Below are 72089 nucleotides of genomic sequence, written 5' to 3' on the forward strand. Positions count from 1 at the left end.
TTTATTAATTGAGGTATATTTACAATGAGATACAATAGGGGTATACATAGGAGTACAAAACTTGAAAAGGAAGCTAATCTATTTAAGAACTCGATAACCACATAATATAATATATTTATAACACTCCCCCTTGGTTATCAACTTTATACGCTTTAAGATACTGCCTCGTTAAATACCTTGCTAGGAAAACCTAGTGGGACAAAACCTCAGCTAAGGAAAAAAGAGTGCAGTGCGTATTGTCTCCCCCTGATACGTCTAGATCAGGTACGTTGCCTCATTAAAAACCTTACTAAGAAAACCCAATGGGACAAAACTTAGTTAAGGGAAAAAGAGTGCAATTTGAATAAATCTCCCCCTCATTATAATACGTATCCTTTAAGTGACGCGTGTCAATCTTCCTTGAAAGTTGATCAAAGCTTTTGTAACCAATGATTTGTCGCTTGATCCCTTAATCCCTTAATGTGCAATCCTTTATGTTGAGCAATGTTGTATAATCTTCTAACGAGACTGCAGGTCCCTCCTTTCAAAAAATAACATATATCCACAACTGTGTTTTGGTACATTCCTGCATCTACAAGACTAACCAAACTTGTTTTGATGGGTTAGTAAAATATAATCAAATATTGTTTATACCTGAAATATTTCTTTGAACTCGTTCCAATGTCTCTTCGCTTGACAAAGGCTATATCATGACAATAAGCTCAAGTGAAAGATATTATAACCATGCATAGATAGCAAAACATATTAATGCACATATGCATCTAACATGGTACTTCTAGAATGAGAATCTCTGCTTTGGTAGGAGATGATAATAGGCGTTTCTTATAACAAGTGACTTAAAAACCTTTAACATACTTTAAGGTTCAACCATGACCATACTAAATATCCCAACATCGTCTTCTAGATGTACTTTAGGGATTGATAAAATATAATTACATATATACTCGAACTGCAGCTCGAGTAATAATTAGACCGTGCCAAGGTCATTCAAAAATTCTCCCTCTAAAAGCTCGACAGTTTCTCTCGATGATGTCTAGACATCATCACTGTAAATTGCGATTATAGTGAATTTTTAAAAGTGGAATGTTGATAAAACATGGCTAATTTAATCAAACTTATATCCCTCTTTATGTGAATATCTCAAGTTGCACAACACTCGACCCGACTATTTTACTCCATACATACTTTGTCAACTTCATATAGTATGTTCTTGAGGTTTTGACATCAATGCTTCTGGCATTATCAATCCTTGAGGGAATTCGTTCCATCTTATCCCAATATGCATGTGCGTTCACTCTTCAGGAGTTTTGCTACATAAATTTGCCCCCATTTAACACATAGATATCTATATCATATGAAAAAATGTCATAAACACTTACTTTTATCTCCCAAATCCATATTGTACCATGCGTGTACACTATTTATTGAGATGTCATAATCATCTGGTACATGTTTTCTATGTATGTTTCTTGGTGCACAAGTATTACATCATAGAATGTTTAAATTAACCTTTTATGTAACACCCCGTGTTTCAAAAGTCAAAGTCAAAGTCAAGATTGAAGTCAAAGGAAGAAAAGATTGCTAATTGCGATCTGTCACTCCTTGCTCAATTCCTGTTTTGACTTCTTTGACTCGTAGCTAGTCTATTTTATGCTTTACGTTAGTTGTATTATGTGGAGTATTTATTAATAATCGAAGTTTATTTGCTATTTATCGATGTTTATCGCATATTTTATCGCTTATCGCAATCGCGCTCGCAATTCGAATTATGTATTCTGGTTAATGTTTTACGTGCGTGTGCCTTTTATGTGTTGCTTGTGCATGTTTATTTGTGTTTATGTTGTGGTGAATAATCAAAATGCAATCAAAACACAATCGCAATCGAATCGAAAACGCTAAACGCAAGGTATTTAGGATGATTGTATGTTAGATATAGTAGTTGGGATTAAAAGTAATTTGAATAGGAAACTCTATCGCATCGCAACGCTCGTAATCGCAATCGAAACCACAAAACTCGTCGCACCAAACACTCGAATTAAGTGGCTAATCAACCAAGTGACCCGCCGATCGACCAGCCGCTCGATTGAGCTACCACTCGATCGACCAGCCACTCGATCGGGCTGCCAACTCGATCGATCAGCCCCATTCCATCCTTTCCTTTTATGGAAACCCTATAAATACCCTTGTCAACATCACAAACTTACCTCTTTTGCTCTCTTGTCCGACCAAGCGCTCCAACCTCACCTTTTCTTCAATTTCTCGCGATTTCGGTAATATCTCATCCTAAATCTTGTACTTTCTTAATCTACACGCACTCCTACACCTTTTTATGTTTTGAATCTTAACTTTTAACCGTGAAATCACTAGATTTGAGGTGTTCTAGGGTGATGTCATCATGGTGTTCTTCTGAACTTCATGTTTTGACTTCAATCCACCAAGAACGACTTAGATCTAACCGATTTCCACATAAATAGATAAAGATCTTGCATAGATCTGAACATATTCATGTTGAAAAAGGATTGAAAGATGGTTTCTAACTTTCTTTCAACTCTTTTACACTCAATGCACTCAAAACCGATAGAATTGGATCTCGTTCTGACCTCTACTCGTTCTTAGTGTTGGGTTGGTTCAAGATCTGGATTCTATCCACGAGACCACCGATTTTGGGTTAACCAAGAACAACCGTCTTGAACCGACTGACCGGTTGAACTTGGGTGATTCCTGTTCGATCAGGCTATTGGGGTCAAGATGGGGTTCTGTTGATTAGCATGTTATCGCACAGTCTCGATAAAACTACAAAACTATCAAAAGCAACCAAGGAAGAAGACGATCAGGCCGACCAGGACGGAGTGTCGTCCAATCGGACTGCTGTCCGATCGGATTGTCACCCGATCGAGTTGCCACCCGATCGGCTTGCACCTTGGCCCCACATCCTACTTTTATTCAAAACATTTGAAGTTGTGAACATTGAACGAACTGCTATCCGATCGGATTACCACCCGATCGGATTGTCACTCGACCATGTAGTGTTCTGACTTCAACACATAAATAAATTTCAAACATGTTCAACTCAACGGAATGCCACCCGATCGGACTACAATCTAATCGAGTGACTAACTGTTGTGAACTTGTTCTCACTAAGTTTCCAACCTACCGGATTGTCGCCCGATTGAACGGTCGTTCGATCGATCGACCTGAAAGGTAGAGATACTTTTATGTTTCATAATGCTACAACAAAAACTTCAAAAGTCAAGCCGTCATACACAAACACATCCTTCCCAAAGGAGGAAACAATCCACTCGAAAGGTCACCCAATCGGATGACCATCCGAGCGGATTGTCACCTGATCGACCGCCTACCCGATCGGACTGCCATCCGATCGGAGTACCATCTGATCCATCGACACTTCACACCGTTTTACGTATCGCTTATCGTTTTGCTATTGTTCCGATCAGGCTAATCTCACTCTAAGCGCTCCCTTCAATCCATCATCGCTGTGAGTATACTCGATCCCTTTTTGCTTTACGCACTTTTGGGTGTTACATACGTTACTTATGCTAGAACATATCAAACACACTACACAACACTTTAAACGCTAACCGTTATCGCATGATATACGTGACTTAATGAATGCTTGTTTGTTGTGTTTACACATGGAATGCTGTCTACCTGCCTTAGCAACGATAGTACTATTAGTTTGGACTCATCACCTGTTCACTCAGGGGTTGTTAAGGACAATTAAATATATAGGTCACAGTGATGATCATGCATTACGAACTGCCTTGGGCAGTCAACTCGCAGTCATTGGTATCGATAGGTTCATGTCGATAACTAACATGCCTCATTTTACACTGTGTACGTGTTGGTCATGCGTAACGATTTCGAACTCTATTATATCTATTAAACTTGTATGCTCACCTTTACACTATGTGTATTGACTTTTACTTTAACGTATGTGACAGGTGCTTAGGATGCTTATATACTTTGCTTGCTATGAAATCGAGGCTAGGAAAGGTCTAGAAACAAATAAACAATTGTCTGTATTATGAAATCTGAGTTGTCGGAACAGAACAATTTGACTAGATTTTATCTGTAATAATTATGTTATTTTTTATGACATGGTATGGGACGTGTTGCTTTAAATAATTGGTAATTATAGTTGTTATGGAAACTTCTGGACAATCTGTTTCGCTCAGTGTCGCGCCCCGATGATTCCGCCATCGGTTGGGGTGTGACATATTGGTATCAGAGCCATAACTATAGGGAATTAGGCAAGACTCAACCTAGTCCGGGTTGATGTCTTAGAAACGACCTAGTCTATAGTTAGGAGCCAACAAGACCGACTTGTACGTATCCTTAGGGGTTTGGTATGAGCTTACGAGCTATGTCTCGCTATTCTCGCTTGCACCACACTATCACTGCACGCTATTATTCGAAAATAAACAAGCGATTTGGTCGAGATTAGGTGTGAAACCCGTAAACTCTCGATTAAATAACTTATTTCATCTGTATTTATCTATAAAACACGAGAATTTGCGTTGAATCAGGAGTGAAATCCGTACTTTAACGCGGAATTTTCATCAAAACAGGAACAAAGTTGTTAAGTTAGGGGTGAAACCCGAACCTTGACGACTTATTCCGCCCTACTAGGTTTTACAAAAACTCTCACCAAAGTCTCGACGGACTCCAACGACTTGAAGTCATGCCGTAACCGGAAGGATGCGTGCCATTCGCCCAAATTCGAGGCGAGAGCACAGTCCCGAAGGCCAATGTGTGTGCCAAAAGTCCTTGTGAATAGTCGAACCACTTTGGGTAGTCAATGTCTAAACAGCCGCAGACAATCCATCCTCGATTTTCATATGTTTCGATTCTGAGCCCGCAGCTGCTGACTCTGATACTCGTCGATTTTATGTGTTTATGTGTGTATTTACCTATTATATGCTTCGATTTATTTAATTTCTTCGTTTCTCGCCTCTCTCTTCGATCGACTCACACAAACCACACTACACATCTATCTTGAATCGTTGCTCGCTTATGCTATACGACTCGCTATGTGCTCGCAATCGCTATTCTCGAACGCTCTCGGACTTTGAATGATAGGTTTCTGTATTCTGACTATCTCTATGTGCTTCTAGAACTATGTGTTTATATGCTTCTGTGCTTCTGTGCCTTACGTGCTTACGCGCTTCTGTGCTTATGTGAATCTGTGATTATGTGCCTATGTGTTTAAGTGATCGTGTTCCTGAGTTTAGTAGTATTAGGCGTGTGTAACACCCTAACACGTTTTAACCAAAAGTCGCAGCGGAAATACGAACTTAAAAAAATTTCTTTCCTTATATTCATTCTAACATGCTTAGAAATACATTAAATCACTCTTTTACATTAAATATATTAATGCTTTCTATAAATTTATACAACCTGACATACTTATATTAAATTACGTGACCACGCACCCACACGTACAATCCATGACTTGACTCGATCTTCGACCGCTTACACTTCATGATGAGAATACACAGTTCTATACAACCTGCAGACACCACGTACAATCACATCATTAGCAAGCGGTGTCATCATACATAAAATTTAAACATGCATAATTAGGCGTCAATATATCATGCTTTCGCTTATTTTAGTCCATTCATCCATCCATCAAACCACCCGCATTGGATTTCGGTGTCTACCTTCAACTTCCATCACAAGTATACCTGCATCCCCATTTCATTCTCAATAGGAAAACGGTTAGCATTATTAGATTTCATTCATACGAACATATCCATGTATACGCATAACAAGTCTCATACAATTGTGCATATAACTAAATTCCAATTCATGCATACATACCCTTTCTATCCGTACATGTACTTACAATTTACATTCTACACAATATTACTTACAAGTCCTAAACACACACATCTATACATGTAAATTGTATACACATAATTCTCCATACTTACGTGTTCATAGTCATACTCTACTATGAGTCCCAATTACTTACTTACAATTAAACCCATACCTACGCGTATGACTTCTTATTTCATCTTTACGTATAATATCATCATGTAAGATTCCTTCTTACCTATACTTAGTAGAAACTATTTCTTAACTACTTTCGACTCATTTACCGTAAACTTACCTTATTACTTCCATTGTCTCATACTTTCTCACACGATTAACAATAATCATCATACTACAATACATTTTACATCTAAAGTGTAAGTCCGGGATTCACTTACCTCGTGCGTCCGAGTTCAAGCATAGCTTCCGTGTTTAAATTTTGGCCCGTTGCCCTTCCATTCTTGTGTCCATGTTGACATGACTCCTATCCGTACATGCTATCACATTCATCATAACATGATTAGCATACATGAGCATACATATCTTTTAATGAAGGTTTCTAGCCATATCATCTTATCAAACTAATTTCCCACTTGTAATTCATTCAAAACACATTCCTTATACAAATCTATTATCTAATACATCATCATCACATTCTACATACATTTATTCGTTATTAGCGTACAATCTCACTTATCATTTTCTCCTAAGCATTTCATCAAACACCTGGTGCGCGTATCACTTTCTAAGCATAATGTACAAGTGCTTTAAGCATGTTCTTCCTTATTTCATCTTATGAACCATTACATTCAAGCAAAATCTCATAATCATAAATTCCACATCAAGTTTATCTATCTTAGCCTATCATACAACACCCTATACATCACAAGATCACACTATAACATCTTCAAGTTCATCATGATCATCATCTTCACACTCATGCAATGGGTTTTATTCTAAATCACCCAATTACTTGAAATTATTCATAACACAAGTTCTATTTGGTGTTTCTAACACCTCTACATGCTTAATTTCATACAAATTCATGGATTGATCATAACCCACTTCAAACAAGATCATTAAATCTAAGTTTTAAGACATACCTTATGATCCCCTTGTGAAGGTGATCATTAATTCATGTTCGGTTGTGAATTTGGACTTCATTCCACCCTTCAATTTGAAGATTTATCAAGAACAAGGGTTTGAACCCTTGTTCTTCTTCTTCCTGATCGTCTCACGCACACACCAAGTGTGTGTGTGTGTGTTTTCCTTTATTTAATAAATCATGTTTCCCTTTTTAACGGTTTTGGTCCCTCAAACTTCGTTTCAATTAATAATGAGACTTACACTCATTATCTTGTTACTTATATACATGTCACCACTCGGTTAATTATTCCTAGTCAACTTTTATTTACGGTTTCGCTTTTACCCCAAACGGTATTTTACCCGTTTCCTTTATATTAACCGAGTTTAAATTATCAAACCCATTTTTGGGGTGTTACAGCGTGTGAGGTGAGATTCGATTTTATTGAGTTCTATGGCGATGTCTGTTGCAGACAATGTCGTTATCTGGATCTCGCGCTACTCAAGCTGCTCGCCAAAAGCAAGCAAACAAATGCCTCGCCGCTATGGTTTCCAAGCAAATGGCAAAGGTCGTACCTCAAGTCGTCAGTGAACTGCATGCGAACACGAGCAAATCGTCTGAAGAGTCAAGGACAGACTCGCCAAAATCAGGGTTTAGCTTCAAGCAGTTCAAGGCATGCGGACGGAAAGAATTCACTGGCAAAGAAGGCCCTACGGCTCTATTTCAAAGGTTTGATTCGATCGAGGTCACCCTGCGTCAGAGTGGATGTCCTGATAACCTCTGCACACTGAATGCTACCGGCGTCTTCCAGTCCCGCGCTTTAGACTGGTGGACGGCCGAGAGGAACAAACGCGGAAACGGCGCAGCTTATGGTCTGTCGTGGGATGAGTTGAAGAACGTTATGCTCGAAGAGTTCTGCCCTCCCCATGAGCGCCAAAAGCTGGAGGACGAATTCTGGCACATTAAGCAGAAAGATGGTGACAACGCTTCTCTCACTGCTCGCTTCAAGCAGCTCAGTATCATCTGTCTGGATCAGGTCAAGACTCCCGACATGACGATCAAGAAGTACATTCGAGCCCTGCCAGATTGTGTTGCAGATTTTGTGCATGCTTCAAAGCCAGCAACTATTGAAGAAACTTACTTGCTTGCCGCTGAAATCAACGACAAGCGGGTAAAAGCTGGTTTTTGGGATAAAGCTTCGAAGAACCTACACCACGCAACCGCCGCACCAACCACTGACTCCACCGCCGCCGCTCCGCAATCGTCAAAGTCCTCTCGTCGCAAGAGGAAGAGCAACAACAACAACTCCAACAACAAGAACTATGCTGTCACTACCACTGCTCCTCTCCAAGCGGTACCAGCTCAGCAACCTCAACACCAGCAACACCGCCAAGCCGCACCAGTTACCTATGCGCCGCCTGCAAAGCGCGCGTATACCGGTCCTCATCCTGCTTGCCCGACATGCACTTACCATCACCCGGTGGGTATTGCCTGCAAATATTGCGTTCAGTGCAATATGTATGGCCATTTCACCGCCAATTGTCGCACCGGCCCCCGCAACACCACAGCTCCTGCTCCTGCTCAACAAGCTCTTCTCACTGCTCCTCAAGGCCAACAAGTGGCTCAGGCACCCGTGATCAACGCCAGAGTCTGCTTCGCGTGTGGTGATCCCAACCACTTCGCGAACGTGTGCCTGAACAGGGTTGTGAAACAAGAGCCCCAGCAGTAGAAGCCTCAACAACAGCAGCAGCAATAGCCTCAGCAGCAACAGCAACAAGCTGCCCGCGCCAGAACTTTCAACATCAATGTGCACCAGGCCCAGGCTGACAACAACGTTGTCAATGGTACGCTCCTCGTGAACGGTATATATGCTTCGTATTTATTTGATATTGGAGCCGATAATTGTTTTGTATCGTTTGACTTCGAGAAACTCCTTAATCGTAAGCGCTCCCATCTCCCCTCAACGTTCGATGTCGAAGTCGCCACTGCAAGAACCGTTGCCGTCAATTCTGTTCTTCGTGATTCAACAATCACATCTTCCCAATCGATCTTATTCCAATGCAACTCGGAAGTTTTGACATCATAGTAGGCATGGACTTTCTTCGTAAAAACCATGCTGAAGTTGTGGGCTTCGATAAGATGATCCGATTTTCGCTCGCGAATGGTGATTTATTATGTGTTTATGGTGAAATTGCTTCGAAGGATCTCAAGCTTATGTCATGTGTCCAAGCTAGCAAGTACCTCTGCAAGGAATACAAAGCTTTCTTGGCCAACATTGTAGTAGCGGAGAAGGAAAAGAAAGGAAGACCGTGTATAATCGATGTCCTCGTTATGTGTGAATTCCCGAATGTATTCCCCGAAGACCTTCCAGGTCTGCCGCCAAGTCGTGACATCGACTTCTGCATCGACCTCATTCCTGGAGCAAACCCTGTTGCTAAAGCGCCTTATCGTCTCGCTCCGTCTGAAATGCGTGAACTCTCAAGTCAACTCCAGGAATTACTTGATAAAGGCTTCATTCGCCCGAGCACCTCTCCCTGGGGCGCGCCAGTCCTCTTCGTCAAAAAGAAGGATGGGTCGTTCAGGATGTGCATCGACTACAGGGAACTGAATAAGTTGACCATCAAGAATCGGTATCCCCTTCGTCGAATCGATGACTTATTTGATCAACTGCAAGGTGCCTCATGTTTCTCCAAGATCGATCTATGCTCAGGCTATCACCAATTGCGCATTCAAGAGGAGGATATACCCAAAACCGCTTTTCGCACCCGATACAGCCACTATGAGTTCGTTGTTATGCCTTTTGGTTTAACCAACGCACCCGCGGTTTTCATGGATCTGATGAATCGCGTGTGTAAACCATTTCTGGACCGCTTCGTCATCGTGTTCATCGATGATATCCTGATCTATTCCAAGTCGAAAGCCAAACACGCGCAGCATCTACTTTTGGTTCTCGAACTACTCCAAGGAAATTGACTCTACGCCAAGTTCTCCAAGTGTGAATTCTGGCTGGAGGAGGTTCAATTCCTCGGTCACATTGTCAATAGTCAAGGTATTTATGTCGATCCCACGAAGATTGAAGCAGTTAAGAGTTGGGTTACGCCTAAGAACCCGTCTAAAGTCCGTTCTTTTCTCGGAATAGCGGGCTATTATCGTCGATTTATCGAAGGATTCTCTAAAATCGCCGTGCCGCTTACCTCTCTCACGCATAAAGACAGATCCTTTGTTTGGGGAACTGAACAAGAGACTGCCTTCCAAACCCTTAAATACATGCTTTGTAATGCTCCCGTTCTCGCTCTGCCCGATGGAAACGACGACTTCATTGTCTATTGCGATGCCTCTAACCTTGGTCTTGGTTGTGTTCTTATGCAATGGGACAAGGTTATCGCTTACGCGTCTCGTCAACTCAAGATCCACGAGAAGAACTATAATACCCATGACCTTGAGCTAGGCGCAGTTGTTTTTCGCGTTGAAAATTTGGCGACGCTACCTTTATGGTACAAAGTGTATGGTCTTCAATGACCACAGGAGCCTACAACACATATTCAACCAGAAAGAGCTTAATATGCGTCAACGCCGATGGGTAGAACTTCTCAACGATTACGACTGTGAGATTCGTTATCACCCTGGCAAAGCAAATGTCGTTGCCGACGCTCTCAATAGACGAAGCTATTTGCATAGCACCCATAATATTCCAGCTCAGCATCATCTCGAGTCTCTCATTCGCGAAGCCCAGCATGCATGTTTTACCGAGCGTACTTTGAAGAAGGAAAGAATTCATCACGATGGAGCCCAGCTAGTTAATAAGTCGAATGGGGTATTCCATTATCTGGACCGAATCTGGATTCCCAAGCGGAATGATTTGCGACAGATTCTGATGGACGAAGCCCACAAATCCCGGTATTCTATTCATCCCGGTGCCGATAAAATGTACCAAGACCTTCGCTACAAGTACTGGTGGTCGGGCATGAAGAGAGATATCGCCCTCTACGTTGGAAAATGCCTGACTTGCTCGAAAGTTAAGGTCGAGCATCAAAGACCTCTGGCTTGCTGGAACAACTCGTAATCCCGATGTGGAAATGGGAAAGCATAGCCATGGATTTCATAACCAAACTCCCACGTACAACCGCAGGTCACGATAGCATCTGGGTTATCGTCGATTGTTTGACCAAATCAACTCACTTCCTGCCAATACGAGAAGACTACAAGATAGAAAGATTAGCCTGAATCTACACAAACGAAGTTATATGCCGACACGGTACGCCTCGCGACATCATCACTGACCGCGATGGTCGGTTTACCTCGCGTCTGTGGGAAACGTTTCAAGCTGCATTCGGTACGGAGCTTAATCTAAGTACCGCATTCCATCAACAAACCGATGGTCAGACTGAAAGAACGATCCATACTTTGGAAGACATGCTTCGCTCATGTGTCATAGACTTCGGTGGTAATTGGGACGCATACTTGCCTCTAGTCGAATTCTCGTATAATAACAGTTATCATTCCAGCATTCAAATGGCACCATTTGAGGCCTTATACAGAAGAAGATGTCGGTCGGCTATTGTATGGCACGAGATTGGTCACTCACAATTAACCGGTCCCGAGTTACTGCAAGAAACGACTGACAAAATCCTCCAAATAAGAGACAATTTGCTGAAAGCTCGGAGTCGTCAGAAAAGTTACGCCGATAGACGGCGCAAGCCCCTTGAATTTGCCATTGGGACCAAGTACTCCTAAAGGTATCACCTTGGAAGGGTGTGGTCAGATTCGGAAAGAAAGGAAAGCTCGCGCCTCGATTTGTTGGACCATTTAAGATTCTGGAAAGGATTGGGAAAGTGGCCTACAGACTCTAACTACCGGAGGAACTTAACGACGTTCACCCGAATTTCCATGTGTCTAACCTCAGAAAATGCCTTACTAAGCATGATATCCAAGTTCCTCTCGAGGATCTCCAAATAAACGAAACACTACATTTCGTGGAGAAGCCTGGCGAAATCATGGACCGCCAAACCAAGCAGCTTAGACGCTTGCGCATTCCCATTGTGAAGGTTCGATGGGAAGGCAAACGAGGCACAGAGTTCACTTGGGAACACGAAAGCGACATGAAGGCGAAATACCCGCAGTTGTTTGTTACGGTTGAAACCTAATTTCGGGATGAAATTCCCTAAACAAGGGGAGGTTGTAACACCCCGTGTTTCGAAAGTCAAAGTCAAAGTCAAGATTGAATTCAAAGGAAGAAAAGATTGCTAATTGCGATCTGTCACTGCTTGCTCAATTCATGTTTTGACTTCTTTGACTCGTAGCTAGTCTATTTTACGCTTTACGTTAGTTGTATTATGTGGAGCATTTATTAATAATCGAAGTTTATTCGCTATTTATCGATGTTTATCGCATGTTTTATCGCTTTATCGCTTATCGCAATCGCGCTCGCAATTCGAATTATGTATTCTGGTTATTGTTTTACGTGTGTGTGCCTTTTATATGTTGCTTGTGCATGTTTATTTGTGTGTTTATGTTGTGGTGAATAATCAAAACACAATCGAAACTCAATCGCAATCGAATCGAAAACGCTAAACGCAAGGTATTTAGGATGATTGCATGTTAGATATAGTAGTGGGGATTAAAAGTAATTTGAATAGGAAACTCTATCGCATCGCAACGCTCGTAATCGCAATCGAAACCGCAAAAGTTGTCGCACCAAACACTCGAATCAAGCGGCTAATCAACCAAGTGACTCGCCGATCGACCAGCCGCTCGACCGAGCTACCGCTCGACCGAGCTACCACTCGATCGACCAGCCACTCGATCGGGCTGCCAACTCGATCGATCAGCCCTATTCCATCCTTTCCTTTTATGGAAACCCTATAAATACCCCTGTCAACATCACAAACTTACCTCTTTTGCTCTCTTGTCCGACCAAGCGCTCCAACCTCACCTTTTCTTCGATTTCTCGCGATTTTGGTAAGATCTCATCCTAAATCTTGTACTTTCTTAATCTACACGCACTCCTACACGTTTCTATCTTTTGAATCTTAACTTTTAACCGTGAAATCACTAGATTTGAGGTGTTCTAGGGTGATGCCATCATGGTGTTCTTATGAACTTCATGTTTTGACTTCAATCCACCAAGAACGACTTAGATCTAACCGATTTCCACACAAATCGACAAAGATCTTGCATAGATCTAAACAAATTCATGGTGAAAGAGGACTGAAAGATGGTTTCTAACTTTCTTTCAACTCTTTTACACTCAATGCACTCAAAATCGATAGAATTGGATCTCGTTCTGACCTCTACTCGTTCTTAATGTTGGGTTGGTTCAAGATCTGGATTCTATCCACGAGACCACCGATTTCGGGTTAACCAAGAACAACCGTCTTGAACCGGCTGACCGGTTGAACTTGGGTGATTCCTGTTCGATCAGGCTATTGGGGTCAAGATGGGATTCTGTTGATTAGCACGTTATCGCACCGTCTCGATAAACTACAAAACTATCAAAAGCAACCAAGGAAGAAGACGATCAGGCCGACCAAGACGGAGTGTCGCCCGATCGGATTGTCACCCGATCGTGTTGCCACCCGATCGGCTTGCACCTTGGCCCCACATCCTACTTTTATTCAAAACATTTGAAGTTGTGAACATTGAACGAACTGTTGTCCGATCGGATTGTCACTCGACCATGTAGTGTTATGACTTCAACACTTAAATAAATTTCAAACATGTTTAACACAACGGAATGCCACCCGATCGAACTACAATCCGATCGAGTGACTAACTGCTGTGAACTTGTTCTCACTAAGTGTCCAACCTACCGGATTGTCGCCCGATCGAACGGTCGTTCGATCGATCGACCTGAAAGGTAGAGATACTTCTATGTTTCATAATGCTACAACAAAAACTTCAAAAGTTAAGCCGCCATACACAAACACATCCTTCCCAAAGGAGGAAACAATCCACTCGAAAGGTCACCCGATCGGATGACCATCCGAGCGGATTGTCACCCGATCGACCGGCTACCCAATCGGACTACCATCCGATCCATCGACACTTCGCACCATTTTACGTATCGCTTATCGTTATGCTATCGTTCCGATCAGGCTAATCTCACTCTAAGCGCTCCCTTCAATCCATCATCGTGTGAGTATACTCGATCCCTTTTTGCTTTACGCACTTTTGGGTGTTACATACGTTACTTATGCAAGAACACATCAAACACACTACGCAATACTTTAAACTCTAACCGTTACCGCATGATATACGTGACTTAATGAATGCTTGTTTGTTATGTTTACACATGGAATGCTGTCTACTTGCCTTAGCAACGATAGTACTATTAGTTTGGACTCAGCACCTGTTCACTCAGGGGTTGTTAAGGACAATTAAATATATAGGTCACAGTGATGATCATGCATTACGAACTGCCTTGGGCAGTCAACTCGCAGTCATTGGTATCGATAGGTTCATGTCGATAACTAACAAGCCTCATTTTACACTGTGTACGTGTTGGTTATGCGTAACGATTTCGAACTCTATTATATCTATTAAACTTGTATGCTTACCTTTACACTATGTGTATTGACTTTTACTTTAACGTATGTGACAGGTTCTTAGGATGTTTATATACTTTGCTTGCTATGAAATCGAGGCTAGGAAAGGTCTAGAAACAAATAAACAATTGTCTGTATTATGAAATTTGAGTTGTCGGAACAGAACAATTTGACTAGATTTTGTCTGTAATAATTATGTTATCTTTTATGACATGGTATGGGACGTGTTGCTTTAAATAATTGGTAATTATAGTTGTTATGGAAACTTCTGGACAATCTGTTTCGCTCAGTGCCGCGCCCCGATGATTCCGCCATCGGTTGGGGTGTGACATTTTAAGCACTCAATTGCTTTAGAAACTCACCAGGAGTTCCAACATGTAAAATAATCATAACCTATTTAAATCCAAATATGTATCAATGATCACATTATTCTCGAGAACTTACTTTACATGACTTACATAATTTAATCTTTCACGATTTTCATGTAAACTTTCAGTATCAAGTGATGCATAACATTCATAAGACGCATATCAATTCTCTCTTTATATTACCAGACTAATAAAATATTGAAAAGTCACTGCATCTACCACTGGAGAATACGTCTTCTCATAATCAATCATAGGTCTTTACGAAAATTCTTATGCCACCATTTTTTCCTTATATCACTCAATTTGATTTTCACATTATTTGCATAAAAGACCTGTTTATATCCAACATATTTTACAACTTCGGTTGTATGGACTGTTGGTCCAGAGACTTTTCATGTCATTAGAGAATTTAATTTTACCTCATTTGCGTTTTTCCATTTTGGTCAATCATTTCTAGGTTTACGTTCATAAGCAGATCTCAAATCTTGATCCTCATCACTTAATCATTTCAAGCGCTACATTATATACAAAAGTATAACGACGTTGATTTTTATTTCGATTCCACACATATCTTAGACGTGATACAACTTATCGAGATCTCTTTATTTTCAGGTACCTAAGGTTCTTCTTGAACCATCATGTCTACTGTCTCTTCGGGATATTTTATTATTATAACCTCAAGTTGACCATCTTAATTACTTGCTCCAATTTTCGAGGAATTTTATTATTGGAATCAACTAGCCTACCACGCTTTAGGCGTGCAATAGACTCATTACAAAATATAGGTTGTCCATTTGGGACACTCATCTTAATTTGAGCATTAACAGTTGGTATATGTGACATAGTCACCTTTATAAGGTCAGTGAATGCGTCTGGTAATAGATTTGCTAATCTTTGTAAATGAGTCAGTTTTTTGAACTTTTGGTTCATACTTTTAGTTTTGAGGATCAATACCAACTCATTTCTTATCCAACAGCTTTTTATCTTCCCATGATGTTGGGAATGTTAATCCATTGAGATGGATATCAATTAATTGAACCATAAATAAATATCTCGTAAAAGGCTCTATTCGTTATTATATATTCCCAACCACTTTTTAACGTCCCATCTTTGTGCGTAGTGGTGGATCAATTTCAATATATACCGCACAACCAAAATCTTAGAAGGGATATCTTTGGTTCCTGACCAAAAACCAACTATAATGGGGAGAAACTATTACAACATGTTGGCATGATGTGAATTAATGTTTTTACATGTACTCATATATCTCATAAGTATTGGCTTTGCTATCAATCGTAGACGTTTAATGATCGTCTTAACAAAAGCAATTCGTGTATGAACATAATCTACTAGAAGTTCAACACTTATTCCACTGATCATTAATAGCTAGGGAAATAAACTTATTGTCACTACTAATAAATACATGCAATCTGGAATAATGTGTTTGCTATCTTATTAGCTAAGCCATAAATTACACAAACATCAAGTTGTGAATTTGATAACCATTTAGATGATACATCGATTTAAAACACTAAATGGTATCATGTTGGGATATGCATATCTCTTAATCACTTTCAGAATATTTAGAGATACACACCCTTAATTTGCAAATACATAATTTCCATTAAGAGCAAACAATGCATGCTAATTATTAGGTTGAAGAATCTTCTAGTTCTTCATTATGTTTCACATCATCATTGACTCGGTGTGGTCTAACTGGTCATGCCAATTAAGCATATAACTATAACCCATAAACGTTTGGTCAATGATTGTATATGTATCACTTGCACGCATGTAATACAAAATGTAAGATATGAGAGAATATATTATAACTTTAAAGTTCAAACCATAATGTTATAATCACTCTCTTTATTTGCCACTTGTGGTTTTCAATCTCATTATTTACATAATTTGCATTTTCTGATGGTCGATCTTATTTTAATATGATCATCATTACAATTTTCTGAATTATGTCAGCGATCACAATAGTCAATATATATTTCTTTCATGGATCGGAGTAAAACCAAACAAGTTTAATGGTTTTTCATTATTTTCTCAGCCAGCCATACATATATGGAATCATATCAAGCCTTTTATGGTTTTAATGATATTGCTACTTTAGGGGCATATCTCAGGCATGACAAATGGAAAAACTTTTATCAAGTTTTTTTTTATAAATAAACTTCTTTTCACATAACATCACTAAGAAGTATTTATTGATCTAACATCTTACAACGTTTTATAACTTGAATGAGCATTAGGGAGTATAACACCTTGTGTCATGTCTAAATGTATCTATACTCTTATATGAGATTGATAGTAAACCACAACTTTGGTTTAACTGTTCCATTAAATACTCTCTATATAATAAACATAACATATAGAATAGAATGTCTAGACAAAGTAATATAATTCATGATATTATAAGACGTCACTGTATAAAACAAGTTATATTAAGACTTTATGAGATAAGATATTATATTTTTTTTTTGGTAAAGGGTTACCCCGGTGATTCTATTATAGACAACCGCCAAATAAGTACAAGTAGTGAGGATGAGTTCCTCACTAGTTCATATACAGGACAGGCCCCTATGTAATCAAAATGTCAAAACAACCAATATACCCTATCAACCTAGTCTACTACAATCATGAAAATGACAAACTAGTAGACAAGACAAAAAACTAAGAAAATAAATCTTCATCCACCATCATCAAAAATGAAGTTGCCCCCAAGAAGCAACCCCCTAGCCCATTCCAACAGAACTCTATCCATTGGAGAACCTTGTATGAGAGGTGCTTGCCCCTACCCGATCAGGCCTGGGATGCGTGCCCGATGTCAGAAAATCATTACTTTCATCATAAACCATCTCTACCTCATCCTCATCAGACTCCTCAGTTGAACCACGACCCCCTTTTCTGTTTCCCTGTAAGGAACCCCCATTCCCCTCACCAACTTCAAGAGCACTAAACGGGTTGTGAGTCTGAACCTTAGACGAATTAGTACCCTGCTCATTTACATAGGGAGAACTCCCTGACTTTTTCTTTCTATCCACAGGACGATATTCAAACTTGGGTTTTAGGTTATTAACTTGAAAACCACTCTTCTTTGCACTCTTTTTCGACCTAACTTCAGTGTAACCATCCTCATCTACCTTCGGCTTGTTTGTAGGAGGTTTCGACGTCGAACCAATGCATTTAGGACATCCCTCAGAGTCATGTCCAAACACATGACAGTGGGTACATCTTGGGGGTATCCATTCATATTCCACTCGAATAGTCTCAGTAACATACTTATCTTCATCCAACTCGGGAATAGCCATGGTTAGAGCCTCTTTAAAGTCATGATCAGCCGATATTTCAATGAGCGCCCTAGCATAGCTGCTCCTTCCCCAAGCCTCATTACACATATCACTTGTATACGAATCCAACCGCATAGGAGAACCAATTTTAGAAGCCAGCATGCTTAACCCATCATCTGTATACGCCACTAACGGAACGTCATGCAATTTAACCCAAACCGCAACCTTTTTAATATCTTCTTTTTTCAGGGTGTTTGTAGGGGACCAAGTGTTGAGAAACAATGGTTTATTACGAATCAGCCATGGCCCCCCTTCAAGAACATTATTCATACCCCTCCTATCTTCAAACTTGAAAAAGAAAAACCCATTCGAATTCATCATAGTCTTCTGCAGACCATATTTCTTCCAATTTGTTCTCACAAAGTATTCAACAACCGGATATGCAATTCTATCCCCCAGGAAATACCCATAAAGAGTGTTAGCTAACTTGTTGTTAACCTGATGCACAGAGGCGATTGGTAAGACAACATCCACTCCCTCCAATGAGACATCAGACTTAAGTGTCCGAAAATTAATCTTGGGAGTTTGATCAGGCGATTCAGTAGCATTCATAGCTGAATTATCAACTTTTGACGCACCAAAATCCATTTTAGCACCACCCTGTTCAGCTTGTTCATTTGAAACCACATTAGCATACGATTGGTGTTGAGTATGAACATGGGGAATAGGGCTAATGTCATTAACCGGTAGAACAAAACCAACTTTTCGTTTGTCAACAACCTTAGTGAACTGCTGGTTAGGAGAATCAGACCGACCAGATTCGTGTTCTACATCATTTAATGGTAGCATAAAGGTTACCTTCTTGTGCACTCCCCTAGCCGCCATACGTAGCGATTGCCTTGGCTCAAATGGTTTACCATCAATACTCTTGATCTTCTTTGCAAATACGCCTGAATTGTCTGGAACATCTGCACTTTGATCATCCATTACCAGCCAACGGAAAGAATTAGAATAACCTGATTGCAAATTCTCTTTGATTGAAACCTGATTTTGAAACCCTAATTCGTGAAAACAGGTTAAAAGCCTTCAAACCTTAAAATTGAAACCCTAATCAGCCGTCAAGCACCTTACTTGAACCTAGGTTATTCAGCCGTCAATCTTGAAACCCTAATGCTACCAAGAAACCTTAATTCAATCACAAAACAACGAATGGAATCACTCTCTCTAGAAAACCCAAACCAAGAACGAACAAAAATCCCACTTAAAGAAGGCAGCCAAAGAAAAACGCAAAAAGGATGAAGAAAATCGTAGCCCTAATGTGTAAAAACGGATCAATTGATGATATTACTGATTTGCGAGCATGAATAGAGAATCAAGATACCCTAATCACACAAACAATCACCACAACCACCAAGAAATCACGAAATTAGGTCAAGAAAGGAAGGGGCGCCGTTTTTTCTCCATTCCTAGAGAGAGAACCCGAGATAAGATATTATATTCGTTAATAAATACCAAATATATATATATATAATTTACGTATAATCATCAAATTCAAGTATATTTCACATACATATATCTGTCACTTAATTTGAACTTAAACAATTATAATAAAATTTGTTGTTCCATAAACGACAAAACCAATATGTGAGGAAAGGCAATAGAGAATCATACATCTTGAATCATATATTACAGATATATGCATGGATATGAAAATACATACTTAAATTTTAACTAAAACTTTTTACACAAATGTTGAGACAAACCAAATCTCATATTAATAGTTGACCTAAATTTTCAACTTTTCATCAAACAAAAGAAAAATAATGTCTAAATTTTTGGTTAAACCAAACTCTTATAACTTTTGAATCAAAAGGACGTAAGTATTATAATGAACAAGTAAACGTAAAATTGAAAGCATGTTATTATAATGCCTCTTTACTTTTAAATCTTTTATTTTTTCTAAAATAAAAATTAGGCACTAATAAATCATGGCAACATACTGAAAGTATGTGAACAATGTGTGCATCTAAGCATCTTTCTATAGTAATAAATGAAAATCGTTTTGTACACGTGTTACTCTAAGGTGGCTACTCCCTTTTAATAATAGTATTACATATTAATTTTATACACAAAATATAATATAATATTAATTAATATAGTTAGAGATAAACGTCTAAATTCAAATTTAATTAATAATTATCTGTAACAAATATAAATGTATCAAATAATATAATAAGTATAATATTATTTAATATAGTTAGAGATCAAACGTATAATTTCAAATTTAGTTAGTAGTAAATTACTTTTTAAGTCCCTATGTTTTAGTGATTTTAACCACTTGAATCCAAAATCAAAAAGTTTAACACCTTGAGTCTCTAACCGCTCATTCACACCCTCTGTAAAAAAATTCAAAAAACCTTTTGTAAGGTTGAGTTCTCTAAGTTCTCAAAACTCGTAGAAGTTTTCATTTTACCTTACCATATATATTTGTTAAGATAAAATATATTATTTGGATATAAACAATAGTTATTAATAAAGTATCAATTCATATGTACAAGTAACGAAAATATAACTGTTCTTTTATTTTACTAATTTATCTAAATAAGTCATTTCATTAATAAGGATTATATACAAGTTTATAATTTACATTTTTCGTCATTCAATCCGTGTAATACACGGGGTTGTAAGCTAGTTAATAAAATAAGATGTTCTGTTTCATCGATTTCAAGTAAATATATATATATATATATATATATATATATATATATATATATATATATATATATATATATATATATATATATATTGTATAACCGATCACAAGCATAAATCTTATGAATTCATTCAGTGTACTCTTAATATTGGACACACAATCAGTCAATCATTGTTATCGCAAATAAGCATCATACTGGAGTAAAGTAATCGTAAATAATTAGTATCTTTCTCATACATATAATAACTATCGCTTCGATGAAAAACAAATAAGTTATTTGGTTCCAATATAAAAAAATATATCTATTCTAAATAAGTTATTATTACACAAATATAAGTTTATCTTTTCAACCTTTTCTTTAATCTATTATCATTATAAAGAAAAGAAAATTGATAATATCTAATCCACAAATAATATACAATCTATATCCGATATATTGTAAAATAAACAACATATATTAGTTAAATATTCGTATGATAAACATACCTTTTAATATATAAAGATATATTGAAAACTAAAAATTAATTGAACTAAAGGTTGAATTCATCAAATAGTTATATTGATTGACCAAGTAAAATTACATCTTAACATAATGAAAAATTCATAGTACCATTGCCGGTAGACAGTTTCATCTGCGATTGTGAACAAAACAACTTAATTCAAAATCTGAGAATTTTGTAAATCAAAATCCCATAATATATTATGTAGGATTTATATCTAATTTTCCTTTATAACTCTAATTGCTTAATTCCTTGTCGAAAACATAAAACAAAACTTTAATTCCTTGTAAAAAAACTTAAAACAATATTCCAAAATATTTTTTTAATTACTAATTGTAAAATATCATAAAACCCTTACCCAAAATTCTTTGAACTACAATATGACTTACGTCTAAGAGAATAAATAATAATGATAAGCTAATTAGGTAGTACCAGTTTACCTTAGGATGAAGCAATCTAACTTTCAAAGCAATTCGTGCTGATAACGTGTTGTGAAACTAGCCTAATAGCAACCAATAGAAGGAGAAAGAAAAGAATAATAGAGGAAGAAAGGATTTGATATTTTATTAATTGAGGTATATTTACAATGAGATACAATAAGGGTATAAATAGGAGTATAAAACTTAAAGAGAAAGCTAATCCATTTAAGAACTTGATAACTAGGGGCGGACCTAGCATAGAACAAGGGGCAACCCCGTTGCCCCTTGACGCTCTGGTGATAGTGTAAATTTTGGAAAAATTTGACGTTTTTTCGATTTCGTTGCCCCTTTTTATAGAAACGTTGCCCCTTTAAGTTTTTTTTCTAGATCCGTCACTATTGATAACCATATAATATAATATATTTATAACAATTCTATGTTATTAACCAGATTCTTTTTAAAAAAATAATCTAACCAAAATTTTTTTTAAGGATAACATGATGTTTGACACGTGGCATCCTTTGAAATTATTTGTTAGAAGTAAGACGTGTACAAAGTTAAAAATAACAAAGTGTAATGTATGTGAAAACAAACAATTGGAGCATACATGCCTAGATGCTAATTTCATATATATTTTTTTAACGACAAATCTTACATACTCCTAAATTAGATCAAATAAATCTTAATTTACTCCTTATTTGGGATTTGGATTGTCATATATGATGGAAGATAAAGTTAGATTATGTATGTTAAATGCCACATAAAGATAGTAGTAACATGACCTTATGTTTTGCTGCAACTCCTTAAAACAACGAAACAAATTAAAAACCATCACAAAAACTTAAAGACGGATAACTCCATGGCCAAGATGCAGCAACCTCATGGTCACATATACAGCCTTACCAGGTGATAACTAATACAGGAATTGACTCAAGAGCAAATCAACGACATCGATACATCTGGCGCCAAAAATAAGATATTTCTTAATCACATTTACACCAAAATGAGATTGCTCAAACAACTTTAAAAACGCCGAGAGGCTTAAGAAAAGAATTTTACAAAATATATATAAGTCGAACAAAAAACGCCGAAAGGCCTAATTGACTTCAACTCAAAAGTTATACATCATAAAATATATCGAGGAAGAAGAAGAGAGCAACCCCAAGTGTATACTATGAACGAAGAATATTGAAAATGCGGCGGGATAGTTTGGACTTTTCTGACGCCCATAGGCCTCAATTGTTTTCAATCGATATTTTTCCTTCACAGGACGAACATTGTCATTGTTCACTAGGTGCGCAGTTGTTGATTGCCTAGAATGTTGATGTAAGCTTTTACAAATATATATGTTTTAACATGTGTGTTGACAAATACGTCCAACTGCAATTAGGTTTGTTATTAATAATGGGTGGAGATACAATAGGAAGTTTATTTGGCTAGGAAGTGATTTTGACCATCCATTTAGTTAATCAAGGGCTAAGATTAAATGAATGAAATTGAAGCAAAAAAAAGAGACGCGTGGGTTTGTTAGGGGCATTCTAGTCAATCCAGCACAATAGTTTCTCTCTCCTCCAATTTCCCCCCATTTTTTAAATGTTAATAACTTTTTCATACGACATTATTTTTTTATAAAAATTGCACCAAAAAACGAGCGTTTTTTAATCTTTAAAACGAGTATACTATAGCTATATTTTCGAAAAAAAAAAAATTGAAAACTCAGTTGCGTAAAACGCAATGGAGAAAACTCAGTTGCGTAAAACGCAATGAAAAAAAAATGTAAAAAAATGACTTTTTCTAAAACGCAACGCACCAAAAACAGAAAGAAATGTCTTATTTCTAAAACGCAATGACCAGAAAACACAAATAAATGTCTTATTTCTAAAACGCAATAGCCTAAAAACACAAAAGAAAGTGTACTTTATAAAACGCGGACTGAATGTGTTTTACATAAAACGCAATGGCCAGAAAATACTTAAAAATGTCTTATTTCTAAAACGCAATGGCCAGAAAACACTTAAAAATGTCTTATTTCTAAAACGCAATGGCCAGAAAACACTTAAAATTGTCTTATTTCTAAAACGCAATGGCCTAAAAACACAAAAGAAATTGTTCTCTCTAAAACGCAATGAACTGAATACACATAAAAATGTGTTTACCTAAAACGCAATGAGTAAAAACACTTCAAAAATGTTTTATTTCTAAAACGCAATGACCAGAAACTGTTGTTCACAGAACCAGAAACTGTCTAAAACGCAATGACCAGAAACTGTTGTTCACAGAACCAGAATCTAACTAAAACGCAATGACTAGAACCTGTTGTTTACAGAACCAGAAACACTGTCTACGAATGCAGTTTTCCAGAGGCAATTTACAGAAAAATAATTTTTCTGATGCATGTTTACTCAACCCCAGCCAGGGGCTCTGCCCCTTGAACCCCGCCAGGGGCTGCCGCCCCTGGGACTCCGCTACTAGGGGCGCTGCCCCCGGACCCCCACCAAGATCGTAAAACGCAATGACTAAATAAAAAACCCAGATCTTAAAAATGAAATTAAAGAATTTTTTACATGGATCGAAGTGATTTCTTCAACAATTGACGAAGTTTGAATGATTGAAACACTTATCAGCGCTCGAATCGAACGAATCGAGTGATTATCTCCAAAATCACCGGAAAAAACGAGATTTTTTATGAAATTAAACTGGGTTTTCTTCAAAAAAAAAAAAAAAAAAAAGCTGAAGAACACATTGATCGGGTGTTTGAATCATTGATTTGTGATGAAAATCGCACTATATTGTAGTGATTATTGAGATAGAAAGTGAAGAAATGGTTCAAGATGGTGGGTTTTGAAAAGAAAGAAGAAAGGGTTGGATTAACTAAAATACCATTCTTTATTTTAAATGTTGCCACATGTCCTAATCCTATTGTTTCCTACACTTCCTAGCCAAAATAAACTTCCTATTTGACCTTTTCCCTATTAATAATATAGTGTGGCAGGCAGGCTTGGTTCACGATATTCACCTAGGCAGGCTTGGTTCACGATAATATAGAAGTTTTTGTTTACAGCTCGTCTATGGTATAGTATAGGACGGACCTCTTAGCTTTAATAGAAATAGACTCGAGGTGATAAAACCTTTGACATTAAAAATTCAGTCTTTTGCAGATATTGCAAAACCTTAGTTGAAACATACTAAATTGCTAATGATCCCTTAATAGATTGAATTAATAATGCCCAACCATACCCATAATGTATGTGACTTTCTACATTCTTAACACAAACGTAAGGCTTCCAAGTACAAAAGCAAACTAGTTAGAAATAACATTAACATGATGCGCAGAAATATCTACATTTTGCAAGGGTTAACTTCAAAATGTTTGTTTATAGCCAGACACACATACATAAATAGATGATGGTTCTAGTATACAATGTCATTAACCTGATAAATGTGAAAAAAAAAACCGAGACAAATTGACTTCGATTGAACATAGCGAATTCTAATATATAGTCAGTGTGGCGTTTGTTTCTAAGTAGAAGTTCGCAGCTTGGGACAATGAATGGTTATCAGTTATATGCCATAGAGTTTGGCAGACTGGGTATGACCAAGGATAAGCAACCTAGCTACGATGATGAATTCTCTTATTCAGCCAGTTTTTTTAAACAGTATAATGTAGCTTCTTTTCCAGGTTTTGCCGTTTAAAAATAAGTTTTAAATATTAGCTTAGAACCCTCATAGCCTAAAAGTCTGGCCTTTACAAAAATGGAAGGGTAGAGAGGATGGTGGAGTTGTCAACAGGCAGTGGAGAACCGTGAACACCACTAACTGCATTTTGGTTCAGTTTTAATCACGTTTTAACTTGCTAAATGAAATCACGACGCATGCTGAGCTAAATAAAATCTTAACAGTTGAAAATTTAAACAATCAAATAAAACAAACCACTGGTGCAAATGCATCAACAATCTTACTTTGTTGTAACAGGATAAAAACAACAAATTGTCTCCAAAACTGAATTCCCATAAATCATCATATTAAATCACCCAAAACACAAAGTCCAAACCTAAATTACTTTTTGGTACCATACCTTCATCGCCTGATTTGTTAACTTGCATTCTAGTAGCGCCCAATGCCCCAAACTCGTACAACTCCATCAGTGTATCCACTGAAGAGTGTGCTTCCATCGGCACTCCAGGCTAGACTTGTGCAGTAGATTACCTGGAACAAATAATCATCCACACCAAAACCCACATCAGATTCATATAGACATACATAACCACCTGGAACAAGCTAGTCAAAACCAAACATTAGGAGTCTTAAAATTATTTTCAGAATCGCTAGTTTGCATTTAACTTCTAAAAACTAGAAAAGAATGGTTCATGAATGCCATACATGCATATGCACAAGTACATAGTCCAGAAAGTTTAGATATAACAATAATAAAACACCTTGATTGGTACACCTCTTCCAGGTTCCAAACCTGAACTAAACTAGAATGGTAAACACCTCAAATCAAGTTCATTTGTATTGTCAAGTTCAATCGGTTTCAACAGTTTATTGAGTTTTCTAATATATGTACTATATTTCACAATATAACCTATGAATCTTTCTACATCACACGTGTGTAGTATAATATTAACCACAACACAGCAACATTCAAAAACACTAAAAGCCATCAGCTAATCGACAAACATGATCACTTTGATCCTAAAGGTCAACAAATCAGTAACTTTACACAACCCCTTCAAACAAACTATAGCAACATAAATCACATTAAACAGTTTATGCACACATTAAACCCGATAGCAAAAATAATTAAAGAGTACCATATCTAAAACTAGAATTACAATCTTAAAATTTAGAAAAAGATAACATTTAACAAATCTAACTAACTTCATATGTAAACACCTCAAATCCTATCAGTGATAGCATTTAACAGCAAATAATCATATTGAAACAGAAACAAGTAAAAGATAACTACAAGACCTTAGTTTTGGCAGCATTAGTCTGAGCAGCTTCAACAGCCATATCACTCTCCTGTTTCAAATCAACCTTCAAATCCACAACAATGGTCTTACTCTCCAAATCCCAGATCTTAATACTGCCCTCAGTAGCCGCACACAACCAATACCTATTCGGACTAAAACACAAAGCATGAATAATCGAACTGGCATCAAGGGAATACAACCTCTTCCCCTCACTCAAATCCCACAGCAGAATATTCCCATCTTTCCCACCGCTGGCACACAAGGAGCCATCAGGGGAGACCGCCACCGTGTTCACATAGCCATTATGACCCGCCAAGGTTGACCTGAGCTTGCAGTTACTCAAATTCCAAATCTTAACCGTCTTATCCCAGCTGGCAGAGACAATTGTGGGCTGTTGGACATTAGGACTAAATCGAACACAGCTAACCCAATCGGAATGGGCATCACCGTCTTGGATGGTGTACTTGCATTCTCCCAAAGTGTTCCAGAGCTTGATCGAACGGTCACGGGAGGCGGAGACGATCTGACGGTTGTCGATGGAGAAAGCGACGGATAAGACGTCTTTGGTGTGGCCGACGAAGCGGCGGGCGGTGGTTCCGGCATTGAGGTCCCAGAGGCGGAGCTCCCCGTCCCAGGAGCCGGAGAGGGCGAACTGGCCGTCGGAGGAGAGGACGACGTCTTGGACGAAGTGGGAATGGCCCGTGAGACGGCGTTGGGCGACGCCGTAGGTTTTGTCTTCCTTGGTGAGGCGCCAGACGATGATGGATTTGTCGCGGGAGGAGGTGACAATCATGTCAGAGTTGTCGATAGGGGTGGCGATTGCGGTTACCCAGTCGGTGTGGGCGCGCATGGTGCCGCGGAGAACGAGGGAATCAGCCATTTTGCAGAAGAGAGATAGAGGAGGCTGGAATGAAGTGAAATGAAATGAAGGTGGCTGAGAGAAACCCTAGCGGGTGAAGTTGGGAATTTATAGTGGGGTGTTTTAGGGTTTTGGTGGGTTTCGAGTTTTAGGCCTTTTGGGTTGGTTATTTAGGGATGGTCTTTTTACTCTTTTCTTATTTAAGCAGTTTGGGTTTTAATTATACATTGGAAAACAAGTTTATACTTTAAAAACCCTCTATATTTATTATTAGATACCAAGTAGACGTATGTTAATGAATGAATTTGGATATTTGGTCTTCTCACGTCACCGACGCATAGTCTTCTCACGTAACCGACGCATCCCGTCAGTCAGAAGAAGCCCATAGGAAGAAGCTGAGAGCGTCGGACAAACTAGTTGCGTCGCCGACGCCCACCTACCGTGCTAACGCTGAATTTCGTTTATTGATTGAAAATTGAAGGTGTTATCAAGGGTTGCGAATTTAGAAACAGGAAGTCATCATCTTGGAGCCTTTTTTCTTGAAGAACACAATCCACAATCCCTCTCCCAACACGAATCATCACCATCATCACCAAACCGAATCACAAAATCTCACCAATCCCTAAACCTAATCCACATGTTCATCATCATTCAACATCCCACCATCACAATCATCCAAACCCTAGCCCTTCATCCATCATTTTTTTCGAGATTCAAGACTAATCAAGATTACTTTGTTTGTGTGCTTCTCATCCGGTGTGCTTAATTCATCAACCATGAACACCTAAATTCTCACGGGTTTCACCCCATGTAGATTTTTGTAAGATTTTCTAGGGTTTCAAAATTGTGTTTATATTTTATTTGTGACTAGTTGATTGTATAATTGGCTTGCATTTGTATTGGATTCGTGAATTGTCGAGTGAATAATTAAATTTGGCTTTGCGAAATGTTTATGTGCAATTATGCCTTGTCATATGTTAGAATTTACATGTTCTTGGTAATGAATGGCATTGCGGTCCGTTCTTGCAATGTTGATAGCTCTCAGCACCTAAGCCATGTTACACTAAGTTCGTTAATCACCAAATTCAACTAAATCAAGTTAAAATGTATAGGAACCCTAAGTCTTGCAATTATTGAACCGGGTGTTGTGACAACCGGCAAAATTACATGATAATTCTGTATAACTTAATCACTATTTATACAATTTAATTGCATTCATTAGACTTGATTTATGAATAACTAAGTCGTACAAAATCTAGCATTGATAGGACATACTTAAACCTTACAATTTGTATTGCTACTTTCGTCGTGTCGCGATAAACAAATTACTATGTCCTAATACGCTGGCGAACAATTCTGAAAAACATCTATTCACCTGAACACACTATTCATGCCAAGAGAGTTCAGAAACTTCCTGAAATGACTAACGAATGATATGAAATCATAACATCATGAACATATATATATATATATATATATATATATACATATATATAGGATGCGAATCATTACAGAACACTAACTATTGCGAGAACATAAGGAACAACTCTAAATCACTAAATTTTGGGATTTAAGATTAATATTCTCAAATTTTTTTTGTTTCTTACATTCATATATGTATTATTATACATAAAAAACCATGTATTTTACCTACACATAGTCTACATATATGTAGGTAATTTAACCTACACATAAGCTACATATGTGTCGGTTATATAAAAACTAGTTTCTTGACCCGCCGCGCGTTGCGGCGGCGTCAAGAATTAAAGTAACTCGAACTTATACCTTCAAATATTTGACCCGACTCGTTTTCGAACAATAATTACGTTAAAGCATAGGCCAACTGAAAGCGTAATGAAAATAAGCACAAAAATGTATTATATTTGACCGACTTGTATTTATAACGAAAAGTACATAAAATAAGCAAGTAAGAAAATAGTGTTTTTTTTACGTTAAAGAATGGTACCACGCGTTGCGGCGGAGTCAAAACGTAAAGTTACTCGAATTTATACCGCCTGGTGAAAATGCGTTATATTTTACCCAACTCGTTTATGAACAAAACGTAGACCAGCAAGACACGTAAATAAAAATAAGCACGACAACGTATTATATTTGACTCACGCACATAAATTAAGCATTTGTAAAACTCGAGAGGGTAAAAATGACATTTTACAAATTTTTTAAAAAGATGAGGTGGTGTAATTGGCAATGCTAAAAGTTGAAAAGATGAAAAACCCTTGTGTTTAGATGGTATTGTTGTAATTTGGAAAAGAAAAATAATAATAAAACAATAGAGGTTGTGTCTTAGGTAGTATTACTAAGTCACCCTCTTTTATTATATAAATAACAGTTATTTAGCAATGCCTTGTGGCTGGAACGCGACAAGAACTTAGTCGATATCAGCTCGGTTTGTACAAAACTGGTACGGTGCAGGTATGGTACCACCAATCGCTAGCTATAACAACCGAAAGGAAAAACGTGTTTGGTTTGTTGATTTTTACATTATTCAACTAAAACATAGCCACGGACCATAAGGTTTTATTATAGATGATAGAATGAATAACACGAGGTAAGTAAGGTGCAAATTGTTCAAATTATGTATATGAAATTTAAAATATAATGCGTAACTCATCTAGTAAATCCCTTAGAAATTATTCAAGTTGTTTGTCGAATCTCAATGTATTATACACCTAGTAGACGTATCAAAGCCGTGTGTTGCTACAACCACAAACTTGATCGATTAAAGAAAAACCAATTTCTAAAAAGTAATTAAAAGTTAGTTTAGTTAAATTTAAGTTAATAAAATACAAGAAAGTGTTCTAAAAAAGAAAACGAAAAACTAAACAGGAAAAAAAGACAAAAAAGATAAATGATCAAAATTTATATTATGAAAAGGTTAAAACTAAAACTAGAGAAAAACAATGAAAAGGTTAAAAAGAAAAAGAAACAACACAAAAATATATGTATGGTTGTAAGTAGTTCATAATTATTAGGCTTAGTAGCTAAACCTATGTTTACTATTTGTGAGTTAACTTTTGATTGCAGGTATCATAATGTAAAAAATATAAAAGAGAAAAGTGTGGTTGACGGACATGAACCCAGACGATGGCGATACAATTGCAAAGCAATATCCGATCCATCGGCACTTTACTTTGTTTTCATTTGGTTGCCAAGGTATATATATAGAAATATGGGTTGGTGACTTTTGATGTGACAGCAATCGACCTTTCTCTTTAATATTATATAAATAAGTATTGAAGCGTCTAGAAGTTTAATATTCCAAAACAATCAAACTAATATCCCATTTCTTGTATTAAAAATCATATCATTCAAATCAAAATTAATTCATTTAATTTAATATTTTTTATTCTTATCTTGCATGTTGCGCCAGATTAATCCAAAAGTATATTACACAACACATCCTAATGCTATTGACTAATATGCGAATTCAGTCTAAACCTTCTTTGTATATTTGAAGTTGGGATGGGGATTACTTGATTAAACCAGGTTTTAGTACAAAGGTTGTGATTTGTTAACCTGTCTTTTACTATCATTATTGAATATTTTACACTTTGGATCTATACTATTAGAAAGAGGTAAAATTTAGGAGTATTGCATCTAATATACTTAGGTGTAAAAAGTAGATTAGTGGGTGTGAAAGTTGCCGTTCTAAAAAAGTATAAACATTCTAATCCTACTATATTTAAAAAGCATGTCTGTTACAAATTCGTCAAAGCTACTCCGAAAAATCCCTCCATGTCTATTACAAGTTATAGAAAGGTTGAAAACGACGCAACACCTAAAAGAAACGAAAGTAACGACTAGTGTATATTAACAAACCATAAGAAAATTTAAACATGTCATACGGTCGGGTTTTTATTACCAGACATGAATGCTTGTAAGAAAGAAATGTCTTCACAAAATCTTTGTTCCCATTGCACTCTAGGTTCCAACATACCAACACACAGCGAGTGTTTATAAACAAGTAATTATGACCATGATACAACATGAATTTACAAAACCAAACAGACAACTGAGGTTACAAAAAAGAAACAAAAAACTAAGATGGTGGCATGATCAAGCCTAAAAAATACATGAAAATGACCATACAGAAGAATCAGAATCATTTGAATTGCACGCGTATGGCGTACTTCATCGTGTTTTATAGTATAGTGATCAAATAACTCACACAAACCCTTTGCCCAGTTTGCTGCTACATTGTGGAATCCGATTGGTCTACTCTCTTGACTGTTTTAGAACTTGCATTCGACTTCTGGAGTGGCTTCAAGGCAGCCATGATGTCAGCAAACGTAGGTCGTAGTTTGGGATCGCTATAACAGAAAGGAATATTGTTAAAAGATGTTGAAAAAGAAGCAGAATATTGGTTTGAAAGAGTCGAAGACTGACGTCTGCCAGCATTTCGTAATAATATCCGCAATGACGGGGTCCATGTCATCTGGAATTTCAAGACGACGATGTTGAAACCCGACAGCACCAACAACTTGCATCGGATTCATTCCATTCCATGGTTGTTGCATCGTGCAAAGCTCCCATAAAACCACACCAAAGCTATAAACATCGCTCCTATAAACCAGAACATAACGTTAATTTTATGGCATCAACAAACTCGTTTTTTTTTTTTTTTTTCACATTACAAGTAAGAAAGCAAAATACTGACTTTTCATCTGAAGGTTCGTTTCTTAAGACTTCTGGAGCCATCCACTCTGCCTGAGAAGTATAACACAATCATCAATAATAGTAGATAATATATATATTGATGCCATATACCGGATAACACATACTGTTCCTGCAGTAGATCGTGAAGAAAGAAAGGTGCTGTTCTTCATTTTTGACAATCCAAAATCACAAACCTGAACACCAAAATATCAGTTTCCATATTGCAATAATCATTTTAATAATTTTAGGGTTGAAGGGTCGTCGGTATGATACCTTAACAACCCAATTCTTATCAACAAGGAGATTTGGAGACTTCAAATCACGATGAACAATAACAGGCGTGCAATTGTGCAAATAGTTCATACCACGGGCCTGAAATTGCAGTTAAAAAACAATCATAAGTAAAATATATTATAATGAGTTAAAAAATAGTAATGAGATTAAAGGTTAATAAGGGGGTGTTTGGATGCGTATCTTCAGATACTTGCTGTGATTTCAAGAATCAGAAGTTGCTAAAACCAGGGAGTTGGGTAATTTTACATTTATATCAATAATCAGAAAGGCGGAAGTGTAACTAGTTTACCCAAACACTCTAAACGGATTATGACGGTTTAAAATCAAAGTAACTTAAAATAGAGGATGCATACTGTATCCAGCGCCATCCTCAAGCGCCTTCGAATATCTAGCTGGTTGTTGGGACGATGGAGCAATTTATATAAACTACCTCTGCACAAGATAGAAAATGCTTTATCATTCCATATAAAAAATAATAATAATATATGAAGGTTATCAACTACAGTTACAAAATTCCCAGAAGCATGAGCTAGGTCAAAATTTACCTCGCAATATTCAATAATATGAGTGGAATACCCAAAAAAATCACAAGTACATTATAAAAAAGAAGTATGATAAAAAACTACAAAGAAATCATATATAAACATACAGTATAAGGGTAGGGTTCGGCTACAAAGTCCGTTTCTCCTACAAAGTGTACAAAGTCATAAAACACCACAATTTCAACCATAAAACACACTCAAAACCCACAAATAACAGAGTGAAGATCACTAAAGCACAATATCCAAACTCTAACAGTCTATAAAAACTTCAAACACACCATCGTAGAACTATGAATGTAAAACACAACATGATAATCAACATAAAACACACTAATGTTAGTCATTCGATAATCAAAGCCTTATCATCCAAAACACAACACAAAACCCACAAATATGGCATTTTAGTAATCTTCACTTTGTTATTTGTGGGTTTGAGTGTGTTTAATGGCATTATGGTGTTTTATGACTTTTTACACTTTGTAGGAAAAATGGACTTTGTAGCCAACTCCCACCCTATAGTATAATATAACTGTCTTATGTTGAAAGTCCCTGGGACCCCTTGGATCGATGACGAACAACATCCACTGCCCTCGATTCAAGACGTGAAACAACAAACACATAAAAGATAGAAAGATGTAGAAGATGAATCTCTTTATAATTGAAACCGGCATCACAGATTAACAAAGCAAAAGAGTATACATCATCTACAAGCTGGTTTAGATCACTAAGATCTAAACCTAGCTTTCTCTCACTAACACATGGTCTCCCTCTTTCTAGAATGTGCACACACTGATGAAGGATTGCAGAATTTGTGAGAGTTGATTGCCCTAATCTACCCTATACACACATATATATATAATATAGACTAGGCACTAAACCCGGACAAACATATGTCCGGGATACACAAGCTCGGACTCACCTATACATACTGTCTGAATATAAACTAACAAACTCTGACAACATATAAAGTCCGAATATAACTTATAAATTCGGACATTCCATTATCCAACCCAACAAATTCGGACAATAAACCTAGCCCGAATTTAACAGATAAATCCGGACAAGGCATACATTACAAATCCGGAATCTGTCATGCTTCACCATCTTTGACTTCTTGACTTGGTACTTTGACATTGTTGACCGTTGACCGGAACTGATAAAGCACAGTTACTCGACGAGAACTGAACTTACAAACTCCCCCTTAACTGTTGCTATCAGTTGTTCTGTGTGGCATCGATAAATAAAGGCTCGATCTTCAAGTAGTAGCCAAATGAACAATCAGTTTTATCATGTCAACACTTGATCAAACCTCGAACAAACTTGACGAAACTCAATCAAACACACTAGCTCTAAATTGTATCATGTTTTTAACTTTTCCAGCACCAGCGAGATTAAACCTCATTTAATCTCACAATTGTAAACACGAACTTGGTTCACTGTCGCACAACGAGCTTTTAGAAAGTTACAAAGAAAATAGGATATTTTTAAATTTTTACTCCCCCTATTTCTTTGTAACCTTTCAAAGTCCAACCAAGTCTTATTTTATTCAACTCTAATGCTCGATATAGTCCCAACTTGTTACACGAATCTCTAGTAAGAGCCACATTCCAACACCGAGAATCTTGTAAATAACCATGGACCGCCATTACCGAACAAAAATTCTCGGAAAAATTTTTATCAACAAACTTTTCCCAAACACTCTACTTATCGAACTTATCAAAATCTATCATTCACGAAAAATGGATTTTTTGGCATTCCTCGCCCCCACTTATTCCGGAGAACACCTAAAACCAGGAACAAATCCAATAAAGCCGGAATACACTTGTAAACTCAGAATATATGAACACATCATAAACTCAGAACAATCCAACACTAGAAATCCGGAACCTGTAAACTCGGAATAACTAACTTGGAGTGAATTATGTGTAAATTCGGAAAAGATAAATTCCACAAATTCGGAACTAATAAATTTCCCAAACTCGGAAATAACTCTCTTAAACCCGGATCCCCAAAACTTATTAAACCCGGTCACTTCATGTTGATATAAGTCCGGACAGATGAAATTAAAAAATCTTAAGCAAACTCGGACTTCAAACCCTCAAATAAATCCGGAAACCTTTATTGAAAACAAATTCGGAACCTGAACACAAACTCACAAATTCGGACATGAAGGACTTGTCAAATTCAGACAGGATCCAAAACAAATTCGGACACCTTAACTCAGAATCAAATCCGGAGTTTCCAAACTCGGAACAATTTGTACAAACAACAAATCTTCCGAATTTATTTCCCAACCGGGACTGCACACTAGGTCATTAATAAATACGGAAGATACAAATTCGGAATGGTTAACTCGGAACAGAATACACAAATTTGGACCAGAAATCTCTAACACGTACAGAAATCCGGACAGAGCTAACATGGATCAAAAACCCATATCGAACAAAAACCCAGCATTTCTTCTCCAAACACAGCTCGAATTTCTTCATATCTGAACCAAAATCACCCAGATCGAACAAAAACCCAGCATTGCAGAGTTTGTGAGAGTTGATTGCCCTAATCTACCCTATACACACATATATATAGACTAGGCACTAAACCCGGACAAACATATGTCTGGGATACACAAGCTCGGACTCACCTATACATATTGTCCGAATATAAACTAACAAACTCTGACAACATATAAAGTCCGAATATAACTTATAAATTCGGACATTACATTATCCAACTCAGCAAATTCGGACAATAAACCTAGTCATGCTTCACCATCTTTAACTTCTTGACTTGGACCTTTGACATTGTTGACCGTTATCCAAAACTGATAAAGCACAGTTACCCGACGGGAACTGCACTTACATATGTATTATCACATTCAAGTTGATATGTGGTTCTTACATTTCTCAACATATTATTGGTTGTGATAATGATATGAACGTCCCTCTATATACAAATACCACTATTGTGCATGATATTATGATTAACTGGTTACACAGCCTTCAAGTTAGGAATGATATTATACATACCTGGGAAGAAATTCGGTAACAATTGAAAGATGTGGTACACGTGTTACAGCCCCCATGAATAGTACAACATTCGGATGCCTGACTCTTTTCATTATCCTGACCTTGTAATCCAAAATTTTTTAAATATTGGTTAGAACGACATAAAATAGTAGAGTAGGAAAAACATACCTCACTTCTAAATTCCTCAAGGGATTCGGTAGTTATTTCTTGGTCTAGGAACTTCTTAACAGCAACATCCTGAAAAATTAAAACCGGAACAATGTTACATATTAGATCCACAATGTTTCTACATCAGTACTATGAAAAATGGCACACAATGACCAAAAGCATCTTTGTACTAAATTAAACCATGTACGAAAATAAACTCACGGTTCCATGCCAGTCACCACGGTATACCTCTCCATACGATCCTGCAACAAAGTGAAGATATAAGTTAGTCAAATTAGTTATTAAATTATATGATAAATTAAATTATAAGAAAGTAGACAAACCGCTACGTCTATGCTTGCATATTTTTCTTACTTAAATCCTTAAAAATTACATCATTTTTGTCCAATTTCAGCCAAGAGGGTGCTTGCATGGATTGAAAGTAATTATTTTGACGCGAACAACAAGAATTAAAATACTAATTGGTTTATTACAGATGGATCATACAAGTTGAATGGGTTAAAACGGCCGAAGTGTATCCTTAATGCAAACAACCTCCAAAACCGCTTATTCAAACAACGATTATTTTGTGATAATATGTATTGTACCCAACATGACCCATATCAACCTGCACTAAAAAGTACCTGTTTTAACATGTCATCCAACCCACTTATTGTTCCAACGACAGAAAACACCAATAACATTAAGCATGAATGACATTGTAAAAAAAACAAGTTAAGTACGTACCCAATCCGATACGTTCACCCAAAGTGATATCCTCCCATGCTATTTCACAATCTGCTACATCCTCAAGGGATACTTCAGATACTGTGCTTTCATTACCTGTCGACCTATCTGATACTCTCTCCCCTTCTTGACGTATCTCAAGTTGACCCGTATCTCCTTCATTTTTCGGAGAATCCACAACATTTAAACTTTCACTTTGTGAAGTACCAGCTATTGCAGTCGTTGTAGCCACCATAACCGCCGCTGTCACCGTCGCTGCAGCTGCTACCGGTAGCTGAATATTTTGGTCAGTTATCGTTTTAGTGGCAGCCACCACCATAGAGGAAGCAACCGCGGCGGCAGCTGCAGCGGCTGCCGCTGCAGCCGGAACACTCCTCATGTATTGCACTGGATTTACTTCAGAGTGTGAATAAGCTTTGGTTGGGTGTGGTAATGGAGGTAAGAAACGAGGTTGACTTTGACTTTGACTTTCGGTAGTACTTTCCTCTTCATCATAAACTTGGGTAAAGAGGTCTGGAGGAGCAACGACGCCACTTTCTAGTAAGACATCGTGTAACTTTTGGGCTAATTGAGGGTTTTCTTTTGCAGCTTCCATCATGTATTGTGAAACATCTTTTACCTTCATTTTACGTACCGCAGGGGAACTTATTCCTTCAGTCCATGAAGGGGATCTTGCATGTGAAGTTCCTCCTTTTGGTGGTAAAGATTTCTTGGGTTCTAACGTAGATTTGATTGGCTGTTGTGATAAACCGGATGAATGCGTGTTGTCATTTTCTTCCATGTAATCTATAGATGAAGTGGTGAAGTTACTTGTTGAGGAAGCCAAATAATAAGAAGAAGAAGAATCTTCGTCTCGGGACCATGGACTTGATGAAAAGGATTCCTCATAATCCAGATTTAATCCTCCTGCTGTATCCGATGGTATCAAAGTTCCGGGATCCGCCATTAAGTCAACAATATATTCCCTGGCATTTGCATCAACCATTTTGTTACTTAAGCAATTGACAAATTATAGCTAAAAGGGGAATGGTCAAGCCGGTTGGAAGTCACAAAAAAATCTATAACTCCTAAATTGTTTTATTCAACGATTTAGATTATTACCTATGTTGTCAAAGACGCAAGGCGCAGACGAGGCGCATCGGCCTCGCCCGGACGGCCTCGCCTGGAGCCTAGGCGCAAGGCACAAAAAAAGCGTGGGCTTTTTTAAGAAAAGCGCACATAGAAAATAAATAAGATTCCACATATAAAATTAAAAAAACTATTATATATGCCATTTGAGATCATGTAGCTAATAGTTAGTAGCAAAAGTTTAGGACTTATATGTTGTAAGTTTTGGGTGTGTGAAACAAAGTGAGTGGTTGTTTATAAGGTAAAGCCTTTACTACTCCATTGTAGCTTTATGACATGTTTTACCACAAGTCCTACCCACGCGCGGGGGAGTGCAAAAATGAGTTTCTGAGCTGGAATTTGGTTGAACTCGTGCGTGCCCGCACATCCGAAAACCCGGGCCCGCATGAGGCCAGTTTTTGCACTCGGTCGTTTTCGTTTTTTTGTGCGTTACCTTTTGTTTTCTGCTTATGCGCTGCGCCTCAGCAACGTTTTTGCGCCTAGTCGCGCGCCTTTTCGCGCCTCGGCACCGTTTTTTCAAAAAAAAAAAAAAAACATTTTTGCGCCTAGGCTACCACCAGGCGCTATGGGTGCGCCTCGCTGCGCCCGAGCGCCTAGGCACGCGCTTTTTGCGCTTTTGACAACATAGATTATTACTGTAATAATATTGGTTCTGTGATCACAACTAACGCATTAAATATTTAGAAAAATTGACAAAAAGTATATTTTCCATGTACTTTATAAAGAATTTTGGCAGATACAGGGGCTGTTCAAACAAACTGCCAAGCATGATCTAGTATTTATTTAGCTTGCATGAAACAGGAAAAAGATGCGTACAGAGCAGACACAAACAAAGAGTAATGAACATTTTAAACTTACAACCAAATATGGATGTATACACTAAGTTGAAGAGTGTCAAACTTCATAACCCCCCACCCCCGGCCCTCTCGTACTTTTTATAATAATTTGAAAAATGAAAAGGCATGATGCATATTAAACCTCGAACAAAGAAGTTGACATTGACAATAATAGGAAAGAAGACAAACCTTCCATCAGCAAGTTTTATAAAGTTCATTGCAACATTGTTGGAACCAGTGTATTGCTTCCCTTTCACTAACCGGCAAGGGATGCCCACACTATCAGCCAATACCTACAAATTTATAAGGAGGGCTGGATGTAAACATAATATCCTACAAGAGAGTGCATCAATCACAAAACAATACCTTGAAAAGCAATGCCCGATGACGGGCCATTCCAACATTTAATGAGCCAAGGGGCAAAACCATGCTTCCAATACTTTCCTTTAATTTCGAGCAGAAATCCCTCCAGGCTATCAACATCTTTTCTGGATCTCCAACCGGGCCCCCCATGTGATCAGAAACTAAAACCGCAAGTCTCTGAACCAATGTTTGACCAGCAAAATTTATGGATTCAGACATTGACTTCACAGCCATTTCAAGGGCCCTCTGTTCAAGTCCTACAAGTTTAGAATCTGAAGCCTTATTAACAAGGACCGCTTCCCATGCAACATTATCTGACACGGGTGTTGCTTGTAAATCCACAAGCGAAGGCATTTTTGAAGATGTGGGCCCCGTCAACACCCCGTACAGATCATAGAAGCCGTCAAGAATCTTGTCATCATAGCTAAGAGCACTGTAATTCTGTGAAGGATGAAGTACGAGTCTAGGACATGAGAAAGGTTAGAACCCAATAAGTAAAAACAATAACATGTGTACGGTAATTCTGCTAGACTCATGTTAATTAATGTTAACTACAAAAAATAATTCAAGTCAAATTAAGTATCGCGTTCGTAGTTCTTAGTATATCCTTGACACCTTAACCATTAATAAAAATGTTATTCAGCTCCTATCAAGCCCATATGTTAAAACAATTATACACACAACGTATAGTTGGTTGGACCGCAGGAAATATAAATTACACAGGAAATACGTGTTTTTTTTTTTGGCAAATTGGAAAATAATAATCCCATCTTTCTGAAATTGGCAGATAATAATCCCAAGTTGGAAAATAATAATCCCATCTTTCTGAAATTAGCCAATAATAATCCGACTTCGTCCAATTTTTTTGTAAAACAGTCTGCCGTTAAAATAAGCTTAACGGAGTTAAGTGTTTTTCCGAATCACAAACCGATGTTTTAGGGCTTTTGATCACAATTTCGAGGTAAGTTTTACATCAATCGACTCGTATCCTCGTTCTGATCAAAAGCCCTAAAACATCGGTTTGTGATTCGGAAAATCACTTAACTCCGTTAAGCTTATTTTAACGGCGGAGAATTTTACAAAAAAGTTGGACGAGGTCGGATTATTATTGGCTAATAACTGACTTGGGATTATTATCGGCCAATTTCAGAAAGATGGGATTATTATTTTCCAATTTGCCTTTTTTTGATAAGACGGGTTCCAAATGTATTGATATTTAAGGGAAAAAAAGTAGTAGCCAAAACAAAACACATGTAGTATGGGAAGGCAAATGAAAGGATTGGGTGGAAGCACTTGAAATCACACAAGGGAAGTTACAATCAAACTCAACATGTCTTACTAAAGTAGAAACACTTCATTTTTGCCTTAAACAGCAAATAAGTGTACAACCAACCAAACCATATGAGCATTAACTATTTCTGTACAGCGCCACTTTGGTTTTGCTGATCAAATAAGTGTTGTTTTTCACACACCCTCTAACCTAACCTAACCTAGTCCTAAATCTACTACTACAGCCGCTAACCCCCAAAGAAAGAAAGAAAGAAAGAAAGAAAGAAGATTGAAATAAGAACTCAACTTACCCAATATCTATAAGCAACAATTTCAGCAGCAGCAGCAGGGGTATTCTCCGGAGGACCAGAAGACCCCAAGCTAATCTGCTTAACCGCTTCGATCTGAACCGCCTCGGGATCTTCTCTAGCACTCAACTCCAACGCTAACTGAATCTGATACTCCTCGTCAACCTCCGAGTTGTTCAACTCATCCATGGCAGCATCCAGTTGACTACTACTAACCGAGTCAAACCTCTCAACACTTTGACTTTTCTTATTCGTCACCGAGTTAAGCCATCCTGTAATCGAACTCACTGATTCAGATCGTTGCGAGTTGGAGTCATCCGATGAATGATTTGGTCTGATGTGTAGCTTCTTCAGAAATTTTTTCATACTAATCATCCAATGCAAACTGCTTCATGGGTCGACCGACCAACAATTACCCCTGTTTTATTGGAGACAGACAGGGCGATTGATATGTTTGGGGTTAAATTGGAATTGGTTAGGCTATAGGGTGTGGTCATGACCCTCATGATCACCATGACCCTCCATGTCAGCGCCATGTCATCGCTCTCTCATCCACCATCCAAAACCACTATCCTAAAGGTGTGGTCATGACCCAAACCACCATCCACCTTTTTTTTGTGATATATATTTTATTTGTTTTAAATAAACAACAAATAAATTTTAGTAATAAACTACATAACATTCAATTTAATAAGAAAAATATTATTTACATGGCAATTAAACAAATGGATAATTCAAGAGTAATTTCTTAGACTAGAAAATATCTATTGCCCTGTATATGATTGTTAGTATACCTTTCACTCCACTTGGTACAACAGTGCTGCAATCCTTTTTCATCCACATGTTGGTTCCATATTTGCCTAGTCTACTAGAGTATATTACGTGTGTTTTACACATACAAGAGAAGCCCTTGCTCTTTATTTTTTACTAGTAAAAGATTAATAGTGCAAGAATCTATGGTGGGCATAGGCTAACAGACATGTTAACCAGCACATCACGATACAACAGAAGAGAAAAAAAATACATCTTAAATCCCCGAACTTGTTAACTCAAACTCAAGCCAATTTTCCCAGGTTATTGCCTCACCCTTTGACCTACTTCTCATCCACAAATAACCCATCACTTTAATCTCTTCTATGAGATTTGTCACCAACACACAATTATGATTTAAACTACATAACAGTCAAATTAATAAAAAAAAAAATAACATCCAAATTTAAACTACATATAATAAATTAAGAAAAAAACTACTCGTTGTTGTTAACCCGACCAAATTGCCAAAAATGTTTGCGACGTAAATTAAAGATGAAAACTAGAAAATATAAAAAATGATAACGACATAATTTAAAGACTCCATTTTTGAGCAATTTTCGCCTTCATTTTTTGCAACACTTCTTTATCTTTTTCCGGGAGCGAGTCGATGTTTGTTGCCATTAGCTTAAAGTCTTCACGATCGGCCGCTTCTTGCATTTCTTTTTCTTTCAACTTAAGTCTCGCCGCTTGTATTTCGTTAAATTCGGTGAACTTGCTCATCAACTTATCCACATTCGTTTCACCCGGAGTTTCATTTTTTGTCGACGTCTCTTTATTTTTGGCCGCTGCTTCCTTTTTTGCTTTGTCTCTGCCATTTGGGCGCTTCAATTCCGGAATCTCCGTCACTTCATCGTCAAACTCGGGTTCGTCATTAATATTAATATGGTAACGCACATCCGAATCACCGGCACTATGCTCTATCGACTCGAATGTCTTACACCTCTTTGCTCTTGCCACCTCGTTAGGAACCGGCGCCCACTTGGGACAATTTTTAAAGATTTCCCAAGCCCCTACATATGTGAACGCACTACCTTCTTTCGTATGGTATTTTGACATAGCTATGGCAAAAACCGTTTCATCACTCGCCCCACTTGGCCGATTCGAATGAGCGTTGTTGTAATAACCACAAAACGCCGATATCTTCTTATTCATCTCTCGATACTTTGAGCTCATTGAGTTCACTTCTCGGTACGGTTCTTTTTGCATCAAAGCATGAAATTTGTTGCAAACCTCCTTCCAAAAACTGCCAGACTTTTGATTATTACCTACAAAAAAAATATCAAGGTGTAAATAAATGTTGTTTTATATTGAATAAAATATTATTTTAGTATAAATAAAAAAGTATAACATACCTACGATCGGACACGTAGACGTATTGGTCCACGCCCTTGCCAACGCCAACTCTTCGATCGATGTCCAAGTTTGACCTCTTCCGGTGGTTAAATTTTCTTGTTCCGGCCTCGTTGAACGCTTTTTTGTAGATGTTTTCTTAGAACTTTGAGGTTGGGTTTCGGGTACAACGGCAATGTCATCCAAATCGTCTAACGAAGGGGTATCGGGTGTCGGTTGCGATTGGACTTTCGTATGAATAGGCCGACTTTGGCTTTGTTGGAGCGTTTTTAGTTGTTGCTGATATTGTTGTTGAAATTGGATTTGATGAAGTTGAAATAAACTAGTAGGTTGCGGGGTTTGAGGAAGTTGCGTGAACGCGTTAGGATTCGGGGTTTGAGAGAGTTGCGTGAACGCGTTAGGAGTCGGGGTTTGAGGGAGTTGGTTGAACGCATTAGGAACTTGATTGTAGCTTGTAAAAGAAAATTGTGGAGTCGCCCACATCGGATCAATGGGTGGCGTCCACGGGGTTTGTGGCGGGTTGTTTGTGTTGTTTGGGTTGCTTGGATCCATGGTAGTATTAACTATAGCTTAATGACACACATAAATAGAATTGCATAAATCATAAACAAACGAACCTCAATCAATATGATCAAAGTCTAATATAATTAAATAAATTCAAATATAACCTTTTAAATTAATGGGCAACTAGCAGACTATATTATTAAAATAACAATTCTAATCCATTTGGACCTGTATAAAACTTTACCCATGTGACCAGTTAGTCAACCGACCCACTTTACCAACTGAGGGAACTACATGATATATGCATGACAATATTACTTTGGAACTTACTAATCACATCTATTCAGACTTAGTACTACTAATTTGACATATATTAACGTGCAATACATGATAAACAATAATAATAATATAAAAGCATCCTCATGTGTAGGCACAAGTGGCATGTCAATTTAAGTAGAATATGGCAACCAAGAGGCATATAATAAAATTCAAACCAAACCTATGTTTGAACAGTCGTATAAAGTATATAGTACCTCAGTGGCGGATCTAGAAAATCCGCCAAGCCGTAACGTTTTATAAAAAAGCGGTAACGAAATCGAAAAAACGTTATATTTTTCCAAAATTTATACTAATTTTACACTACCGCCGGAGCGCCAAGCCGTAGCGGGGGTTGCCCCTTGTTATATGCTGGATCCGCCCCTATAGTACCTGGTTATGAAATTGTTCACTAATGCACAGGGGCGCAGCTTAACAGGGTCAGGAGCACCCGACCCCTCGAACTTTTCGCTTAGTAGTGATATATGTAGCTTTTGTATAGAAATTTTTAGGTATATACGTTTTCGACCCCCCCGGTTCTATAGAAATTTTTGGATATATACATTTTCAACCCCCCCTCACGTCGAAAACGTCAACCTTCGCCACTAAAGTGAGATATCAAACCCTATGACTTTCTAAGCTGAAACCATATATATTATAAGGAAAGAAACCTATGCATAATCAACTAATTCATTGCCATTAATCAACTCATATCAATGTGTTTAAAAGTTAAAGCAATTTTGCAACAATTAACTATACTCGTATGCGGCAATCAGCCGGAGACAATACAAGTTACCATTAATTTACATTAGTTTAAGCAATTTTGCAAATAGTCACTTTGTATGCACAGTAAACAAGCATAGTAAAAAAGCATGTAATTTGCAGTGATTAAAATAAAAAGATTGCACTTCATATATCATTTTCTAGAAGCTGGTTCAGAAGCATGATGTCCATTTCATTACCTGACCGTGATATCCAACATGATGAGAAAAGGTTTCTATTCACACCTAGCTTAAATAAATTTGTGAAAACAGAAACATATCACTTACTCTCTATCTGACCTAATATCTTTTAAAGTATAACCTAATAAACTGAAATAATGCGTTTGAGCCAATTAACCAAATAACATTAGGTTTTAACTCCAAAATTCCAGTGCTAGAACTTATCTAGTGATCTGCAACTACATATAACCTAATTCAAGCTGTTGGTACAGATTAACATGTAACGTCCTCGTGTTCATATCATTCGAGTCAAATCGTGACAGAAAACGAACGAATAAACCCTAACTGGTTGAGATTATATGTGTGTAGGAACATTCTATAGATCATATTAACCGATCTATCATACAATTCAACTAGAAAACAATCAATCCAAACAAAAAACAATTACATCAAGAAGAACTATAATTGTAATACATATCATAAGAAAACAAGTACCTGTTATCGTTCTTCTTGATGTGATTTGCGACCGTGAACTTGATTATCACAGAGGAAAAGAATTTGTTGCCGTTCTTTTTTGATGGTGGGGTTAGGGTTTGCGTGAATAATGGAAAAAAGGGGTCGTGGTTGCCGTGGTTTAATCCACGCGAACCACCGTGATTTAATTAAGGGGGGTGGTATAGGGCATGAATAATGGGCCTATGTGGCAAATCATGACCCAATCATGACCCCCACACCCTGTAGCCTTATATATATTCTTTCTTGCTCCAACAATTGTGGTGGTGGTAGAGAACCAAATGAGACTTGGTTTACACAAATACAAATTAGGTTTTTTTTTTCTTTTTTGTTTAGTAAACTTTATTAAAACACACATCTGATCCAAACGAGCAAAAGGCCAAACAACAACACCCTGACTCAAACGGGCAAAGAGCAAACAATTACAACATATACAAAGGGTATTTATATCACTCTACCCAGCTAATATAATTACAAGAAGATCTGTTTTTAAACCAAGCGAAACCTCTCGATTTAATCTCCCAAAAAATCTCTTGTGGGCTTCGTCTAATCTGGTTGAAAACCAACTTGTTCCTTTCTTTCCACATACACCAACACGAAATTATCACCAAATCTCGAATGAGTCTCTTCGCTTTCTTTCCAACTTGAGTGTAATTGTGAATATCAAGAACATCTTTGAAATCGAATGTGTAAATCTGAGGAATTTTACACCAAACACTAAAAGTCGTCCACACCCAATTTGCCACCGAACACCCAGTAAATAAATGCTCCACCATTTCCTCAAAGTCATCGCAAAAAAAGGGAACATAATCGATGAAATATTCACATTCTTTTTTCTTAAATTAACTCTTGTAGCTAATCGCTCCAAATTACCCCTCCAGGCCATGATGTTGTACTTGAGAGGCACCCATTTGCACCACTTAAAGTTAGGGAGATGACAATTTCCTCTATCAGCAATTAAAGCATTTTTTACGGCCTTCATCGAGAATTCGACTGTAATACCATCAATCCAGTACCATTGATCCTTATTATTGGAAAGAATCACCCTACTAAGAACCTCTTGACATTCCTGCTATTCATTAAGTTCAGCGACTGACTCGGGCTGTCTAATCCAATTCCACACAAATCCTACATTCCCTTAGTTCGCTTCCACTCTATCAGCAACCCTGCATATTTTAAACAATTCCAAACCAAACAAATGTGGCCACCTATCCATGAAAGGCATCTCACCCAACCATGTGTCTAACCAGAATCGAATCTCCTCCCCGTTCCCGACCTTACCCAAGATCAAACAGTTTAACCCCTTCCCATTTAATTTCAAATTAGATATCGACTTCACTATATTTTTCCAACATCCCGCAATGTTTCCATTAACCAGAAGGAAGCTTCTTTGATTGATTTTACCATGGCACGCTTCCACTACCTTCCTCCAAAGATTATTATTTTCAACTCTGTACCTCCACCCCCACTTAAAAAGAAGAGCCATATTAACCTCTTTAAGTCAGTTGATACCGAAACCCCCTTTTAACTTGGGCCACGTAACCCAATCCCAAGCAACCCAACTCATTTTGTTAGTATCGCTAGAACCCGCCCATAGGAATTTTCTCATCTTAGCTTCCAGAATCTTAATAATACCAACCGGAACTTTGTATAGCGAGAAGTAATAGATAGGAAGGCTTTCCAACACTGAATTAATCAGGGTAAGCTTCCCCCCGATCAAGATAGTTTTAGCTTTCCAAACTGACAATCTTTTATCAAAAACATCAACAATCGGCAACCAATTATTAATTCTATTCATATTAGCCCCCACTGTAATCCCCAAGTAAGTGAGCGGGATACTATTAGGATTACACCCCCACCACTTTAGCCATATCCTTAATAACACCTTCTTCCACTCCCATCCCGTATAAGTTAGATTTATGGAGATTAAATTTTAAACCAGAACACAAATAAAAAATTCTCAGACATCTAGTCACGTTCAAAAAATTATTCCTATCCCATTCCCCCATCAATAGAGCATCATCAGCATAAACAAATGCGATATTTTCGGGCCATCGTTAGGAGTTTGAATTCTTTTAAAGAACCCGTCACTCCCAACTTTACAAAAAATGCTAGACAAGGCTTCCATGATCAAAAGAAACAAAAACGGCGACAACGGATCTCCTTGTCTGTAACAACCCGCACCTTCGTGCGTTGTTACTACTCGATACACTCGTTACGCCTAGCACCAGAGATTCAGATCATAATGTAACTATATCAGATATATCGCTAGATCGAAGTATAATCGAATAACTACGCATATTCTATCGCTATTACAAACCTATTTTCATAAATTATAACACTCACGATGATGTTGAGTGAGGGCTTAATCTACCCTCCTCGATAACCGTGAGGTGTCAAAACGTAAACAAGCAACGCTAACAAAGACTATCGGGTGAGTACCATGTCTCCAGCCATCGTGACGATGACAGCAACACGAGCAAGTAGTGCCCCGATAATCATTGTGGCACATCACATCGAAAAACGCACTCGAAGGCACGCGTAACTCGATCATCACACCGAATATTGGATATATAGATACGTATATGCGACCCTTTCTGTGATTAATTATAATAAATAAATAAATAATACTATAAATATATGAAAACGTGGCCCAAACTATCGCAACGCACCAAAAACGAGGATCGAAAGGCTTCCGTACGGACGGGCCAGCCAAACGGCTGGGCCGGCCGATCGAACGGGCCATCCGAACGGCTGGGCCGGCCGATCGAACGGGCCAGCCGAACGGCTGGGCCGGCCGATCGAACGGGCCAGCCGATCGGCTGGGCCGGCCGATCGGATAGGCCAGCCATTCGGCTGGGCCGGCTGATCGAACGGGGCTGGGCCGGCCGATCGGATAGGCCAGCCGATCGGCTGGACCGGCCGATCGAGTGGGCCATCCGATCCAGGCCACCTCTCCTCCTTCTTCCTTCCCTCTTGCCTATAAATACCCCATTCACCTCCCAAACACTTGTGGTTACTGTTACTGCTCAACCAGGACGTTCTTGACCACTTTTCTCTCGATTTCTCCCGATCCTTGTAAGTTTTCAACCCAAACCTTGTACTTCTATAATCTATATTCAATCCTACACCTTTCTACCTTTCAAATTCCAACTTTCAACCATGAAATCTCTGGATTTGGGGCATTCTATGGTGATGTCACCATGAAGTTCTTATGAACTTCAAGGGGAAATGTCATCCCAAGCAAGAATGACTCGGATCCGGGTGATTTCCATACGTTTTCGCATAAATCTCATCAAATCCATGTTTTCTAAACAATAAGTTGTGTGATTCCTATGAATTTGGGATGTTTCAAGGGTGATGTCATCATAAGGCTCGCATGAACTTCAAAGGTGACCTCGTTCTTGCCATAAACAGCTCGGATCTAAGTGATTTCACATGTTTTCATAACAATCTTACCCAAATCTAGGAGTACCTAGGCAAGGTGTGTGTGTTACGAGTTAAACACGGGAAAGACCATCAAGAACGGCCAAATCTGATGGAACGGGGTGATTCCCGGCTGTTAGAACGAGTCGGAATTGATGGGATTTCAGTTGTTTAAACACAACGACACTCCACCTCAGTCAATCACCCGAACACTTTTTAGAAACCTATCAGGTGTGTCAGGATTAGGACAACAAACAAGACCCAACCGACCAATCAGACAGTATGCTAACCGATCGGCTAGCAAGCTAACCGATCGAACAGCAAGATAACCGATCGGCTAGCAAGCTAACCGATCGAACAGCAAGCTAACCGATCGACCAGCAAGCTAACCGATCGAACAGCAAGCTAACCGATCGGCTAGCCTACAACCGATCGAACAGCAAGCTAACCGATCGGCTAGCCTACAACCGATCGGACCAACACGTCCAGCCAACCAAACGAGCCACTCGATCGAACAAGCCGTTCGATCGAACAACCTGTTCGATCGAACAGCCCATTCGATCGAGTGACCCATTCGAACCACCCACCAATCCAATCAAGCTTTGAGGATTTCGTTTAACGCACCATCAAACGCTCATGTAAACAGTCTGTAACCAGGATAATTCAAATGTAATCTCGACCGATCCAATTCAAGTCGTGTTCATACGCCAAAGACGCACTGTGAGTATACTTGACCCCTTTTAACGAATTTTGGGTGTAAGATACATTCCTTATAAATCGAACTTATCAAACGAATGATTTAAATTGTCAATTTATCACTCGCGAATAACTGTTTGCATAAGATATACGTGATGCTAGTTGCATGTATGCTAGGACTTATACTCGTGACGTCCCACCATGACTAGTATAGTACTATTGCGCCCGACGAGGTCTAGTTATGCCATCGAAGAGTCGAGCATCGAGGACTTAGCTGGTAGTATCAGTTTTGTGAGTATATATGTCGTGTATTACGTTTATGCATATGGAAACTCGCAGCACTTTTAATCTATTATTCTATTACATATCAAACCTGTATACTCGCCAATACTTTTGTATTGACATTATTTTAACGTATGTTGCAGGACTAGTTGAAGCCTACATCAAATCAAGCTAGGAAGTCTAGAAACTCACCTAAAATCTAGGTTGTCGGATTTGAATTGTTCGAGAGGACAAGAAATCTGTGATGACTTATGTGATTGTATTATTTGTTAGTATGGGATAACGAATGTAATAAATATTATCGCAATGTAGTTGTTATGGATTCTCTTGAGCAATCTGATTCGCCTAGTGCCGCGCCCCGATGATTCCGCCATCGGTTGGGGTGTGACAGATTGGTATCAGAGCCATAACTATAGGGAATTAGGCAAGACTCGACCTAGTCCGGGTCGACGTCTTAGAGAACGACCTAGTCTATAGTCTAAGCACCACAGGCTGCCTCGTACGAACCCAGTAGGGTTTGTATTGCGCCTACCTGATGCTTCTGATCGAAATTGCAAAAACTATGACTTTGTGTGAACCCCGCATACTACAACTTCACACGAAGAAGCCTTTCCTAAGGCTGGAATACTACTTAGCCTTTCCTAAGGCGGACATAATACACATGTTTTCGAAAATACTCACATCTCACAACCGAGCGATCCAGTCGAGACCAGGTGTGAAAACCAGTAACTCTCGATAGGATTGCTCACTCAGCGCATTTTTCTAGCACGAGAATCTTTCGTTGAGTCAGGAGTGACATCCATACCTCGACGAAAGCCTCCCTTTCGAAATTCTAGTGGAGCTCTCGGATTCATTCGATGAGCGTAACCACAAATTGGGAACGAAACTGTTAAGTCAGGGGTGAAACCCGTACCTTAATGAACCGTTCCACTCCCTAAAATATTTTTTCAAAAGCTCTCACCAGGGACTCGACCATCACAATGACTCGAGCCACGCGATGACTTGGAGGATGAATGCCATGAGCTGCATCCCGGTGGAAGCATAAACCTCCAGAGTCAACGCGTATGCACGAACTTGTTTGGTGTGATTGAGTTACCTTGGGTAGTCGACGCCTAAACACCCGAGGCACTCCGAGTATTTTACTAAGCCTACAACTCGCCGGATTTTACGATTTGATGAAATCAGTTACGTTTTATGTGTTTAATTGCGATTATCAATTTTCGCTCCCTGTTCTACAAAACGCACAACCCGCACAGCCATCGCAATACAAAACAAAGACCGAATGATCGCAACAAAACTAATGTCCAATTGTCCGATTTCTCTCGCATTCCCTCTCTCAACGCGTCCTCGCGCATTCTAAACCATAATATATGTGTGTAAGTATGAACTACAACTATCTATATCTAAGTACAATCAAGAAATTGCGTGGAAATCTAGGAAGTTTCGTGTCTCCTATATGGCTCCTATGTGAAGTCTATTTATATTGCACATTACAAGTTTCGATCGCGCTCAATCGCATCGTAAACCCGAAATCATTATGATCGAATCTCATTCCAAATCTCTCTCTCTTTCTAGATGCCTTCCTACAACTCTATCTCGAAACGAATAGCTAGGAGAAGAGCCAAACGAAGCGCCGATAAGAGGATTGCCTCGCTTGTTACCAAGGAAGTGGTCAAGCTCATTCCTCAAATTGTCGCTCAAGTGCACTCTCTCAGCAACGCTCGAGCCGTAAAGGACTCTAAGACGAAAGAGCTGCAATCTACTTTCCTCTACAAACACTTCAAAGCCTGTGACCCGATGGAATTCACAGGTGAAGGAAGTGTGACCCAACTACTCCAGTGGTTCGATTCTATCGAAGTCACCCTTCGACAAAGTGGGTGTCCCGATAGTTTCCGTACTACTTGTGCTACCGGGGTATTTCAATCACGAGCACTCGACTGGTGGACCGCCGAACGCAACAAACGTGGGATCTCCGCAGCTTACGCCCTCTCTTGGGACGAGCTAAAGGAACTCATGAAGGAAGAATATTGTCCTCCTCACGAAGTCCAGAAGCTAGAAAACGAATTTTGGGAAATCAAGCAAACCGAAGGTGACAATGCTGGCTATACAGCAAGGTTCAAGCAGCTTAGTGCAATCTGCCAAAGTCAAGTTGACACTCCAAGGAAAGCCATCGCGAAGTACCTCCGCGGCTTACCTGAGAGTGTGGGTGATTTTGTCGAAGCTGCAAGACCTGCTACCATCGAAGAAGCCTACCGTCTAGCCGCAGAAATCAACAACAAACGAATCTTGGACAGGTCCTTCTCCAAGAAACCTGTCAAACAAGCTCGTCAAGCAATCATCATCAACTCGTCTGACGATTCCTCTAGAGAATCGGTCGATGGGTCATCTGACAGCCCCTCAGAAAGTTCTTCCAAGGATTGCTCCGACAATGTCTCCGCCAAATCATCAGGTGAATCCGATAACGACACTGTATCATCTCAGGAAGCACAACCTAGCCGCAAACGAAAGACCGAGCCTAGACTCTTCAACAACTGGACTGCCGCAACCCGAACCTCTCTGATCAGTCCCAGTTCAACCGAAACGTGCTTACAATGGGCCTCATCCCCTGTGTTTCACGTGCACGTATCATCACCCGCCAGAAGCAAATTGTCGCTATTGCACAAATTGCAACTGGTATGGTCATCATACACAGCACTGCCGCGTAGGATCGTAACTCTGGAGGAAGTCAGCAACAGCCGCAGTCTCCGCAGGTGTCCTCCACAGCAACGTTATTTTGCTTCTAATGTTGTTGTAATAATACGACTTATCGCCATCGTTTCCTTTTATGTGTGGAGCTTATTTCATCTATCGTCGCATGTGGACTCTATTTCTCTTATATTCGAGCACCGTCTAAACGCTAGCACTATGTAATATATAACGTATTTTACCCTTACGACACTCTTAGAATGAAGTGCGATATACGTGCAAGGAACAACTAATCGCGGGTGCACACGGGATTATTTTGGTCAGTGCACGGAGATCGTAGTGAAGTTCTAATGGTGTCATAACGTTTAAAAGCATGGTCAACGGTCTTGGCCATGTCAACAAAGCATGACACCAAAGCACGGGGCATAAGTAGTAGGGGTAGCGCAGGGTGTGCTTTACCATACTACCGAAGCTTTGTGAAGAAAGTGCCATGTGGAGTTGGACGTTATTAGACCTATTATATTATAATGGTTATTTTCGACACAATACAAATCGATCGCAAGGCGTAACAAAACTAAGTCGCATCACTGCGAGACTTCACGTAAGTCTGCGTACGCAACACAATTGCCACATCGATGGACTTAGATAAGTTCACCCCGAAGAGCAATTGGAGCAACGCAAGACCGGTCGTAAGTCTACATCGTAACTCAATCGCAGTTTTGATAGATCTATCTCGCAATATGTGGCTCGAAATCGCAATCGCATCATGTGTTCATCTCGCAATCTCTAACGCTGGTTATAGGCTATTGTGTGAACTTCTACCGCCTGGTGTGGATCGCTTATTGTGGATCGCTAGACGAGTATCGAAAACCACTCGCCGCTCTTCGCTTTAACGCCTTTCGCACCTATTCCATCAACTCGATACTCTCAACGCGTGTCGCTACCACTCATCGATACTCGTGTTATCTGTGTTATGTTAGCACACACGACCTCGCTTCACGAGACAAAACTAATAGAGTCGAAACATGATGGTGTTTTGACCATATTAGCAGACTTTCGTGGGAAAAGGCCATGTGGGCTAGCATTAGTTAATGTTGTGGTGCATTCAACTCAATCGAATCGCATATCGTTCGCCACGCAACAATCGTCACTTATCAATCATCAGGGTGTATTGCCTATCGACATTCGGTTATCGCTTGGAAGTCATCGCAGTTGTGTAGTATTTGGGTACATGACATCGCTTCACGAGACGAAACTAATATGGGAAACGTGGTGTTTGCCATAATAGCAACTCTTGTGGAAACATGCCATGTGGGGTTTTATGTGGAATCAAATCGAAATCGCATCTAGTCAAATCGAAAATCGCGTTATTCGTTATCGCTTATCAATCGTCATCTAACCCTGTGTGCCATATCCATGTTTCGTATGATCGAACTACTCGCACTCGCTATCAACACTTTGTCTGCATCCAATTCGCTTCAATTCAAGACTCGGTCTGGCATCCTATCGCCTGGACCGAGGGATCGAAATTCTACCTATGTCTTATCGATGCACGTGACACCGCCTCACGAAACAGAGGTAATATGGGCAAAACATGGTGGATACGCCGCTAGTACTTCCTATATATATAAGTGTTTTAATCGTATTAGCAAACTTTCGTGGGAAAGTGCCACGTGGGGCTCGATGTAAATTATTTTTCCGTACTGTTAAAGAAAACCAATTTTTATAAAATTTTGTTAAAACCATTGGACGAGTGAAATTTCCTTACAACATGGAGGAAACATCGAATCAGTTTAGCTCCGTGCCCAATGGAAGTTTCATAAGTCCAGTTTTTCCTTAAAACTTTTGCAATGACAAAAGAAATCTTCCCGAAAACGATGGTTCGACAATCGAGTTTCAGCTCGAACTCACGTTGTAGGAAAAAAATTTTTTTTTCTTAAAACTTATTTTGCCACCAAATTCTTTTAAAAATGTATAACTCAGAATCTGTTATCAACATAACAAAAACCCTCCCCATAGCGCTGGTGTGGACATCGATACAGTTAGCGCCGCGCCATGAGGGGATTTTTCTAAATATCCTCGAATATTAATCGATCATCGGTAAGTTTAAAACGTTATGGAATCGCTTTTGTGTGGGTCATCGCTTTTGGTTACTTGAATCGTATCTTCTCGCCGCTCTCGCTCGTCGAATCTTAATCGATCACTCGCTTATGTAGACGCTTTTAATCGCTACCCTCATTCGCATCAACCCTTACGACCCTACCAATGGATTAATTTCGGGACGAAATTTCCTAAAGCAGGGGAGACTGTAACAACCCGCACCTTCATGCGTTGTTACTACTCGATACACTCGTTACGCCTAGCACCAGATATTCGGATCATAGTGTAACTATATCAGATATATCGCTAGATCGAAGTATAATCGAATAACTACGCATATTCTATCGCTATTACAAACCTATTTTCATAAATTATAACACTCACGATGATGTTGAGTGAGGGCTTAATCTACCCTCCTCGATAACCGTGAGGTGTCAAAACGTAAACAAGCAACGCTAACAAAGACTATCGGGTGAGTACCATGTCTCTAGCCATCGTGACGATGACGGCAACACGAGCAAGTAGTGCCCCGATAATCATTGTGGCACATCACATCGAAGAACGCACTCGAAGGCACGCGTAACTCGATCATCACACCGAATATTGGATATATAGATGCGTATATGCAACCCTTTCTGTGATTAATTATAATAAATAAATAAATAATACTATAAATATATGAAAACGTGGCCCAAACTATCGCAACGCACCAAAAACGAGGATCGAAAGGAATCCGTACGGACGGGCCAGCCAAACGGCTGAGCCAGTTGATCGAACGGACCAGCCGAACGGCTGGGCCGGCCGATCGAACGGGCCAGCCAATCGGCTGGGCCGGCCAATCCGACAGGCCAACCATTCGGCTGGGCCGGCTGATCGAACGGGCCAGCCGATCGGCTGGGCCGGCCGGTCGGATAGGCCAGCCGATCGGCTGGACCGGCCGATCGAGTGGGCCATCCGATCCAGGCCACCTCTCCTCCTTCTTCCTTCCCTCTTGCCTATAAATACCCCATTCACCTCCCAAACACATATGGTTACTGTTGTTGCTCGACCAGGACGTTCTTGACCACTTTTCTCTCGATTTCTCCAGATCCTTGTAAGTTTTCAACCCAAACCTTGTACTTCTATAATCTATATTCAATCCTACACCTTTCTACCTTTCAAATTCCAACTTTCAACCATGAAATCTCTGGATTTGGGGCATTCTAGGGTGATGTCACCATGAAGTTCTTATGAACTTCAAGGGGAAATGTCATCCCAAGCAAGAATGACTCGGATCCGGGTGATTTCCATACGTTTTCGCATAAATCTCATCAAATCCATGTTTTCTAAACAATAAATTGTGTGATTCCTATGAATTTGGGATGTTTCAAGGGTGATGTCATCATAAGGCTCGCATAAACTTCAAAGGTGACCTCGTTCTTGCCATAAACAGCTCGGATCTAAGTGATTTCACTTGTTTTCATAACAATCTTACCCAAATCTAGGAGTACCTAGGCAAGGTGTGTGTGTTACGAGTTAAACACAGGAAAGACCATCAAGAACGGCCAAATCTGATGGAACAGGGTGATTCCCGGCCGTTAGAACGAGTCGGAATTGATGGGATTTCAGTTGTTTAAACACAACGACACTCCACCTCAGTCAATTACCCGAAAACTTTTTAGAAACCTATCAGGTGTGTCAGGATCAGGACAACAAACAAGACCCAACCGACCAATCAGACAGTATACTAACCGATCGGCGAGCAAGCTAACCGATCGAACAGCAAGCTAACCGATTGGCCAGCAAGCTAACCGATCGAACAGCAACCTAACCGATCGGCTAGCCTAAACCGATCGAACAGCAAGCTAACCGATCGGCTAGCCTACAACCGATCGAACAGCAAGCTAACCAATCGGCTAGCCTACAACCGATCGGACCAACACGTCCAGCCAACCAAACGAGCGACTCGATCGAACAAGCCGTTCGATCGAACAACCTGTTCGATCGAACAGCCCATTCGATCGAGTGACCCATTCGAACCACCCACCAATCCAATCAAGCTTTGAGGATTTCGTTTAACGCACCATCAAACGCTCATGTAAACAGTCTGTAACCAGGATAATTCAAACGCAATCTCGACCGATCCAATTCAAGTCGTGTTCATACACCAAAGACGCACTGTGAGTATACTTGACCCCTTTTAACGAATTTTGGGTGTAACATACGTTCCTTATAAATTGAACTTATCAAACGAATGATTTAAATTGTCAATTTATCACTCGCGAATAACTGTTTGCATAAGATATACGTTATGCTAGTTGCATGTATGCTAGGACTTATACTCGTGACATCCCACCACGACTAGTATAGTACTATTGCGCCCGACGGGGTCTAGTTATGCCATCGAAGAGTCGAGCATCGAGGACTTAGCTGGTAGTATCAGTTTTGTGAGTATATATGTCGTGTATTACGTTTATGCATATGGAAATTCGCAGCACTTTTAATCTATTATTCTATTACATATCAAACCTGTATACTCGCCAATACTTTTGTATTGACATTATTTTAACGTATGTTGCAGGACTAGTTGAAGCCTACATCAAATCAAGCTAGGAAGTCTAGAAACTCACCTAAAATCTAGGTTGTCGGATTTGAATTGTTCGAGAGGACAAGAAATCTGTGATGACTTATGTGATTGTATTATTTGTTAGTATGGGATAACGAATGTAATAAATATTATCGCAATATAGTTGTTATGGATTCTCTTGAGCAATCTGATTCGCCTAGTGCCGCGCCCCGATGATTCCGCCATCAGTTGGGGTGTGACATTGTCTAACCCCTTTGGAGCAGCTAAATTCAAACGTAGGAGATCCGTTCACTAAAACCGAGGACCTAGCCGAAGTAGGAACCCCTTCCACCCATTTACACCATAATCTAGGAAAACCCATTTGACCCATGATGTCCAGAAGAAACATCCAATTAACGTTATCATAAGCCTTTTCAAATCAATTTTTAAAAGGAAAGCCTTTTTCTTCTCTTTTTTTAATCCACGCGAAAAGTTCATTTAGCATTAAAGGGTTATCGAGGATATAGCTACCTTTGAGGAATGCCGTTTGGTTTTCCGAAATGATGGTCCCAATCACCTTCTTAAGCAGAATAGCAAGGATCTTGTATATGGTTTTGCTGATCACCCCTATAAGATTGATCGGCCTATAGTCTTTTAGCCCCACTAGATCCTTTTTTTCGGGATAAGAGTAATGAAAGACGAGTTGCATCATTCCGAAATCGAACCTTTGCTATAAAAAGAAGTTAACAAGTTAGAAAAATCATTCTCAAATAAGTTTTTTTGGGTAAAGGGTTACCCCGGTGATTCTATATATTCACAAACAAACCAAAACAAGTAGTGTAGAGAAATCTACACTAGTTCAAACATGAGACATGCCTCATGAATGTAGCACCACACAAAGCAAAAACATACGAGGAACAAAACAACTAGTCTAAAAACTAGAAACACTCGAAAATAAAAAACAACTAATCAGCCACCATCGTCCGAACGATCACCATCTTGAATCTCCCATTCACGCAACAGCTTCAGCACGTTGTCATTCCGCTTCAGCCGAACACCCATAAGCTTATACCGAACAATATTAATGATAATTTGACATAATTGATCCGGGGGCCTCACTTGATTCTTGAACAACTTAGCATTCCGTTCTTGCCAAATAAAATAAGCCGTAGCCGCCACCAAAATTCTGCTCACATAGTTAGAAGCCGATTTTGAGCTTGCACGATCCAAAAGCCATTCGACAATCTCCTCCCATTTAGGGGCAACATCATACATACCAGCTTTTTGACGAACATTATTCCAAATCTTTGCTGAATACTTACACTCGAAAAATAGATGTTCATGAGAATCATGGTTCTCATAGCAAAGCAAGCAGCACATCATATTCATATTCTTTCTCCTTGATAAATCCCATTGAAGGATGATATCTTGAGTTAATAATTTCTTCCTCATGATCAACCACAAGAGAAACGCGTGTCTCGGAATACAATGCGCACACCAGACAATCTTGCTCCACCCCACCTCCAAGTCACTATATCGAACCGTATTCCAAATATTTGAAGCCGAAACTTCTGACACACTATCCCCATCCTTCCACTGTATACTATCTCGTTTATTATCTACTACATGGACTTGATCTAGTTGTATAAGCACGGGAAATAAATCACGCCACGCCATAGGCCATAACCACGACCCATTCACAAATAAGTTATTTCATTCTCAAATAAGTTCCAATACCTTTTGATGAATTTGAAGTTAAATCTGTCTGGCCCTGGAGCTTTGTCCGCTTCACACTCAAACACCGCAATCTTGATCTCTTCACTCTTGAACGGGACCATCAAGGATGCTGCATCCTCCTCCAACAAACGCTTTATATTATGGCAATTGAGCTTAGGTCTATGACGTGTGCGTGTATATACATGTTTTTACAATAAATTTTACACACGATTCGGTTTTAAATTTATAAAAAATGATTTATACTTCAACATTAAAACACACACAAAAGGGCAAGTGTACCCGTCATGTATGTAGTAAAGTATCGATAAGAACTAAGTGTCGATCCAAGGATGCGGGCGGATGCAATAATACTAAACCTCTGTCAATAAATTACCGGTAAAAAGATAGGTGGATAATTTGTTTAAACTAAAATATGACTAAAGGGGAAGGTTTATTTGAGAAGAAATTTAATATGAGAAGGAATAGAAGAAAGGGCATAATGATAAAACATTAAATAATTTATAACTCATCGCATTAATTATGTTATCTCTAATTAATAAAGCAAAAAACATTTTATCCTACACATTTCAAAATTTATCCTACATGTATCTTACACTTAGCGAAATTTACCCTACGCATATCTAAATTTATCATACACATTTAAGAATTTATCCTACACGTATACTAAAATTTATCCTACACATGTCGAAAATTGTCCTTCACCCTAAATTATTTTATCTTGAAAGAGAATATTTAAAACTTAGTTACAAGTTAATTAGTTAGCTAAGAAAGTTACCTATATGCCCTTATTAATAACATTAAATACATATATTAAATGAAGTAAAACGGAGCATTTCTATTGTTTTAAAACTTATTCTTTTTTATTCTTACAAAATTTTTCTTCTCATTTGAACCCTTCACTATGACTAAACATATATTTTAAAACATAATAGACTCCAAATATAAAAATAGGTAAATAACCTTGCTTTACGAACAACCGGAACATGTTAACTAAGTCGGTTCTGCCACTAAAACACTTGATCAATTTTCCATTTTTCAAAGACAATTAATATCCCTTTCGGGAATCCTAACATGACAACTCTTTGGAAAGTTAAAACGATAAACACACTTTAACCACCTAAAATTGTTCTTTAACGCCCAATTGATGAGTGTCTATGGAAATCCCCTAAAAATAAGCTAGTCATCTGTTAGGAATTTTCTAACCTCACTTAATCAAGGAAAGCGACACCGATGAACACAATGCAACCACCGAGACAAGCATAAACTAGATTAAATCACAACCGAGTTCATTTTACAAATCTTAAACATAAATTCACCAAGAAAGCGATTTTGGCTAAACTACTAACCAAGTTTACAGCTTATGTCAAGAATTCATAACAACACCATCTAACACGTTAAGGCCCTTTCGTGAAGGACAACATTCTTGATTAATATTAATTACCCCTTATTAAACCAATAACCATTTCTAGTTTCATGGTGTAAACATTTTAAACAAGTTAAAAGTCTACTAATGAATGTTTAATTAAGCTTCTTTTTGCAAATATCTCAACTAACCACATACTAATCATCCAAGATAATTAACTATAATCAAGAACCAAACATCAATAAACAAGGTTGCAAACTAATCATAAAGGATTAACATAAAAAGTGCTAGGTGTCATTATGTCACACCCCGATTTCCACGTGTCTCACCGGTGGGCCCGGTGGGGGATTACCGTGACGTAGTTGGCAACATTATAGTCAAACCACACAATATATGAATGCACAGCGGAAGCATAAAGATAAATATATTTCAACATTTAAGTGTAATATCAATGTATCACCATTGTTGAAATAATAATCCACGGGGGATCAAATATAATAATAACAAAGTATTGTTCAACAGACTTCAGGCATCTTAAGCTTGCGAGACTTCTAGTGATGCTAAGGAGAAATCCCAGCCAATTACGCATAGTACCTGTATTTAGTCTTTTTGGGGAAAATACGTCAGTTTACACTGGTAAATACATTCAACTGACACTTTTGTAAAATGTTTAATAAAATTGGTTTAAATGCTCAAGGCACAAACTCTTTATAACTTGGGATAATTTATAATCAAATCTTGTAAAGAATTACATGTTACTATGCGTTCGGTCGCCCGGGTCGTGCCGGGTTAAAGTTTAATAGACACACCACATAGCATAAAACCGTGTCGGGTAACCAACGGCTACGCTTTTATAGTTATGGACATAATGCCGGGTGTACGCCTACACCGGGATGTCAAGGTCGTGGCCATTCGTAAATGCTGGCAAGGATATCCGGGACATGGTCATTAAGCCCCCAAAGGCGTCAAGCCAACAAAACAAGTTTTTAAACGGGTCACATTGATAATACCCAACTACAAATGAGTTGGGGTCAATTGCCCGACCAAGCGGTATTTTAGATACCGTAACCCAATCCCGTATAACGGAAAATAAGTTAAAAGTATTTACCCTTGCAAGTATAATTCCTTAAATTGAAATAAATTGCAGATAGCTTTTACTGGTCCCCTAATCTGGAACGAAGGTTTAATTTAACCTATTAGAATCCTAACGGGTCTTTAATTTAGCCGTAGCTTAGACCGGTCAGTTTCAAAGTATAGTTACGGTTTAATCGCGTGAAAGGCGAAAACCATGAATGGAGTGTGATTTGGACCCAACAAGTTTGAAGACTTGTTTTATATGGGTATAATAATCATACTCTGGATTTTGGGGTCAAAACAATATGGTTTGACCCGTTTCGGCTAATTTATGTAAACTAGTTACATAAACCGAACCGTGCGTGCAAAAGGCGCAACGGGTATCCGTAAGAGTCCCACACTGTTTTCCTAAGTCAACATGCTTTAAAGAGGTTGTGGTATTAGTAGGATACCTTCCATAATGCCCGTAACGAGTTTAAGTTAATATTATGCCCCGTAGGGGTATTTCGGTCTTTTTAAAGATTATAAAAGAGGTTTCTGAGTTTTACAGGAAATCTGAGTTTCCCGAACAGTTTATAAAGTCTAAAATACTTTATTTATTATTTAAAATCAGTGGTAACTGGAATCGGGTCAAAAGACCTTGTAGAACTCAAGTTATGGCCGAAAAGGGTATATTCGGTATTTACCGAACCGTTGCCATAACCGCAGGTTATGAGCAGGTTAAAAATAATTAAAAATCTTTAAAAATCCCAAAATATTATTTTACATCAGTGAGTAAAAGGTTTGGTGTCGAAATCCGGGTTTAGATAGGCATTATGCTAATTGCGCTATTTAATTACTAAAGTTTCGCAATTTGCGCTATTTAGCATAACTCCTATTCTGGACCTTGGATTGACATGAAATTTTAGGGATATGCTTAGAAATCAGTAACCAAGGTTATGATCCTTTCACATGTCCGAAATTCTCGTTTTAATTTAAAAAGGGCGTTACGGTCAACTTTTAAGCATTTAACGGAAATGTGTAAAAGACTCGGACAAACAATGAACCGGTCACAGAGGGTTATACCATCAGGTAACCTGGTCCTAAGAGAGTCCTAAGGCATATCTAAATCAAACTTTAACGGGTCAGAACTGAAGTCAATGCAAAAGTCAAACTTTTGCGACTTTCGGCTCCGAACCGGGTCTAAACAGGAAATGGTCGGATCAAACAAGCTTAGACTAGTTTATATACTTATTATCATGTTTTATGAGTATTCAAACAGGTCACATATCATCTACATTACAGATTATGCAAGAAATCGCAAAATGACATTTCTGTTGACTTTTTCCCAAGCACGTTTGACTCGACATTTGGACTAGTTAGAGTGGGAATCAGAGGGTGCCCTTTTAGGGGTTTAATGCCCACATGATTACCATCATATAACTATCTTTGATTCGACAAATCACTGGACCATTCGTGATTTATCGCAAAGTCAATCGTTAATTACGACGGATTGACTTTTAAGCTAAATTAAGCAAAAACTAAGCCATAAAAGGGTTGGCATACTTATAGAAGCTTGGTGCACGACTAAGAATGATAGAAGAGTGCTTTGGAGCTCTAGAAGTGAGTTAGAATGCAGGTTTGAGGTGTGATTCATTAGTGTGCAATGTAGTGCCTTTTATAGTGCAAAATTAGGCCTAAGATCATTACAACTCACCCTACCATGGATCATGGATGTTCAGCAGGTGGCCCTGGGTGCTAGGGGTCATGTAGAGGGTGCCCATGCTTCATTAATTGCTCACAAGATTGTTCACAAGCTAAATCATGAAAATCTGTCCAAAGTTTCTGCATCTGGGACTTGTACGCGACCCGCATTAGATTCAGGCTACTTGCACGCGGGCCGCCTGGATCTTCATGTCAGGAAACGTATCTACAGGTGGCTCGCGGCCCGCTTCAACTTGCTTGTTTCACTCAGGCGGGCCGCCTGAGGCCTAAATTTCAAGATTTTCAAATCTTTTGTAATCATTAACCTGACCTTTCGGTTTCGAAGGGGTAACTTTGCGATTTGGCCCTCGATTATTTACCGTTAAGGGCCTCGTGCCTTTTACCCGCACTGTTAAGTCCCCGGTTAGTTTAATTACTATCCGAAAATCCTTAACTTTCATTGTTGACGCTTTTAACCCCTCGCATACGAATTTGATCATAACTTTCTCGTTTTAAAACGGAACTTCGCGAAATTTATATACTACATTCTAGTGAGCGTATTTTACTGTTACAAAGCCTCGGGTTTGTCAAAGGGTCACTCAGAGGTATAATTAAACATGTTGACACAGTTAACCCCTGTAGCTTGTAATCTCTCACTTTCTTCCGCGATTCGCTCCGTACGATCCATGATTTATTCGGTTGAAGGTACGAGCATCGTTTAGGGTTACTATACAGTATATTTACCCTTTGTTGACATTTATAACCCTCGAATTTACATACTTTCAAGGTTTGTCAACTTTAGTCCTTTATTTAATATCTAAATGCCGCGTGTAAACTCATGACACGTGTTAACACATTATTGGACACAAAATTTCGAGGTGTTACATCCTCACCCCCTTAAAATAAATCTCGACCCGAGATTTACTCAAACAAATAAGGGTATTTTTCTTTCATCGTGGATTCAACCTCCCACGTGAATTCGGGACCTCTACGGGCATCCCACTTGACCTTTACTATAGGTACATGCTTCCTTCGAAGCTTCTTTACATGTCGATCTTCAATCGACAAAGGCTTCTCCATAAGTTTCAAGCTCTCATCTATATGCACATCTGTGTGTGGGATCACCAATGATTCATCAGCGAAGCACTTCTTTAGATTGCAGATGTGGAACACATTGTGAATTCCATTGAGCTCCTCCGGTAAGTTTAGCTTATAGGCAACGAACCCGACACGTTCGATAACCTCGAAAGGTCCTATGTATCTCGGGCTTAGTTTGCCTTTCTTACCGAAACGCATCACCCCCTTCCAGGGTGATACTTTAAGTAACACTTTTTCACCTACTTTGAAGTGAAAATCTTTACGCTTTGGATCCACGTAACTCTTCTGCCTATATCGGGCAGCTTTGAGACGGTCTCGAATTTGGACAATCTTGTCCGTCGTCTCGAAGACTATCTCCAGTCCTGATAATTGGACATCTCCAACTTCCGCCCAACAAACAGGCGATCTACACTTTCTACCGTACAATGCCTCGAAAGGCGCAGCCTTAATGCTGGTATGGTAGCTATTGTTGTAGGAGAATTCGATTAATGGTAGGTTCTTATCCCAACTACCACCCAAATCGATAGCACATGCACGTTGCATGTCTTCCAACGTCTGAATAGTACGCTCACTCTGACCGTCCGTCTGAGGATGGTAAGCCGTACTAAAATTCAAACGTGTGCCCAAAGATTGCTGGAAACTCTTCCAGAAATGCGACGTGTATCTAGTATCCCGGTCAGAGATAATAGACACAGGTATGCCATGCAAGGCTACAATCTTATCAACGTATAACTGGGCTAACATATCGGAGCTATAAGTCTCCTTGATGGGTAAGAAATGCGCTGACTTAGTCAGCCTATCAACGATAACCCATATTGTGTCATTTCCTTTCCTCGTCTTGGGTAACTTGGTAATAAAATCCATAGTTACACATTCCCACTTCCATTCAGGAAGTTCAGGCTGTTGTAGCAAGCCAGATGGCTTTTGATGCTCAGCCTTGACTTGCGCACAAGTTAAGCATTTTGCTACATAAGCGGCTACAGACTTTTTCAAGCCTATCCACCAATAATTTGCCTTTAGATCCTGATACATCTTATCAGCTCCCGGGTGAACAGAATATTTGGAACTATGGGCTTCCTGGAGGATAACATCTCGTAGTCCTCCATAAATCGGAACCCATATTCGTCCATTCAATCGTAAAATTCCGTCCTTGCTAAGAGTTAACTGCTCCTCAGTTACTCCCAGCTTCTCTTAAGGATAGTTAGCTTCCAACACAGCTTCTTGCTGTGCAGCTAACAACCTTTCAATTAAATTATTCTTCACTTCAATGCTCTTGGCATTGATTCGGATGGGTTTCACCCTTTCCTTTCTACTTAAGGCATCAGCGACTACATTCGCCTTGCCGGGATGATATCTGATTTCACAATCATAATCATTTAAAGTCTCCATCCAACGGCGTTGCCTCATGTTTAATTCCTTCTGATTAAACAGATGTTGAAGGCTCTTATGATCTGAATAGATCACAAACTTGATGCCATACAGGTAATGCCTCCACAGTTTTAGTGCGAACACAACGGCACCCAGCTCCAAGTCATGAGTGGTGTAATTCTTCTCGTGCACCTTTAACTGTCTCGAAGCATAGGCAATAACCTTGCCTTTCTGCATGAGCACACACCCCATGCCAGTGTGTGAAGCGTCGCAGTAAACTACGAACTCTTCGGTACCTTCAGGTAATGTCAGCACAGGAGCGTTGCTCAGCTTTTGCTTCAGAATATCAAAGGATTCTTGCTGCTTAGGGCCCCACACAAACTTTATCTTCTTCTTGGTCAGGGAAGTTAAGGGCGCAGCTGTGACAACTCGAGTTTCCAAGATTCCATTTTCGCATTTATTGCACGTTCACTGTTTGTTTAATTGTTTACTTGCACAATTAGTTTGCTGTGAAACTGTAATGTTTTGATTCAGTTAAGTATATTGTATTTGAGCATGGTTATGTGTTAATTATGAAAGATTTGTCAAATGTATGAACTTGGTGGTGAAACTGTGAACTATTTTGAGATGGTGTACTTATGTAAAATATGATACTTAGGGGTGTATAGAGTAATTAGTGAATCCTAATCATTCTTAACCCTAATCATTCACTAATCACCACACAAAACCAAAACACGTACTTGCACTTCTCTGATCTTCTCTGGCAATCATCATCTCCATCTTTGGCGCAAGTCTTTTGCATCAATCTTGATCTTTCAATCTATTTAGAATCAATTCAAGGTAATTGTTTATTGATTGTTTGATTGTTATCAACTCTTGATTCTTGTGATTCTTGTAAACCCTAGTTCTTCACATGCTAGTTCTGTAATTGTTGATTGGATTCTGATTATTGTGATAATGATATTGATTAGTCGTATATCGATTGCCTGATGATTAAGATACAGGATATGTAGAATGATTGACTTGATATCTCATTAGTCCGACCTTTAAATGTATGTAAAAGTGTCCGAATTTTAGGTAACATGCTTGTCCGACCCTTATGTTATTCAAGTTCCGAGTTTTTATCAATGTATATGTAAGTCCAAACTTTGTTTGATTGTGATGTCCGAGTTTTGTATGCATGCTATTGTCCGAGTTTTATAAGGGACACATAGTGTCCGACTTTTGTATATTGCATCCTTGTCCGAATTTTTAAGGGGAGAGGATGCTATCTGAGTTTTAAAGCATAAAGCATAGTCCGACTTTGTTAAGTGATCTTGTCCGATTTTTGTTTAAGCACAAGTATGGTCCGACTTTTACTTATACCCATATGTCCGAACTTTGTGATGTACATACACATAGGTCCGAATTCTTCCTTATGAACTCATGGTCCGACTTTCTTTAATATGGGGGTCCGACTTTTGTTTGGTGTTATGTGTGTCCGAGTTTTAAGCAAGGAACCCCCTCCCCCTTTGTCCGACTTTTAGGAAGGGGAAACCCCCCCCCCACTTGTCCGAGTTTTAAAAGGGCAAGGCCCTGTCCGACCTTGTGTGATGATTAAAATGAAGCCATGAGTTGTATGTTAAATAATGTGGAATCTGTTAAGATATGTATGTTACTTTGCTAAGCCACTAACTCCGTTAAACCTGTTATGTTTATTAACGCTGTTAAATATGTTAAGTATGTTAACTATGTTAACTCTGTTATGATAACTACGTTATGTGAGTTAACTGTAATATGTTTCTGATTAACTCTGTTATGCATGTGAACTATGCAAAGTGTATTAATCCAGTTAAGTGCGGATGATATTGTTAGATTAAACTGAGAAAGCCTTTATGTGAAACGTGGATTGTATGAATGTGATTAATTGACGTATGATGCATGATATCAACTGTCAAACATACTCTGTGGTATTGATTTCATGTGAAACTTTACGAACTTGAACTGATTGAGAATACGTGCATAACTATAGGATTTGACTGATTACTTTCGAGCACATAGTTAGCATACCGAGCAAACCAAGGTGAGTTCACACAGCCAAGGCATGGGATTCCCGGGTTGGGAATTGGGTTGGGAAGATTTGAATTGGATAATTACTCGTACTTACACTATTGCTAGACTATATACCATCGTCCTCAGGTTAGTCAGGACACTTACGTAAAACCTACGTAAATTAGTATCTACCACTGTCTCCCGGGTCGGGAGGACACTTACGTAAAACCTACGTAAACTCATACCTACTACTGTATTCCGGGTCGGAAGGACACTTACGTAAAACCTACGTAAACCCCACGCGTACCACTGTCCTCGGGGAAGGCACTCACGTAAAACCTACGTGACCTTGTACGTATTCCTGTTCTCGGATTAAGAAGAACACATGGTTACAATAGTCTAGTAAGGATAAACATGGGAAGCCCCCATTAGTAATAAATATAAACATGGGAAACCCCCACTATTAGTACATACATACGTGGGAAGCCCCCACTAAATGAACATACGAATCACTGCTACGAACTTACTTTCTGTGAAGTCGCTCAACTAGTTGTTGACTCTCTGCTGCATGCCTTGCAGGACCTTAGGTACATATGGAGCTTGCACAGGGAGGAGCAAGTCGTTGTGGACAAGGATCGTGAATGCTATGATTGAACGTTATGACATTACATACTTATTTATGATTGGGCTTTTACTTATTTGCTTCCGCTAAACGTTGAACTATTACTTATGTTTTGAACACCTTTCATATGGATGGGTTTGGTTTAATGACATTTACTTTTACTATATACATTGTTCTATATGATTGGTGGCTTGATCCTGGTCAGTCACGCTCCCAAGCGGTAGTACTCCGCGTGTGGATTTTGTGGGTGTGACAGATTGGTATCAGAGCCATTGGTTATAGAGAACTTGGTTTTAATATGGGAAAACGTTTTTATTAAAACCAGACTATAACCAGTACAGTGCTCAACGATCCACAACGACGCTTCGCTCCACGTGCAAGACTCAATATCCTAGGTAATAAGGTTTATGTTTATTGCCTACATGCTAGAATTACATAGAACTTTGCTCGCAGTATGCTTAGAATACATTGCTTACTATGCATCATTACATGAGAACACCTATGTGCTTACACTCTTCTGTCAGCGCACTACTCGCGAACCATTCTCACTTATTCTACTTTTACTATGAAGATCATGTCTGGACGTGTGAACATGACTCAAGCCCAGTTGACGGCTCTTATCAATGAACAAGTAGCTGCGGCACTTGCAGCCGCACAAGCAGGTAGTATACCCTGCGGATGTGATTCACACTAGGATCTTTAGATCCTACATTAACTCTTGTGTTTAACTTTGTCCTATTTGTACACAATAGGTCAACACGCCCCACAACCTGTCTGCACATTCAAGAACTTCATGGACTGTCGTCCAAGCACATTCAGTGGCACAGAGGGAGCAGTGGGACTACTCCATTGGTTCGAAAAGCTCGAGTCGGTATTTGAAATGTGTGAATGCCCTGAGGATCGCAGGGTGAAGTACACCACTGGCACGCTGGAAGGAATTGCGCTAACTTGGTGGAACGCGCAAGTTCAGATTTTAGGGTTGGCAGCTGCTAACGCCACCCCTTGGAACGATTTCAAGGAACTTATCAAGAGGGAATACTGCACACGGGATCACATCCACAAGTTGGAAGATGAGTTTTACCATCTGAAAATGATAGGGTCGAAAATCGAAGCTTACACGAAACGGTCGAACGAACTGGCCATCTTGTGTCCAACCATGGTGGACCCTCCGATCAAGCGCATTGAGTTGTACCTCAAGGGTCTAGCATCAGAAATTCAGAGCCATGTGACATCGGCTAATCTCGACAATATCCAAGACATTCAGCGTCTTGCTCGTCGCCTCACAGATCAGGCGGTGGAACAGAACAAGTTTGCCCAAACGTATCAGCGCTACTACTGCTACCACATCAGCCGCTACTCCTACTACCCCCAGTGACAACAAAAGAAAGTGGGAGGGGGATTCTAGCAAGGGTTCAGCAACAGTTCAGTCTCAGGCTCAACAGCAGAAGACTGATCACTACCAGAGTCCTAGTCAGCAATCTTCTGGTGGTCACAGGCAGAAAAGGTATCAAGGATCTCACCCCAAGTGTCACAACTGTAACAGGCACCACAGCGGCCAGTGCAACAAGGGTCGTTGCCAAAGGTGTCTCAAGATGGGTCACGAGGCCAAAGACTGTAGGAGTCCACGGCCTGCGAATCAGAACCAGCAACTGCAATTACCAGCTCCACAAAACCCGCAGCAGCAGCAACAACGGGGCAACAGGGGATGTTTTCAGTGTGGGGCTGAAGGTTATTTCAAGCGTGATTGCCCCCAGTTAAACAAGAACCAGAATCGCAACAACAACAACAACCAAGGCAATGGTAACAACAACGGTAGGAACAATAACGGCAATGAAGCTAGGGGTCGTGCTTTTGTGCTGGGTCGAGGTGACGCAAGGAACGATCCTAACGTAGTCATGGGTAAGTTTCTTCTTGACGACTTTTACGTTACTGTTTTGTTTGATTCGGGTGCGGATACAAGTTATGTGTCTCTTAATGCCAGTCAAATGTTAAAACGTGCACCCACTCCCTTAAACACCAAACATGTCGTAGAGTTAGCTAACGGAAAAAGTCTAGAGGCCACACACATAGTTCAGGGTTGTAATCTTATCCTCGCTGGTCAGACTTTCTCCATCGACCTCATTCCTATAGTTCTGGGTAGTTTCGACATCGTCGTTGGTACGGATTGGTTATCCAAGCAGCAAGCAGAGATCATATGTAAAGAGAAGATCATCCGTATTCCTCGTTCTGGTAAAGAACCTCTCGAAGTTTAAGGCGACAAGAGTGGTGCTGTGGTTGGCATCATCTCCTTCCTGAAGGCCCAAAAGTGTTTACGAAAGGGGCACACTGCCATTTTGGCACTAGTTACTGATGCATCAACGAAAGAGAAAAGAATAGAGGATATTCCTGTGGTACGCGAATTTCCTCAAGTGTTTCCTGAAGATTTACCTGGTCTACCTCCTCATCGTCAGGTCGAGTTTCAAGTCGAGCTAGCTCCAGGAGCAGCACCTATAGCTCGTGCACCGTATCGTTTAGCTCCAACCAAACTGGAAGAACTGTCTAAGCAACTACAAGAGCTCTTGGATAAGGGCTTCATTCGTCCAAGCTCTTCGCCTTGGGGAGCTCCAGTACTATTTGTGAAAAAGAAGGATGGCACCTTCAGGATGTGCATAGACTACCGCGAACTGAACAAGGTCACAGTGAAGAACCGCTATCCTCTTCCACGTATTGACGACTTATTCGACCAGTTGCAAGGGTCGAGCTACTACTCCAAGATTGATCTGAGGTCAGGTTATCATCAGCTGAGAGTCCGGGATGAGGACGTCTCTAAAACAACATTCAGAACTCGCTACGGTCACTACGAGTTTCTAGTCATGCCATTCGGGCTTACGAACGCGCCTGCAGTTTTCGTGGATCTAATGAACAGGGTGTGCAAACCCTATCTAGACAAGTTCGTCATCGTTTTCATCGACGACATCCTGATCTACTCCAAGAGTCAGGAGGAACACGAGCAACATCTACGGCTTATCTTGGAACTTCTACGAAAGGAACAACTGTACGCTAAGTTTTCAAAATGCGACTTCTGGCTTCGTGAAGTCCACTTCTTAGGCCATGTGGTGAACAAGGATGGGATTCATGTCGATCCATCCAAGGTAGATTCGATCAGGAACTGGCCTGCACCACGCACACCAACGGAAATACGCCAATTCTTGGGTTTGGCAGGGTACTACAGACGATTCATCAAAGACTTCTCCAAGATCGCACAGCCGCTTACGATGCTGACACAGAAAGGTGTTACCTATCGTTGGGGTAATACACAAGAAACTGCTTTTCAGTACCTGAAGGATAGGCTATGCAGTGCACCTATACTATCATTGCCAGAGGGCACGGATGATTTTGTGGTCTATTGTGACGCATCAATACAGGGGCTTGGTTGCGTATTGATGCAGCGTGAGAAAGTTATTGCCTACGCTTCGCGGCAACTCAAGGTTCATGAACGGAACTACACGACGCACGATTTAGAGCTGGGAGCTGTTGTTTTCGCGCTTAAGATATGGCGACATTACCTGTACGGTACCAAGTGCACTATCTACACCGATCACGGGAGTCTCGAGCATATCTTCAAGCAGAAGGAATTGAATATGCGTCAATGACGATGGGTCGAGTTACTTAATGATTACGAATGCGCCATCAAGTACCATCCAGGCAAAGCCAATGTTGTGGCTGACGCTCTCAGTCGAAAAGACACTCTACCTAGGCGTGTACGAGCTTTGCAGCTCACTATTCAGTCTGATCTTACTGCACAGATACGAGATGCTCAGGTGGAAGCATTGAAACCAGAAAACGTCAAGGCTGAAGCCTTACGTGGCTCAAGGCAACGATTAGAACAGAAGGAAGACGTCGCCTACTATGTAACAGGACGTATTTGGGTCCCACTTTACGGCGACTTGCGTGAGCTAGTGATGGATGAAGCTCACAAATCGCGCTACTCGGTACATCCAGGGTCGGATAAAATGTACCACGACAT

General features: G+C 39.2%; 4 protein-coding genes across 8 annotated transcripts; all 4 read right to left on the reverse strand.

Moving 5' to 3' along the window:
• Positions 1 to 25652: 25652 nt before the first annotated feature.
• LOC110908364 (guanine nucleotide-binding protein subunit beta-like protein) lies at positions 25653 to 27697 on the reverse strand. The gene is made up of 2 exons (XM_022153300.2): positions 26740 to 27697; positions 25653 to 25971 (listed from the first exon to the last, which is right to left on the reverse strand). Exons 1-2 carry the CDS (start codon positions 27619 to 27621, stop codon positions 25870 to 25872), a joined length of 984 nt encoding a protein of 327 aa, XP_022008992.1. The 5' UTR covers positions 27622 to 27697; the 3' UTR covers positions 25653 to 25869.
• Positions 27698 to 31510: 3813 nt separating this feature from the next.
• On the reverse strand, positions 31511 to 45636 carry LOC110908363 (probable serine/threonine-protein kinase SIS8). 2 transcript variants are annotated; one of them, XM_022153299.2, is made up of 14 exons: positions 45607 to 45636; positions 40941 to 41415; positions 39364 to 39801; positions 39187 to 39290; positions 37034 to 37998; positions 36509 to 36549; positions 36308 to 36376; positions 36140 to 36240; positions 32925 to 33003; positions 32551 to 32649; positions 32403 to 32471; positions 32279 to 32328; positions 32008 to 32184; positions 31511 to 31931 (listed from the first exon to the last, which is right to left on the reverse strand). In XM_022153299.2, exons 2-14 carry the CDS (start codon positions 41310 to 41312, stop codon positions 31814 to 31816), a joined length of 2682 nt encoding a protein of 893 aa, XP_022008991.1. In that variant the 5' UTR covers positions 41313 to 41415; positions 45607 to 45636; the 3' UTR covers positions 31511 to 31813. The 2 variants fall into 2 exon arrangements, with proteins under 2 accessions (XP_022008991.1, XP_035838762.1); XM_035982869.1 differs by lacking the exon at positions 45607 to 45636 and having other exon boundaries at positions 31573 to 31931; positions 39364 to 39823; positions 40941 to 41315.
• On the reverse strand, positions 42200 to 45451 carry LOC110908365 (glutathione S-transferase T3-like). 4 transcript variants are annotated; one of them, XM_035982873.1, is made up of 3 exons: positions 45356 to 45451; positions 43103 to 43663; positions 42200 to 43015 (listed from the first exon to the last, which is right to left on the reverse strand). In XM_035982873.1, exons 2-3 carry the CDS (start codon positions 43650 to 43652, stop codon positions 42282 to 42284), a joined length of 1284 nt encoding a protein of 427 aa, XP_035838766.1. In that variant the 5' UTR covers positions 43653 to 43663; positions 45356 to 45451; the 3' UTR covers positions 42200 to 42281. The 4 variants fall into 4 exon arrangements, with proteins under 4 accessions (XP_035838766.1, XP_035838765.1, XP_035838764.1 ...); XM_035982872.1 differs by having other exon boundaries at positions 43103 to 43669; positions 45356 to 45450; XM_035982871.1 differs by having other exon boundaries at positions 43103 to 44137; positions 44313 to 45418.
• A 12440-nt stretch (positions 45637 to 58076) lies between the features above and the next one.
• LOC110906673 lies at positions 58077 to 58784 on the reverse strand. The gene has a single exon (XM_022151777.1). It carries the CDS (start codon positions 58782 to 58784, stop codon positions 58077 to 58079), a length of 708 nt encoding a protein of 235 aa, XP_022007469.1.
• Between the last annotated feature and the right edge of the window lie 13305 nt (positions 58785 to 72089).

This window comes from Helianthus annuus, chromosome 14 (assembly GCF_002127325.2).
Source record: "Helianthus annuus cultivar XRQ/B chromosome 14, HanXRQr2.0-SUNRISE, whole genome shotgun sequence".
NCBI lineage: Eukaryota > Viridiplantae > Streptophyta > Magnoliopsida > Asterales > Asteraceae > Helianthus > Helianthus annuus.

Coding starts and splice junctions, on each gene's coding strand:
- LOC110908363 (XM_022153299.2), bottom strand. CDS start 41,312: ATGATTAGTATGAAAAAATTTCTGAAGAAGCTACACATCAGACCAAAT. Junction 32,650..32,924: donor TGAGGATGGCGCTGGATACA/GTATGCATCCTC, acceptor CTGCAATTTCAG/GCCCGTGGTATGAACTATTT. Junction 32,472..32,550: donor ATAAGAATTGGGTTGTTAAG/GTATCATACCGA, acceptor TTTGGTGTTCAG/GTTTGTGATTTTGGATTGTC.
- LOC110906673 (XM_022151777.1), bottom strand. CDS start 58,784: ATGGCGTGGCGTGATTTATTTCCCGTGCTTATACAACTAGATCAAGTC.
- LOC110908364 (XM_022153300.2), bottom strand. CDS start 27,621: ATGGCTGATTCCCTCGTTCTCCGCGGCACCATGCGCGCCCACACCGAC. Junction 25,972..26,739: donor CTAATGCTGCCAAAACTAAG/GTCTTGTAGTTA, acceptor TATTTGTTCCAG/GTAATCTACTGCACAAGTCT.
- LOC110908365 (XM_035982873.1), bottom strand. CDS start 43,652: ATGGATCCAAGCAACCCAAACAACACAAACAACCCGCCACAAACCCCG. Junction 43,016..43,102: donor GTCTACGTGTCCGATCGTAG/GTATGTTATACT, acceptor TTTTTTTTGTAG/GTAATAATCAAAAGTCTGGC.